This window comes from Syngnathus floridae, chromosome 7 (assembly GCF_059516105.1).
Source record: "Syngnathus floridae isolate MCC-2025c chromosome 7, RoL_Sflo_1.0, whole genome shotgun sequence".
Taxonomy (NCBI): domain Eukaryota; kingdom Metazoa; phylum Chordata; class Actinopteri; order Syngnathiformes; family Syngnathidae; genus Syngnathus; species Syngnathus floridae.
In genome coordinates this window covers 405,139-466,086 of record NC_142419.1, presented here as the reverse complement: position 1 = coordinate 466,086, position 60,948 = coordinate 405,139, and the positions used below count along the sequence as shown (strand labels likewise).

Here is a 60,948-nt window from a genome sequence, read left to right as displayed (position 1 = left end):
TTCAGTGCGGCATGGTGTTGTTCAGTGCGGCATGGTGTTGTTCAGTGCGGCATGGTGTTGTTCATTTCGGCATAATGTTGTTCAGTGCGGCATAATGTTGTTTAGTGCGGCATGGTGTTGTTCAGTGCGGGATGGTGTTGTTCAGTGCGTTATAATGTTGTTCAGTGCGGCATGGTGTTGTTCAGTGCGGCATGGTGTTGTTCAGTGCGGCATGGTGTTGTTCAGTGCGGCATAATGTTGTTCAGTGCGGCATAATGTTGTTCAGTGCGGCATGGTGTTGTTCAGTGCGGGATGGTGTTGTTCAGTGCGGGATGGTGTTGTTCAGTGCGGCATGGTGTTCAATGCGGAATGGTGTTGTTCAGTGCAGGATGGTGTTGTTCAGTGCGGCATGGTGTTGTTCAGTGCGGCATAATGTTGTTCAGTGCGGCATGGTGTTGTTCAGTGCGGCATGGTGTTGTTCAGTGCGGCATGGTGTTGTTCAGTGCGGCATGGTGTTGTTCAGTGCGGCATAATGTTGTTCAGTGCGGCATGGTGTTGTTCAGTGCGGCATGGTGTTGTTCAGTGCGGCATAATGTTCAGTGCGGCATAATGTTGTTCAGTGCGGCATGGTGTTGTTCAGTGCGGGATGGTGTTGTTCAGTGCAGGATGGTGTTGTTCAGTGCGGCATGGTGTTCAGTGCGGGATGGTGTCTTTCAGTGCGGCATGGTGTCGTTCAGTGCGGCATGGTGTCTTTCAGTGCGGCATGGTGTCGTTCAGTGAGGCATGGTGTTGTTCAGTGCGGCATGGTGTTGTTTAGTGCGGCATGGTGTTGTTCAGTGCGGGATGGTGTTGTTCAGTGTGGCATGGTGTTCAGTGCGGCATGGTGTTGTTCAGTGCGGTATCGTGTTGTTCAGTGCGGTATCGTGTTTCTCAGTGCGGTATCGTGTTGTTCAGTGCAGTATCGTTGTGTTGTTCGTATTGTGTTGTGTTGTTCGTAATGTGTTGTGTTGTTCGTATTGTGTTGTGTTGTTCGTATTGTGTTGTGTTGTTCGTATTGTGTTGTGTTGTTCATATTGTGTTGAGTTGTTCGTATTGTGTTGTGTTGTTCGTATTGTGTTGCCTTTAACACTTAGCCTCTAACACTTAGCCTCTAACACTTAGCCTCTAGCATCTAGAAGGTAAATAAATAGGAAGGAAGGACTCACCGGTGACATCTTCGCCCACGTCCAAGCGTTGTACTTTGTATTTTCATCCTTCTGACAGTGGAAAACATAGCCAACAAACACCGTGGAACCTAAACGAATGAAAGAAAACTATCATTTGGCCACAACCAACATTCACAGATACAACACAATGTGACGTGCGGGGTTGAGGTTAAAGGTTGAGTGAAGGGCCCTCGTTTTAAACTACTTTTTTGAAAAGGATTGGGAACAAGTAAGACGTATTTAATTTATTTAATGGGAAGTAGTAAGAGCTATTGAATTTAATCTATGTATTATATTCTATTGTATTGTATTCTGTTGTATTCTTTTGGATTGTATTCACACTAACCCCACTAAAACTTCAGCCCACAAAAACTCGCCTCTGGCGCCTAGCCTCTGGCACTTAGCCTCTAACACTTAGCCTTTAACACTTAGCCTTTAACACTTAGCCTTTAACACTTAGCCTTTAACACTTAGCCTAGAAGGTGAATAAATAGGGTTAAAGGTTGAGTGAAGGGACCTCGTTTTAAACTACTTTTTTGAAAAGGAGTGGGAACAAGTAAGACGTATTTAATTTATTTAATGGGAAGTAGTAAGACTTATTAAATTTATTTAATCTACTTTTCTTCCCAGGCAAAATTTGATGTGCTGCAATTCCAAATTTCCAAAGTGAATGAAGGAATGAAGTCCTTTAAATTATGATTTTGTATGAATACTAGGCATTAACACAAAATCGACGGCACAAAATGGGCAGACTTTACTTGTTTGAAAAGGACTGGTTACAAGACAGACTTTTTTAATTTATTTAATGGGAAGAAGACTTATTTAGTTTAATTGATCTATTTTTGTTCCCTGGCAAAATTCGATTTGCTGCAATTCCAAATTTCCAAAGTGAATGAAGGAAAGAAGTCGTTTAAATTATGATTTTGTTTAAATACTAGGCATAGACACAAAATCTACGGCACAAAATGGGCAGACTTTACTTGTTTGAAGAGGACTGGTTACAAGACAGACTTTTCTGATTTATTTAATGGGAAGAAGACTTATTTAGTTTATTTAATCTATTTTTGTTCCCTGGCAAAATTGGATTTGCTGAAATTGTATTTTGCCAAATCTTGCCTTGAGACCTGATAGGAAGTATTAAACGCTTAGTTAAATCAATACAAGTTGGTAATAAGAGCGAGTAATGTTGGTTGAACCGATGAATGAAGGTTGAAAGCAATTTAAATTATGACTTTGTATAAATACTAGATATTAACAGAACATCTACTGCGCGAAATGGGCAGAGTTTACTTGTTTGAGAAGGAGTGGCTTATTCAAAACTAAGATTTATGTAATCTGTTTGTTCCCAGGCAAAATTGGATGTGATGCAATTCCAAATTTCACCACATGACGGTGCCCAATTTCGACTTCATAGGACATATTAAACACTTAGCTTGTTATTATGTTCAAGGTAATCAGATTTGTTTATTATTCTAACATAATGCGACATAATGTTGTTCAGTGCGGCATAATGTTGTTCAGTGCGGCATAATGTTGTTCAGTGCGGCATGGTGTTGTTCAGTGCGGCATGGTGTTGTTCAGTGCGGCATGGTGTTGTTCAGTGCAGGATGGTGTTGTTCAGTGCGGCATGGTGTTGTTCAATGCGGCATGGTGTTGTTCAGTGCGGGATGGTGTTGTTCAGTGCAGGATGGTGTTGTTCAGTGCGGCATGGTGTTGTTCAGTGCGGAATGGTGTTGTTCAGTGCGGCATGGTGTTGTTCAGTGCGGCATGGTGTTGTTCAGTGAAGGATGGTGTTGTTCAATGCAGGATCGTGTTGTTCAGTGCGGCATGGTGTTGTTCAGTGCGGCATGGTGTTGTTCAGTGCGGCATGATGTTGTTCAGTGCGGCATGGTGTTGTTCAGTGCGGAATGGTGTTGTTCAGTGCGGCATGGTGTTGTTCAGTGCGGGATGGTGTTGTTCAATGCGGGATGGTGTTGTTCAGTGCGGGGTGGTGTTGTTCAGTGCAGGATGGTGTTGTTCAGTGCAGGATGGTGCTGTTCAGTGCGGCATGGTGTTGTTCAATGCAGGATCGTGTTGTTCAGTGCAGCATAATGTTGTTCAGTGCAGCATGGTGTTGTTCAGTGCGGCATGGTGTTGTTCAATGCGGCATGGTGTTGTTCAGTGCGGGATGGTGTTGTTCAGTGCGGCATGGTGTTTTTCAGTGCGGCATAATGTTGTTCAGTGCAGCATGGTGTTGTTCAGTGCGGCATGGTGTTGTTCAGTGCGACATAATGTTGTTCAGTGCGGCATAATGTTGTTCAGTGCGGCATGGTGTTGTTCAGTGCGGCATGGTGTTGTTCAGTGCGGCATGGTGTTGTTCAGTGCGGCATGGTGTTGTTCAGTGCAGGATGGTGTTGTTCAGTGCAGGATGGTGTTGTTCAATGCGGCATGGTGTTGTTCAGTGCGGGATGGTGTTGTTCAGTGCAGGATGGTGTTGTTCAGTGCGGCATGGTGTTGTTCAATGCGGCATGGTGTTGTTCAGCGCGGCATGGTGTTGTTCAATGCGGCATGGTGTTGTTCAATGCGGCATGGTGTTGTTCAGTGCGGCATGGTGTTTTTCAGTGCGGAATGGTGTTGTTCAGTGCGGCATGGTGTTGTTCAGTGCGGGATGGTGTTGTTCAGTGCGGCATGGTGTTGCTCAGTGCGGCATGGTGTTGTTCAGTGCGGGATGGTGTTGTTCATTGCGGCATGGTGTTGTTCAGTGCGGCATGGTGTTGTTCAGTGCGGCATGGTGTTGTTCAGTGCGGGATGGTGTTGTTCAGTGCGCCATAATGTTGTTCAGTGCGGCATGGTGTTGTGTTGTTCAATGCGGCATGGTGTTGTTCAGTGCGGCATGGTGTTGTTCAGTGCGGCATGGTGTTGTTCAGTGCGGCATGGTGTTGTTCAGTGCGGGATGGTGTTGTTCAGTGCGGCATGGTGTTGCTCAGTGCGGCATGGTGTTGTTCAGTGCGGGATGGTGTTGTTCATTGCGGCATGGTGTTGTTCAGTGCGGCATGGTGTTGTTCAGTGCGGCATGGTGTTGTTCAGTGCGGGATGGTGTTGTTCAGTGCGCCATAATGTTGTTCAGTGCGGCATGGTGTTGTTCAATGCGGCATGGTGTTGTTCAGTTCGGGATGGTGTTGTTCAGTGCAGCATGGTGTTGTTCAATGCGGGATCGTGTTTTTCAGTGCGGCATGGTGTTGTTCAGTGCGGCATGGTGTTGTTCAGTGCAGCATAATGTTGTTCAGTGCGGCATGGTGTTGTTCAGTGCGGAATGGTGTTGTTCAGTGCGGCATGGTGTTGTTCAGTGCGGCATGGTGTTGTTCAGTGCGGCATGGTGTTGTTCAGTGCGGCATGGTGTTGTTCAGTGCGGGATGTGTTCAATGCGGGATCGTGTTGTTCAGTGCGGCATGGTGTTGTTCAGTGCGGCATGGTGTTGTTCAGTGCGGCATGGTGTTGTTCAGTGCGGCATGGTGTTGTTCATTTCGGCATAATGTTGTTCAGTGCGGCATAATGTTGTTTAGTGCGGCATGGTGTTGTTCAGTGCGGGATGGTGTTGTTCAGTGCGTTATAATGTTGTTCAGTGCGGCATGGTGTTGTTCAGTGCGGCATGGTGTTGTTCAGTGCGGCATGGTGTTGTTCAGTGCGGCATAATGTTGTTCAGTGCGGCATAATGTTGTTCAGTGCGGCATGGTGTTGTTCAGTGCGGGATGGTGTTGTTCAGTGCGGGATGGTGTTGTTCAGTGCGGCATGGTGTTCAATGCGGAATGGTGTTGTTCAGTGCAGGATGGTGTTGTTCAGTGCGGCATGGTGTTGTTCAGTGCGGCATAATGTTGTTCAGTGCGGCATGGTGTTGTTCAGTGCGGCATGGTGTTGTTCAGTGCGGCATGGTGTTGTTCAGTGCGGCATGGTGTTGTTCAGTGCGGCATAATGTTGTTCAGTGCGGCATGGTGTTGTTCAGTGCGGCATGGTGTTGTTCAGTGCGGCATAATGTTCAGTGCGGCATAATGTTGTTCAGTGCGGCATGGTGTTGTTCAGTGCGGGATGGTGTTGTTCAGTGCAGGATGGTGTTGTTCAGTGCGGCATGGTGTTCAGTGCGGGATGGTGTCTTTCAGTGCGGCATGGTGTCGTTCAGTGCGGCATGGTGTCTTTCAGTGCGGCATGGTGTCGTTCAGTGAGGCATGGTGTTGTTCAGTGCGGCATGGTGTTGTTTAGTGCGGCATGGTGTTGTTCAGTGCGGGATGGTGTTGTTCAGTGTGGCATGGTGTTCAGTGCGGCATGGTGTTGTTCAGTGCGGTATCGTGTTGTTCAGTGCGGTATCGTGTTTCTCAGTGCGGTATCGTGTTGTTCAGTGCAGTATCGTTGTGTTGTTCGTATTGTGTTGTGTTGTTCGTAATGTGTTGTGTTGTTCGTATTGTGTTGTGTTGTTCGTATTGTGTTGTGTTGTTCGTATTGTGTTGTGTTGTTCATATTGTGTTGAGTTGTTCGTATTGTGTTGTGTTGTTCGTATTGTGTTGCCTTTAACACTTAGCCTCTAACACTTAGCCTCTAACACTTAGCCTCTAGCATCTAGAAGGTAAATAAATAGGAAGGAAGGACTCACCGGTGACGTCTTCGCCCACGTCCAAGCGTTGTACTTTGTATTTTCATCCTTCTGACAGTGGAAAACATAGCCAACAAACACCGTGGAACCTAAACGAATGAAAGAAAACTATCATTTGGCCACAACCAACATTCACAGATACAACACAATGTGACGTGCGGGGTTGAGGTTAAAGGTTGAGTGAAGGGCCCTCGTTTTAAACTACTTTTTTGAAAAGGATTGGGAACAAGTAAGACGTATTTAATTTATTTAATGGGAAGTAGTAAGAGCTATTGAATTTAATCTATGTATTATATTCTATTGTATTGTATTCTGTTGTATTCTTTTGGATTGTATTCACACTAACCCCACTAAAACTTCAGCCCACAAAAACTCGCCTCTGGCGCCTAGCCTCTGGCACTTAGCCTCTAACACTTAGCCTTTAACACTTAGCCTTTAACACTTAGCCTTTAACACTTAGCCTTTAACACTTAGCCTAGAAGGTGAATAAATAGGGTTAAAGGTTGAGTGAAGGGACCTCGTTTTAAACTACTTTTTTGAAAAGGAGTGGGAACAAGTAAGACGTATTTAATTTATTTAATGGGAAGTAGTAAGACTTATTAAATTTATTTAATCTACTTTTCTTCCCAGGCAAAATTTGATGTGCTGCAATTCCAAATTTCCAAAGTGAATGAAGGAATGAAGTCCTTTAAATTATGATTTTGTATGAATACTAGGCATTAACACAAAATCGACGGCACAAAATGGGCAGACTTTACTTGTTTGAAAAGGACTGGTTACAAGACAGACTTTTTTAATTTATTTAATGGGAAGAAGACTTATTTAGTTTAATTGATCTATTTTTGTTCCCTGGCAAAATTCGATTTGCTGCAATTCCAAATTTCCAAAGTGAATGAAGGAAAGAAGTCGTTTAAATTATGATTTTGTTTAAATACTAGGCATAGACACAAAATCTACGGCACAAAATGGGCAGACTTTACTTGTTTGAAGAGGACTGGTTACAAGACAGACTTTTCTGATTTATTTAATGGGAAGAAGACTTATTTAGTTTATTTAATCTATTTTTGTTCCCTGGCAAAATTGGATTTGCTGAAATTGTATTTTGCCAAATCTTGCCTTGAGACCTGATAGGAAGTATTAAACGCTTAGTTAAATCAATACAAGTTGGTAATAAGAGCGAGTAATGTTGGTTGAACCGATGAATGAAGGTTGAAAGCAATTTAAATTATGACTTTGTATAAATACTAGATATTAACAGAACATCTACTGCGCGAAATGGGCAGAGTTTACTTGTTTGAGAAGGAGTGGCTTATTCAAAACTAAGATTTATGTAATCTGTTTGTTCCCAGGCAAAATTGGATGTGATGCAATTCCAAATTTCACCACATGACGGTGCCCAATTTCGACTTCATAGGACATATTAAACACTTAGCTTGTTATTATGTTCAAGGTAATCAGATTTGTTTATTATTCTAATGGCCTCTTCAAAACTATTCTGGATTACTACTTTGGATCTATTCTACATTACTTGGCAACAACATACTCTGTAACAGATTAGGCAGTATAATCATATATGTTAACTTGAGAGTGCCCACACTCAATCTACTTATCGTGATGTGTTAAATCAATTACTGTTAGACATTATTTGTCTGATAATCTACCAAATCTTTGAATTGAAGAATTTGTGATTTAATTAATAGCTTGTTGTTATGTTCAGGGTAATCAGACTTGTATATAATTCTAATGGCCTTCTTTTGAAAACTATTCTGAATTACAACTTTGGATCTTATATTACTTTGCAACAATCTACTCGGTGACAGATTAGGCAGTATAATCACATATGTTAACTTCAGTGCCCACACTGTATTTATTTATGGTTATTTGTTAAATCAAGTACTGTTAGACATGAAATAGGAAGTGTTTAACATAAATGTTATGGCTACTCACCATTGTAGCTCGCTCCTGGTCAATGATACGAGCCTCTTCTTGCAGTGGAAAACTTGCAGCCAACAAACACCGTGGAACCTAAAGGAATGAAATTAAACATTAACATTTCGCCTCGACCAATTTTCACACGTACAACGCAACGCGGCTACACTTCTGCTATTACAAACGTAAATCTCCTTAAACACAATGAGTGTTACTTACCGTGTACGCTCTAGACGGTCCAGTTGCAAGCAGAAAATAAAGATATTTCTGTTGATAATCGTCGCTGCTCAGTGGCTCACGGCCATCGCGCCAACAGATTTGAATTTTGGCGGAGGTTCGGGCAATTACGTCATATCCGCGGCACATGACTGCGACGTAATACCCGCTTATCTGAAACGGCAGTTAAAAGTAGAGTTACATCAAGTTTTCTTGGAACCTAAACGAATGAAAGAAAACTATCATTTGGCCACAACCAACATTCACAGATACAACACAACGTGCGGGGTTGAGGTTAAAGATTGAGTGAAGGGCCCTCGTTTTAAACTACTGTTTTGAAAAGGAGTGGAAACAAGTAAGACGTATTTAATTTATTTAATGGGAAGTAGTAAGACTTATTAAATTTATTTAATCTACTTTTCTTCCCAGGCAAAATTTGATGTGCTGCAATTCCAAATTTCCAAAGTGAATGAAGGAATGAAGTCCTTTAAATTATGATTTTGTATAAATACTAGGCATAAACACAAAATCGACGGCACAAAATGGGCAGACTTTACTTGTTTGAAAAGGACTGGTTACAAGACAGACTTTTTTAATTTATTTAATGGGAAGAAGACTTATTTAGTTTAATTGATCTATTTTTGTTCCCTGGCAAAATTCGATTTGCTGCAATTCCAAATTTCCAAAGTGAATGAAGGAAAGAAGTCGTTTAAATTATGATTTTGTTTAAATACTAGGCATAGACACAAAATCTACGGCACAAAATGGGCAGACTTTACTTGTTTGAAGAGGACTGGTTACAAGACAGACTTTTCTGATTTATTTAATGGGAAGAGGACCACATGATGGTGCCCAATTTTGACTTCATAGGACATATTAAACACTTAGCTTGTTATTATGTTCAAGGTAATCAGATTTGTTTATCATTCTAATGGCCTCTTCAAAACTATTCTGGATTACTACTTTGGATCTATTCTACATTACTTGGCAACAACATACTCTGTAACAGATTAGGCAGTATAATCACATATGTTAACTTGAGAGTGCCCACACTCAATCTACTTATCGTGATGTGTTAAATCAATTACTGTTAGACATTATTTGTCTGATGATCTACCAAATCTTTGAATTGAAGAATTTGTGATTTAATTAATAGCTTGTTCAGGGTAATCAGACTTGTATATAATTCTAATGGCCTTCTTTTGAAAACTATTCTGAATTACAACTTTGGATCTTATATTACTTTGCAACAATCTACTCGGTGACAGATTAGGCAGTATAATCACATATGTTAACTTCAGTGCCCACACTGTATTTATTTATGGTTATTTGTTAAATCAAGTACTGTTAGACATGAAATAGGAAGTGTTTAACATAAATGTTATGGCTACTCACCATTGTAGCTCGCTCCTGGTCAATGATATGAGCCTCTTCTTGCAGTGGAAAACTTGCAGCCAACAAACACCGTGGAACCTAAAGGAATGAAATTAAACATTAACATTTCGCCTGGACCAACATTCACACGCGGCTACACTTCTGCTATTACAAACGTAAATCTCCTTAAACACAACGAGTGTTACTTACCGTGTACGCTCTAGGCAAAATTGGATGTGATGCAATTCCAAATCTATCTGAAACGGCAGTTAAAAGTAGAGTTACATCAAGTTTTCTTTTTTAATCAACACAATCATTTACAACCGTTGACCAGAAAGAATCGTCGAAATTCGACGTCCCCCACAAACGCCACGCTCACTCGCTTTTCAGGGCAACAAAAGTACTTCTTTTTAAAAACGATGAGTTGTACTTACCGTGTACGCTCTGGACGGTCCAGTTGCAAGCAGAAAATAAAAATATTTCTCTTGTTAGTCGTATGTTACCATCCGCTGTGTCTTTGTCAACATCGCCGCCATTTTCCTACTTCCTGCTGCGAGCCACGCCCACGGATTTAAATTTGGGCGGAAGCTCTTTCCATTGGCGTCGTTTTCGCGTATAGCAAATCCGATTGGTTGGGAAGGGGGCACGGTTATGCAGCCGAGGGGTCCTGTGATCGGTGGGATGTAAAGTAGGCGTCGACGTCACGTCCGCGTCACGTGACCACGACGTGGCAGACGTCATATAGCAACCGCTGTTTTGTTTAGTAGACTTACAGTTGTTATGCATTGACATAATGGCGCACACACCAAATAGATTTAAATAAATTAAATAATTCTTCTGCCCACTCTCTTTTAAACAAGTTAACTCTCCCCGCGGATTTGAATTCCGGCGAAAGTTACGCCCATCGACGTCACGTATGTCACGTGACCACGACGTGGCAGATGTCATATAGCAACTGCTGTTTTGTTTAGTAGATTTACAGTTGTTATGCATTGGCATAATGGTGTGCACTCAAAATAGATTTAAATAAATTAAATATTTCTTCTGCCCACTCCCTTTTAAACAAGTTAACTCTGCCCACGTCCATTGACGTCTTGTCTGCGTCACGTGACCACGACGTAGCGACGTCATATAGTAACCGCTGTTTTGATCAGTAGACTTAGTTATTATGCGTTGACATAATGGCGCACTGGTTAGCATGGCCACCTCTTAAGCATGATGTTGCGGGTTCGACGCCTGATCAATGTTAGCATGGAGTGAGCTGAAGTGCATGGCGCTGAAGATTTGAATCTTTGAAATGCGCTGAGGTCTGACATATCAGGCAGAATGGTTTGCCATCACGTTCAACAAAAAATAGAAACTTTCCCACTCTGATTAAAACGTCCTGTGTTCATCTACGTATTTTCGTTTTGCTGTGCATCTTTTCCCTGCCATTTCGAGAGCCCAATTGACACTCATAGTTTAAAGAAATGTGTTTGCCCATCCTACTTTGTGGAATTTCACCACATGCGCTTTTGACCAAAATACCAAATTGAACTCAAGTGAAGCCAACACGCACAACCCCCCCCCCCCCCCACACACACACACACACACACACAAATGTTGATATGAACATAAAAGAGCCGCATGCGGTTCGGGAGTTGCGGCTTGGCCAAACCTGTACTATACAACTTTATTTGTATAAAATTTTCACAACAGCTGTCACACAAACAAAGCGGGAAAAACCGAAGACGTGCGTGTTCCGCCCACGCTGGATTTATTTGTACCTTTGAAAAGACACCGTATTGCCGCAGATGTGGCAAAGAGTACTTTTGGGCATCTGAGACGGAAGGATGTCCAAAGCATCACGTCACCTGCTCTGGTAGGCATGGTGGTGGGACGTTGAGGTCAACCGCTTTGGGGTTGGCTGAATCTTTGATCGCAGGATGCCACACACTTGAAGACAGAAGCAGAAAAGCAGAGCTAAATGCAAAATGTACTCACCGGTGACTCCAATTTTTTTCCCCCCTGAAGAAACAGCTGGACGGGTGGCCCCGGCTGGCCAGTGGGACTCTTGTTATTCTGACCCTTTTTAGTGCGCGTTTGGGGCAACAACCGTTTTTTGTGGCGCTCTCTTCTGGTTCAAAAGTGCCCTGCATGTGAATTTGCTTTTCCTGCCTTCTGATTGGATGAGCGCCGGTGTGACGCGGTGCCTCTGTCACCGTGGCGGGGGGTATACGTTGGCATCGGAGCGTCTGCCAACGTCTGAGACCGGCTGGCAGTGTATCGGAGGTGTCGAGTGCGGTGCCGCTGGAGCTCACTCACCAGCTGGTGTTAGGGCCACAGAATGAAGGCCAAGGAGAAGAATAGAAAGAGAAACAGAAACTTCTCCTCCAATTGTTTGATTTGTCTCTTCTGAGCTTCGATGAATTCTTTCAGCTCTTTGTTCCTCTAGGACGGACAAATGGAAAGTGGCATTCAAAAGCCAGTAAGCGTGCAAGTAAGTGCCGGGCTGGCTTTGGGCCCTTACCTGTTGCGCGCTGTGCAGCAGATCCATTCTCTCTTGGAGGATGCAAGCGTCGCGCTCCCTCAACTCGCACATCAGGGCTCGCTTCCATTGGTCCACGGCGCTCCTAAGCTCTTCTCTCTGATCCGCCGTCAGCACGTCATTCACGCCAGCGTGGCTGGCTTTTTCGCCGTCCGTGGCGGGGCAGTCCCGCTGCGGTAGCGCCTCGTACAACATGGCCTCCAGCTCCAGGATCCTCTGGGCCGCAATCCTCGTCCATCAGTGGTCCGGCGGGAGATTTGAGGGCGGCTTACCTTATGAGCCTGGTCCATGGAACACTTCCTGAAGTCCAACTCTTCATCCAGGTAGCCCTTCTGCTTGCAGAACATATCCTAGCACAGCTCAAGGTCAGAATTGTTGGGGCACATTGCCGGAGTTCCCCTTGGCTGATGTCGCGTGTCTGTCTACCTTCTCACTTTCAATGTCCAACATCTTCTGTTGAAGTGCTGACTTGGTCACTTTGATGTATTCTAACCACTGAGGAAAGGCTGCTGTCACATAAGCAGAATGCGAGAGCGTGCGTGGACGTGCGCGTTACCTTCTCGGCTAGGGTGAGAAGGGTCCTGGCGTGAATCACGACCACCTGCTCCTCGTTGGTGAGATTCTGCAAGAGCCCAAAGGCACAGCGTCAACAAGCTTCTTTCAGCGCAAAGCCTTCCAAAAGTCACATTTGAGCCGCCGAGTCTCGTGGAGTGCGAACATAAGGAGTTCGACATACACTTACGGCGTTATAGCCCAGGATGTCCAGCTTCTTCATCAGATCACTGATGACGATGTCCGGGGGAAAGGCGCAAGGAGCAATGTAAGGTGTTCTGGGACCTCGGGTTAAGGTTAGGGTTGCGAGGGACGCCTTACGTACGCTCACGCCCTCGGCCTCGCAGTAGATCTGCAAAGGGCTGAGGCCGTCTGGGAAACGGACTTGCAGAAACTTCAAGACGGGGGAGCGCCACTCCCTCTCCTGAAAGGCAGAGGCATGCATCCGTCCGTCCGTCCGTCCGTCCGTCACATCTCTGGCCTCAACACGCTTGTGCGAGTCTTCCCACCTCCAGCTCCAGGATGCGGAACTCAAGCAGTTCGTTTTGGTCTCGGATATCCTGGATGTGCTCTTTCAGACGCGCTTCTTCCGCCTCCATCCGCCTGACCTGAAAAGACAGTCAGACCTCATCTGCGGGGCTTCCCGACAGGTGTGACGCCAAGCGACTCCGCCCAGCGCCTTTCTTTCCGTCACCTTTTCGGCCAACTGCTGATTGCTCTGACGCAGCAGCTGCTTCTCCTCCACCCACTTGACATTCTAGAAGAGACAAACGCGTGGACAGCTTTGGAATGTTGTGTCATTTTCATCCACAAATTCTTTGGTTGACTGGAAAATGACATTTGCTTTTCTCCGCATTTTCCCAGCCACGTTCGGGGGGGGGGGGGGGGGGGTTGGTCCAGTAATGCCAGACGGATGAGTGACTGAAGAATGTAGCTATTTTGTCTGAGAAAAAGGTGTGCTCATTGATGAGCTTACCTGTCCTTGTTGCTTCAGCGCTGACTCCAGATCTGCTACTCTGCTTTGATAGTGACCCATTTCTACCATCAGCTTTTCTCTGGTCTGAAAGGAGGAGGAGGGAGGCTCCTCCTCCTCCTTTCAGACCAGAGAACACCCGAGGCTGGGTGAGAACGGGGAGGCTGCGACCCGGCCGGGGGTTGCGGGAAGGGGCGCCACCTTGATCTCCTTCTCGGCGTCGTAGTCCCCTTCGCTGGTCTGGGCTAGCAGAGCGTAGGCTCGTTGCAGCGCTTGATATTCTTGCGTCAGCTGGCGGTAGCGAAGCTCCGCCTCTTCATGCACACACCAATGCAACACAGCACTAGTACCAGAATCAGTCAGACCGGCGACAAAGCACCCGCGACGCAAAGACGAGTCCGATTCCAGGCTGAAGAGGAATGTTTGGTGCCAATACGCTGGCAGAAATGGCGGGCTACCTCTTCGGGTTCCGTGTCGGGGGTTCTGTCGGTGTGAAAAGACAAGGACGATCCGTCCGAGTCCACCAACACGTCTTCGTCGTAGCCGTAAAATGTTTCGATGACCTGCGGGCGCGGAAGCAAACATCTCTCTGAACAAACTGAAGCGACACCTCACGATGAATCGACGAGAGGAACGATAGCGAGAAAAAGGCCATTTCATCTTGCGCAACACCAAGCAGCCGCAAACAAACAGACTCACCTTGCAGGACCTCACGCTTTGTTCCTCCTCAGAGATTCTCGACGTCGGTATCGTAGCAGCAAATCTCTCTCCTGTCGACACAAATAATCCGCCTTTGAGATTCTTTGGATGCAAAGGGAACGAACGGCTCCGGCGCAGAAACAAACGCGACTCACAATGACATTTCTGACATGAGCTCCTGTCTCCAGAGCCTGAAAAACACGTCACCGGCGATGATTGGAGGGACGCTCGTCTTTTCCAAAAGTGACAACTACAGGGTGTGTCAGGGTTTTCCAGATTATCTTTATCGTATCATTGTGTTGCTTTGACTTTGACTGCGACCTGTAATAAATAATATTATTTATCCCTTATTTATCCCTATCGCTTATCCCTTCCTACACAAAGTCGTAAAACACCCCTTGCTATGTTTTGACTAGAGGTCAAGGGCTTCCTCTATTCAATCCACTCTTACACCCACCCTGTTTCTCTTAATTAAAATGCTCGTGCAGGAGCCGAGAGTCAGACTTCATTCGTACAACGGATGGACTCTCCACCTGCAGGTGTCCAAAAGAACTTACTTGTCTCCCGTGTGGTTCTTGCAAAATAAGTTGGAGCGAGCGCAACTCTAACAGGGTGCATTTTGCCACTAGCTGCCTACGGACAATGACGTCGCGCTCGCGGCTCATGGTTGACGGGCTGAGCAGCCGGGCAAGTCCGTCGTTTTCAGCGCACAGCGAGTGGCAAAGGCGCTGACAAAACGGGAGCTTAGAGCTGCTGAAAACGGCAAAACAAGTCTAAAGCGTGTTCAAACGCGTGCGCACAATGCTCCTGCTTGAAAGGTCGGAATTTAAGGGGCCAATTTTTTGGATGGCGGCCGCCGGCCAAGCTTTGGACGGAAAAGGTTTCCTGGCGACAGCGAGCGAGCGCGGCGCTGCCGTACGTGCACCGAGTCGCCTGCCTGAAGACCTTGGACAAGTCGTCGATGATGTGCCGCTGCTCCACAACTTGAAGGAACTCCATTTCACCGTCCTGCTGGCCGCAACCGCGGTCCAGGTCATTGAGCGAACTAGGCCTTCTCTGTGGAACACAAATGCAGTGGACTCTGTTGGCACGCCGCCGTTGTCCGCGTCGACTTACCAAGCTTGCCATCTCCTCGTTCTCCTGGGTGACAAAGCGCACTTTGTTTTCAAGGCGACACAGCACCAGCGAGAGTTCTTCATTCTTCCTGCTCAGGCGTTTGTTTTTGTACAGGAGTGGCAGAAACTGGCTTTCTGTTTCTCTCAGTCGCTTTAGCTGCAAGCATGAAGTGCGGGATGTGAAAGACGCACAACACGCGGGCCAGAACGTATCCATTCCTTTTGCATCGGTTTGAACGGAATCGTGGCTTTGGCTCCCAATAAAAGACATCTACCAGGCAACCGACTCGCCGCGCCGCTCAACTAATAAGCAAGCGCAATGGGTGCCTCGCTGGATGGCGCGCATCAAACGTAGCGCAAACCTTCAAGCGTGCCGTCAATAAATTACCAGTTCATTGCGCTCTTCAGAAAGCAGGGCGTTTCGATCCTCCAGTTTCCTGATGACTGCGCTGAGCTCAGCGATTTTCAGATGAAACCGTCGCGTGTCCCGATCCTCCTGAGACTGAAAACGCCCCGCAACACACACACACAAGCACTCGTTCAAAGTTCAAAACTGTTTTTGTGCTACCTTCCTCCAGCAACGAACTAAGTCATGCGTACTGCAAGTGTGTGATGAGGTGGCTTACGCAATGAAGAGGATTGCTAGTAGCGGCGTTGACCCCACTTCCAGGGTAGTTTAGGCCCGCCCTTTGGGAATCCCTCAGGGCAGCGATCTGCTGCTCGGCAGCCTGAGTCTGCAGCTGAAGGCGGTGGACGTGGCCGGCCCCAGGGCTTCATCCAAAACACTAACCGCTCTGTCTTTCAGCTTGATCTCATCCGTCTGGATGTACAAACGGGGAGCACTCAGGCAGGCGGGCAAACTCATTTGCCAGAATTGTGACAAAAACAAAGAGAGCAACCGGCCAATTTTTTTCTTGAATCGACTAGAACACCTTTGCTGTGACAAAAGCGAAGCGAGCAACCGGACATTTTCTTCTTGTGAAATAGAATAGAATAGAATGCCTTAGGTGTCATTGCACTGCAGGTATACAACGAAATTGGGAACATAGCCACGCACCGCGCATCTGATCAGTCCTACCAGTCGGCGGATCTCCCTCTCGCAGTCTCTCTTGGTTCGGCTCAGCTCCTCCCGATGCTGGTGATGAGCCGATCGGAGCTCGGCCGCTCGGGACTGCCAGGCCTGCTGGGCCGCTGCCAGGGCTTCTTCCGCGCTCCTGGTGGAGGCGACACCGCTCGGTCTCCCGACACCGCCGCGTCTCCTCCACCTCCGCCAGCAAAGCGCCCCCCCTCCTCACCTGAGCAGACATTGCGCCACACCGGGCCGTTGAGACCGCAACGGAGCGCCGCGACGCTTACTGGGGACAAGCTACACAATACGGTAGCGGCCGCATCGAAGCCCGACGTGGCGTGCGGATAGTCAGACACGAATAGAGCGGATCACCTTGTCCATGGAGCCGTCCCTCAGGCTGAGGACCAAGGCATTCAGTCGCTGGATCTCTCCATCTTTGATTTTGATCACTCTCATCAGCTCCATTTCATGCTGCCGCAGTAATGTCTCCCTGGTAATGGCTAACTCTTTCTGCTTCTCCTCATGGAGTTTGCTTTTGAGTTCCGTCATGGCGGCGGTGGCACGGTGGTGCTCCGCCCGCAGGTCCTGACTTCTCTCTCTCTCCAGACAGCTGACCTGACATGACTTAGACTTAGACTTAGACAAACTTTATTGTCATCTTGTCTGCACATGGTGCATACAAAACGAAATTCCGTTGCATACGTCTTACAACAAAGTAGTGATATTGCAGTTGAATAGAAGTAACATATCCTATGAAAATATATATATATACATATACTATATATATATATATATATATATTAAAAATAAGTATAAAGTGCAGCAGTGATAATTATGCAATAGTGCAAGTAGGCAAAACAGTATTCAAGAGTGTGCAGAGGAATGCTAAACCATGTATTAAACTTCTATTTAAAGGGTTTATACAAGTTCAGTAAAGTTGGTAGTGCGAGATAGTGCAAGATAGAGGTCCGTAGTGTCATAAAGTACAGTTCTGTGAATGTGTGATGCAGAGTTCAGTTTAGAGCTCAACAGTTCTAGTGTTCAACAGTCTGATGACAGCAGGGAAAAAGCTGTTGCAGAACCTGGTGGACCTGCAGCGGATGCTGCAAACCTCTTCCCAGAGGGCAGCAGGGAGAACAGTCCATGGTGGGGGTGTGATGGGTCATTGATGATGTTACGGGCACGGGACATGCAGCGCTGAGATGAGATGTCCTGAATGGAGGGAAGAGGAGCCCCTATGATCCTCTCTGCTGTCCTCACCACTCTCCTCACGTTCTTCCAATCGGAGGCGGTGCAGCCTCCACACCACACAGAGAGACAGCTTGTCAGAATGCTCTCTATGGTGCTCCTGTAGAACGTCCTCATGATGGGTGGGGGCAGGTGGGCTCTCCTCATCCTCCGCAGGAAGTACAAGCGCTTCTGTGCCCTCTTGACCAGTGCCGTAGTGTTCATAGTCCAGGTGAGGTCTTCTGTGATGTGGACCCCCAGGAATTTGGTGGTGCTGACCACCTCCACAGCTGGGCTGTTGATGATCAGTGGAGCGTGGTGAGGCTGTTTTTTCCTGAAGTCGACGATGATCTCCTTCATCTTCTCCTCATTCAGGATCAGGCTGTTTTCTCTGCACCAGCCCACCAGCTGCTCCACCTCCTCTCTGTAGTCCAGGTCGTTGTTGTCTCTGATGAGCCCCACCACCGTTGTGTCGTCTGCTGACTTCACGATGTGATTGGTGGTGAACCTGAGGACGCAGTCGTGTGTCATCAGGGTGCACAGCAGGGGGCTCAGGACGCAGCCTTGAAGGGAGCCTGTGCTGAGGGTGATGACATCAGAGGTGTTCTGTCCGACCCGGACTGACTGAGGTCTGTTGGTGAGGAAGTCTAGCAGCCAGTTGCGAAGGGGGGTGTTGAAGCCCAGGTGTTCCAATTTTCCTACCAGATGCTGTGGGATGATGGTGTTAAACGCTGAGCTGAAGTCCAGGAACAGCCTCCGCACATGGGTGTTCTTCTCCTCCAGGTGAGCCAGGCTCAGGTAAAGAACGGAGGAGATGGCGTCCTGAGTGGAGCGGTTTTGCCGGTCGGCAAACTGGAACGGGTCAAATAATAGGGGGAGTCTGGAAACGATGTGACCTTTAAGCAGCCTTTCGAAGCACTTCATCATAGCCGGAGTCAGTGCAACAGGCCGGTAATCATTAAATGAGGTGATTTGAGGTTTCTTCGGCACCGGAATGATGGAGGCAGTCTTAAAGCACGCCGGCACTGTGGCTTGGCCCAGCGAGGTGTTAAAAATGTCTGTGATGACCCCAGCCAGATGACTTGCACATTCCCTGAACACACGCCCAGGAATGTTGTCGGGGCCAGGGGCCTTACAGGGGTTGACTCTCCTCAGGGTCTTCAACACATCGGCGGAGTCAAGGCAGAGTACCTCCTCTTCCTGATGGGGGACAGTTTTAACTGCTGGAGTGCCGTTTAGTGCCTCGAACCTCCCAAAGAAGTTATTTAGACCATTTAGAAAGTCAGCATCAACTACACCCACCGGGGGGGGGGGGAGAGTGAGTTGTAGTCTGTAATCGCCCGTATGCCTTGCCACATACTCCTGATGTTTTTGACGTCGTGAAAACGATCCTGAAATTTTCGACTGCGGTCTCGCTTCGCTATCCTGATGGCACGGTTCAAGTTGACTCTCGCTGTCCTCAGTGTCTCCTTGTCGCCAGACTTGAAGGCAGAGTTCCGCGCTCGTAGCGTTTGACGTACCTCCTCAGTCATCCAGGGTCGTTGGTTGCCCCGGGTGATGATATTCTTAGTGGTGCTGACGTCCTCGGTGCATTTGTTGATGTAGGCTGACACAGTCATGGCACACGCATGTCTAATCTACATCGGGAAAACTTGGAGGGAGGGAGGGAGGGAGGGAGGCAGGCAGGGAGGCAGGCAGTGTCTGTCTGTTGAGGTTTTCACCTTGTTCTTCTCCTGCTGAAGTTCTAACTGGACGTCCATCAGTTTGGTTCTCAGCTCGTCATTGGCGGCCTGAAGGGCGTCCGTTCGCTCCGCCTTGGCCCGCCCTGCCGGAGCTCGTTTGGACATCTCTTACTCGAGTCTCGCCCGGTCGTCAGTCAGAGATCACAACATTTGTACCTGGAGAGCACAAACGCAGCGCTGTTTTCCACTGGCTTCGAACTCAACTTCAATCGGTACCGTAACTTACAACATCATAAACATAGAACTAGCTTGACTTATTCATTGAATAAATGCATTTGGTTCTTCAAAACTGCATCACGCAACATAGCGTGACCGAGACGGCCGTTATCCACCTGCGTGAAGTTATTTGGTGAAATGAATGAGATGTTTAAGACACCATCGTTCTGTCTCTATGTAGATGAAGGGAAATAATCGATTGCTGAAGGTCCAAAGGTGTTGTCAAGTCAAGTCAAGTCAAGTTTATTTGTATAGCCCTAAATCACAAACAGTCTCAAAGGGCTTCACATAGCCAAAAATTGACAATTATTCTCAAAGCATCCCCTGATCATAAGCTCCCAAAAGGACAAGATAAAAAAGATTTGTGATAAACAAATAAACATATTAGTTATTAGTGACATATTTGTGATAGACATATTATGCAGGATAATCACATATGTAAACGTGACTGCCCACACTGTATTTATTTATGGTTATTTGTTAAATCGAGTACTGTTAGACATGAAATAGGAAGTGTTTAACATAAATGGAAGACGAAAGGGGTACTCACCATTGTAGCTCCTGCTGGTCAATGATACGAGCCTCTTCTTGCAGTGGAAAACATACAGCCAACAAACACCGTGGAACCTAAAGGAATGAAATTAAACATTAACATTTAGCCTCAACCAACATTCACAGATACAACGCAACGCAAACTACACAAACGTAAATCTTTTTAAACACAATGAGTTGTACTTACCGTGTACGCTCTAGACGGTCCACTTGCAAGCAGAAAATAAAGATATTTCTGTTGATAATCGTCGTGTTTGTATCCGGTGTCTCGCTCAAGGCCATTGCGCCCACAGATTTGAATTTTGGCGAGAGTTCAGCCTATTGACGTCATTTCCGCGGTGTAATACCCGCATATCTGAAACGGCAAAGTTAAGAGTAGAGTTAAATAAAGTTTTTAGTCAACGCAATAATTTACAACCGTTGACCAGTCGAAATAATCGTCGAAATTTGGCGTCTGTGGCTGGAAGCAGACGCCGAGTTCGACATTCCTCCCAAACGCCACACTCCCTCGCTTTTCAGGGCTAAAAAAAACCAGTTGTAATTACCTTGTACGCTCTAGACGGTCAAGTTGCAAGCTGAAAACAAAAATATTTGCCTTGTTAGTCATCGTGTTACTAACCGCTGTATCTTGTTTGCCAGAATTGCCGCTTTCCTACTTCTTGTTGCAAGCCACGCCCACGGATTATAATTTTGCCGTGAGTTCCGCCTATTGACGTCATGTCCGCGTCACATGACTGCGATGTAATATTATCTAAAACTGTTTGTGCGGTATTGTGTTGTTCTGTGCGGTATTGTGTTATTCTGTGCGGCGTCGTGTTGTTCTGTGCGGCGTCGTGTTGTTCAGTGCGACGTCGTGTTGTTCAGTGCAGCATAATGTTGTTCAGTGCGACGTCGTGTTGTTCAGTGCGGCATGGTGTTGTTCAGTGCGGCATGGTGTTGTTCAGTGCGGCATGGTGTTGTTCAGTGCGGCATAATGTTGTTCAGTGCGGCATAATGTTGTTCAGTGCGGCATGGTGTTGTTCAGTGCGGCATGGTGTTGTTCAGTGCGGCATAATGTTGTTCAGTGCGCCATAATGTTGTTCAGTGCAGGATGGTGTTGTTCAGTGCGGCATGGTGTTGTTCAATGCGGCATGGTGTTGTTCAGTGCGGGATGGTGTTGTTCAGTGCGGCATGGTGTTGTTCAGTGCGGCATAATGTTGTTCAGTGCGGCATGGTGTTGTTCAGTGCGGCATGGTGTTGTTCAGTGCGGCATGGTGTTGTTCAGTGCGGCATGGTGTTGTTCAGTGCGGAATGGTGTTGTTCAGTGCGGCATGGTGTTGTTCAGTCCGGGATGGTGTTGTTCAATGCGGGATGGTGTTGTTCAGTGCGGGGTGGTGTTGTTCAGTGCGGGATGGTGTTGTTCAGTGCGGCATGGTGTTGTTCAATGCGGCATGGTGTTGTTCAGTGCGGGATGGTGTTGTTCATTGCGGCATGGTGTTGTTCAGTGCGGCATGGTGTTGTTCAGTGCGGCATGGTGTTGTTCAGTGCGGCATGGTGTTGTTCAGTGCGGCAAAATGTTGTTCAGTGCGGCATGGTGTTGTTCAGTGTGGAAAGGTGTTGTTCAGTGCAGGATGGTGTTGTTCAGTGCGGCATGGTGTTGTTCAATGCAGGATCGTGTTGTTCAGTGCAGCATAATGTTGTTCAGTGCGGCATGGTGTTGTTCAGTGCGGCATAATGTTGTTCAGTGCAGCATAATGTTGTTCAGTGCGGCATAATGTGTTGTTCAGTGCGGCATGGTGTTTTTCAGTGCGGCGTAATGTTGTTCAGTGCAGCATAATGTTGTTCAGTGCGGCATGGTGTTGTTCAGTGCGACATAATGTTGTTCAGTGCGGCATAATGTTGTTCAGTGCGGCATGGTGTTGTTCAGTGCGGCATGGTGTTGTTCAGTGCGGCATGGTGTTGTTCAGTGCAGGATGGTGTTGTTCAATGCGGCATGGTGTTGTTCAGTGCGGGATGGTGTTGTTCAGTGCGGGATGGTGTTGTTCAGTGCGGCATGGTGTTGTTCAGTGCGGAATGGTGTTGTTCAGTGCGGCATGGTGTTGTTCAGTGCAGGATTGTGTTGTTCAGTGCGGGATGGTGTTGTTCAGTGCGGGATGGTGTTGTTCAGTGCGGGATGGTGTTGTTCAGTGCGGCATGGTGTTGTTCAATGCGGCATGGTGTTGTTCAGCGCGGCATGGTGTTGTTCAATGCGGCATGGTGTTGTTCAATGCGGCATGGTGTTGTTCAGTGCGGCATGGTGTTTTTCAGTGCGGAATGGTGTTGTTCAGTGCGGCATGGTGTTGTTCAGTGCGGGATGGTGTTGTTCAGTGCGGCATGGTGTTGTTCAGTGCGGCATGGTGTTGTTCAGTGCGGGATGGTGTTGTTCATTGCGGCATGGTGTTGTTCAGTGCGGCATGGTGTTGTTCAGTGCGGCATGGTGTTGTTCAGTGCGGGATGGTGTTGTTCAGTGCGCCATAATGTTGTTCAGTGCGGCATGGTGTTGTGTTGTTCAATGCGGCATGGTGTTGTTCAGTGCGGCATGGTGTTGTTCAGTGCGGAATGGTGTTGTTCAGTGCGGCATGGTGTTGTTCAGTGCGGGATGGTGTTGTTCAGTGCGGCATGGTGTTGCTCAGTGCGGCATGGTGTTGTTCAGTGCGGGATGGTGTTGTTCATTGCGGCATGGTGTTGTTCAGTGCGGCATGGTGTTGTTCAGTGCGGCATGGTGTTGTTCAGTGCGGGATGGTGTTGTTCAGTGCGCCATAATGTTGTTCAGTGCGGCATGGTGTTGTTCAATGCGGCATGGTGTTGTTCAGTTCGGGATGGTGGGTGTTGTTCAATGCGGCATGGTGTTGTTCAATGCGGCATGGTGTTGTTCAGTGCGGCATGGTGTTTTTCAGTGCGGAATGGTGTTGTTCAGTGCGGCATGGTGTTGTTCAGTGCGGGATGGTGTTGCTCAGTGCGGCATGGTGTTGCTCAGTGCGGCATGGTGTTGTTCAGTGCGGGATGGTGTTGTTCATTGCGGCATGGTGTTGTTCAGTGCGGCATGGTGTTGTTCAGTGCGGCATGGTGTTGTTCAGTGCGGGATGGTGTTGTTCAGTGCGCCATAATGTTGTTCAGTGCGGCATGGTGTTGTGTTGTTCAATGCGGCATGGTGTTGTTCAGTGCGGCATGGTGTTGTTCAGTGCGGAATGGTGTTGTTCAGTGCGGCATGGTGTTGTTCAGTGCGGGATGGTGTTGTTCAGTGCGGCATGGTGTTGCTCAGTGCGGCATGGTGTTGTTCAGTGCGGGATGGTGTTGTTCATTGCGGCATGGTGTTGTTCAGTGCGGCATGGTGTTGTTCAGTGCGGCATGGTGTTGTTCAGTGCGGGATGGTGTTGTTCAGTGCGCCATAATGTTGTTCAGTGCGGCATGGTGTTGTTCAATGCGGCATGGTGTTGTTCAGTTCGGGATGGTGTTGTTCAGTGCAGCATGGTGTTGTTCAATGCGGGATCGTGTTTTTCAGTGCGGCATGGTGTTGTTCAGTGCGGCATGGTGTTGTTCAGTGCAGCATAATGTTGTTCAGTGCGACGTCGTGTTGTTCAGTGCGGCATGGTGTTGTTCAGTGCGGCATAATGTTGTTCAGTGCGGCATGGTGTTGTTCAGTGCGGCATGGTGTTGTTCAGTGCGGCATGGTGTTGTTCAGTGCGGCATAATGTTGTTCAGTGCGCCATAATGTTGTTCAGTGCGGCATGGTGTTGTTCAGAGCGGGATGGTGTTGTTCAGTGCAGGATGGTGTTGTTCAGTGCGGCATGGTGTTGTTCAATGCGGCATGGTGTTGTTCAGTGCGGGATGGTGTTGTTCAGTGCGGCATGGTGTTGTTCAGTGCGGCATAATGTTGTTCAGTGCGGCATGGTGTTGTTCAGTGCGGCATGGTGTTGTTCAGTGCGGCATGGTGTTGTTCAGTGCGGCATGGTGTTGTTCAGTGCGGAATGGTGTTGTTCAGTGCGGCATGGTGTTGTTCAGTGCGGCATGGTGTTGTTCAGTGCGGGATGGTGTTGTTCAGTGCGCCATAATGTTGTTCAGTGCGGCATGGTGTTGTTCAATGCGGCATGGTGTTGTTCAGTCCGGGATGGTGTTGTTCAATGCGGGATGGTGTTGTTCAGTGCGGGGTGGTGTTGTTCAGTGCGGGATGGTGTTGTTCAGTGCGGCATGGTGTTGTTCAATGCGGCATGGTGTTGTTCAGTGCGGGATGGTGTTGTTCATTGCGGCATGGTGTTGTTCAGTGCGGCATGGTGTTGTTCAGTGCGGCATGGTGTTGTTCAGTGCGGCATGGTGTTGTTCAGTGCGGCAAAATGTTGTTCAGTGCGGCATGGTGTTGTTCAGTGTGGAAAGGTGTTGTTCAGTGCAGGATGGTGTTGTTCAGTGCGGCATGGTGTTGTTCAATGCAGGATCGTGTTGTTCAGTGCAGCATAATGTTGTTCAGTGCAGCATGGTGTTGTTCAGTGCGGCATTCAGTGCAGGATGGTGTTGTTCAGTGCAGGATGGTGTTGTTCAGTGCGGCATGGTGTTGTTCAATGCAGGATCGTGTTGTTCAGTGCAGCATAATGTTGTTCAGTGCAGCATGGTGTTGTTCAGTGCGGCATTCAGTGCAGGATGGTGTTGTTCAGTGCAGGATGGTGTTGTTCAGTGCGGCATGGTGTTGTTCAATGCAGGATCGTGTTGTTCAGTGCAGCATAATGTTGTTCAGTGCAGCATGGTGTTGTTCAGTGCGGCATGGTGTTGTTCAATGCGGCATGGTGTTGTTCACTGCGGGATGGTGTTGTTCAATGCGGGATCGTGTTGTTCAGTGCGGCATAATGTTGTTCAGTGCAGCATGGTGTTGTTCAGTGCGGCATGGTGTTGTTCAGTGCGACATAATGTTGTTCAGTGCGGCATAATGTTGTTCAGTGCGGCATAATGTTGTTCAGTGCGGCATGGTGTTGTTCAGTGCGGCATGGTGTTGTTCAGTGCGGCATGGTGTTGTTCAGTGCAGGATGGTGTTGTTCAGTGCGGCATGGTGTTGTTCAATGCGGCATGGTGTTGTTCAGTGCGGGATGGTGTTGTTCAGTGCAGGATGGTGTTGTTCAGTGCGGCATGGTGTTGTTCAGTGCGGAATGGTGTTGTTCAGTGCGGCATGGTGTTGTTCAGTGCGGCATGGTGTTGTTCAGTGAAGGATGGTGTTGTTCAATGCAGGATCGTGTTGTTCAGTGCGGCATAATGTTGTTCAGTGCGGCATGGTGTTGTTCAGTGCGGCATAATGTTGTTCAGTGCGGCATGGTGTTGTTCAGTGCGGGATGGTGTTGTTCAATGCGGCATGGTGTTGTTCAGTGCGGGATGGTGTTGTTCAATGCGGGATGGTGTTGTTCAGTGCAGGATGGTGTTGTTCAGTGCGGCATGGTGTTGTTCAATGCAGGATCGTGTTGTTCAGTGCGGCATAATGTTGTTCAATGCAGCATGGTGTTGTTCAGTGCGGCATGGTGTTGTTCAATGCAGCATGGTGTTGTTCAGTGCGGGATGGTGTTGTTCAGTGCGGCATGGTGTTTTTCAGTGCGGCATAATGTTGTTCAGTGCGGCATGGTGTTGTTCAGTGCGGCATAATGTTGTTCAGTGCAGCATAATGTTGTTCAGTGCGGCATAATGTGTTGTTCAGTGCGGCATGGTGTTTTTCAGTGCGGCGTAATGTTGTTCAGTGCAGCATAATGTTGTTCAGTGCGGCATGGTGTTGTTCAGTGCGACATAATGTTGTTCAGTGCGGCATAATGTTGTTCAGTGCGGCATGGTGTTGTTCAGTGCGGCATGGTGTTGTTCAGTGCGGCATGGTGTTGTTCAGTGCAGGATGGTGTTGTTCAATACGGCATGGTGTTGTTCAGTGCGGGATGGTGTTGTTCAGTGCGGGATGGTGTTGTTCAGTGCGGCATGGTGTTGTTCAGTGCGGAATGGTGTTGTTCAGTGCGGCATGGTGTTGTTCAGTGCAGGATTGTGTTGTTCAGTGCGGGATGGTGTTGTTCAGTGCGGGATGGTGTTGTTCAGTGCGGGATGGTGTTGTTCAGTGCGGCATGGTGTTGTTCAATGCGGCATGGTGTTGTTCAGCGCGGCATGGTGTTGTTCAATGCGGCATGGTGTTGTTCAATGCGGCATGGTGTTGTTCAGTGCGGCATGGTGTTTTTCAGTGCGGAATGGTGTTGTTCAGTGCGGCATGGTGTTGTTCAGTGTGGGATGGTGTTGTTCAGTGCGGCATGGTGTTGCTCAGTGCGGCATGGTGTTGTTCAGTGCGGGATGGTGTTGTTCATTGCGGCATGGTGTTGTTCAGTGCGGCATGGTGTTGTTCAGTGCGGCATGGTGTTGTTCAGTGCGGGATGGTGTTGTTCAGTGCGCCATAATGTTGTTCAGTGCGGCATGGTGTTGTGTTGTTCAATGCGGCATGGTGTTGTTCAGTGCGGCATGGTGTTGTTCAGTGCGGAATGGTGTTGTTCAGTGCGGCATGGTGTTGTTCAGTGCGGGATGGTGTTGTTCAGTGCGGCATGGTGTTGCTCAGTGCGGCATGGTGTTGTTCAGTGCGGGATGGTGTTGTTCATTGCGGCATGGTGTTGTTCAGTGCGGCATGGTGTTGTTCAGTGCGGCATGGTGTTGTTCAGTGCGGGATGGTGTTGTTCAGTGCGCCATAATGTTGTTCAGTGCGGCATGGTGTTGTTCAATGCGGCATGGTGTTGTTCAGTTCGGGATGGTGGGTGTTGTTCAATGCGGCATGGTGTTGTTCAATGCGGCATGGTGTTGTTCAGTGCGGCATGGTGTTTTTCAGTGCGGAATGGTGTTGTTCAGTGCGGCATGGTGTTGTTCAGTGCGGGATGGTGTTGCTCAGTGCGGCATGGTGTTGCTCAGTGCGGCATGGTGTTGTTCAGTGCGGGATGGTGTTGTTCATTGCGGCATGGTGTTGTTCAGTGCGGCATGGTGTTGTTCAGTGCGGCATGGTGTTGTTCAGTGCGGGATGGTGTTGTTCAGTGCGCCATAATGTTGTTCAGTGCGGCATGGTGTTGTGTTGTTCAATGCGGCATGGTGTTGTTCAGTGCGGCATGGTGTTGTTCAGTGCGGAATGGTGTTGTTCAGTGCGGCATGGTGTTGTTCAGTGCGGGATGGTGTTGTTCAGTGCGGCATGGTGTTGCTCAGTGCGGCATGGTGTTGTTCAGTGCGGGATGGTGTTGTTCATTGCGGCATGGTGTTGTTCAGTGCGGCATGGTGTTGTTCAGTGCGGCATGGTGTTGTTCAGTGCGGGATGGTGTTGTTCAGTGCGCCATAATGTTGTTCAGTGCGGCATGGTGTTGTTCAATGCGGCATGGTGTTGTTCAGTTCGGGATGGTGGGTGTTGTTCAATGCGGCATGGTGTTGTTCAATGCGGCATGGTGTTGTTCAGTGCGGCATGGTGTTTTTCAGTGCGGAATGGTGTTGTTCAGTGCGGCATGGTGTTGTTCAGTGCGGGATGGTGTTGCTCAGTGCGGCATGGTGTTGCTCAGTGCGGCATGGTGTTGTTCAGTGCGGGATGGTGTTGTTCATTGCGGCATGGTGTTGTTCAGTGCGGCATGGTGTTGTTCAGTGCGGCATGGTGTTGTTCAGTGCGGGATGGTGTTGTTCAGTGCGCCATAATGTTGTTCAGTGCGGCATGGTGTTGTGTTGTTCAATGCGGCATGGTGTTGTTCAGTGCGGCATGGTGTTGTTCAGTGCGGAATGGTGTTGTTCAGTGCGGCATGGTGTTGTTCAGTGCGGGATGGTGTTGTTCAGTGCGGCATGGTGTTGCTCAGTGCGGCATGGTGTTGTTCAGTGCGGGATGGTGTTGTTCATTGCGGCATGGTGTTGTTCAGTGCGGCATGGTGTTGTTCAGTGCGGCATGGTGTTGTTCAGTGCGGGATGGTGTTGTTCAGTGCGCCATAATGTTGTTCAGTGCGGCATGGTGTTGTTCAATGCGGCATGGTGTTGTTCAGTTCGGGATGGTGTTGTTCAGTGCAGCATGGTGTTGTTCAATGCGGGATCGTGTTTTTCAGTGCGGCATGGTGTTGTTCAGTGCGGCATGGTGTTGTTCAGTGCAGCATAATGTTGTTCAGTGCGGCATGGTGTTGTTCAGTGCGGAATGGTGTTGTTCAGTGCGGCATGGTGTTGTTCAGTGCGGCATGGTGTTGTTCAGTGCGGCATGGTGTTGTTCAGTGCGGCATGGTGTTGTTCAGTGCGGGATGTGTTCAATGCGGGATCGTGTTGTTCAGTGCGGCATGGTGTTGTTCAGTGCGGCATGGTGTTGTTCAGTGCGGCATGGTGTTGTTCAGTGCGGCATGGTGTTGTTCATTTCGGCATAATGTTGTTCAGTGCGGCATAATGTTGTTTAGTGCGGCATGGTGTTGTTCAGTGCGGGATGGTGTTGTTCAGTGCGTTATAATGTTGTTCAGTGCGGCATGGTGTTGTTCAGTGCGGCATGGTGTTGTTCAGTGCGGCATGGTGTTGTTCAGTGCGGCATAATGTTGTTCAGTGCGGCATAATGTTGTTCAGTGCGGCATGGTGTTGTTCAGTGCGGGATGGTGTTGTTCAGTGCGGGATGGTGTTGTTCAGTGCGGCATGGTGTTCAATGCGGAATGGTGTTGTTCAGTGCAGGATGGTGTTGTTCAGTGCGGCATGGTGTTGTTCAGTGCGGCATAATGTTGTTCAGTGCGGCATGGTGTTGTTCAGTGCGGCATGGTGTTGTTCAGTGCGGCATGGTGTTGTTCAGTGCGGCATGGTGTTGTTCAGTGCGGCATAATGTTGTTCAGTGCGGCATGGTGTTGTTCAGTGCGGCATGGTGTTGTTCAGTGCGGCATAATGTTCAGTGCGGCATAATGTTGTTCAGTGCGGCATGGTGTTGTTCAGTGCGGGATGGTGTTGTTCAGTGCAGGATGGTGTTGTTCAGTGCGGCATGGTGTTCAGTGCGGGATGGTGTCTTTCAGTGCGGCATGGTGTCGTTCAGTGCGGCATGGTGTCTTTCAGTGCGGCATGGTGTCGTTCAGTGAGGCATGGTGTTGTTCAGTGCGGCATGGTGTTGTTTAGTGCGGCATGGTGTTGTTCAGTGCGGGATGGTGTTGTTCAGTGTGGCATGGTGTTCAGTGCGGCATGGTGTTGTTCAGTGCGGTATCGTGTTGTTCAGTGCGGTATCGTGTTTCTCAGTGCGGTATCGTGTTGTTCAGTGCAGTATCGTTGTGTTGTTCGTATTGTGTTGTGTTGTTCGTAATGTGTTGTGTTGTTCGTATTGTGTTGTGTTGTTCGTATTGTGTTGTGTTGTTCGTATTGTGTTGTGTTGTTCATATTGTGTTGAGTTGTTCGTATTGTGTTGTGTTGTTCGTATTGTGTTGCCTTTAACACTTAGCCTCTAACACTTAGCCTCTAACACTTAGCCTCTAGCATCTAGAAGGTAAATAAATAGGAAGGAAGGACTCACCGGTGACGTCTTCGCCCACGTCCAAGCGTTGTACTTTGTATTTTCATCCTTCTGACAGTGGAAAACATAGCCAACAAACACCGTGGAACCTAAACGAATGAAAGAAAACTATCATTTGGCCACAACCAACATTCACAGATACAACACAATGTGACGTGCGGGGTTGAGGTTAAAGGTTGAGTGAAGGGCCCTCGTTTTAAACTACTTTTTTGAAAAGGATTGGGAACAAGTAAGACGTATTTAATTTATTTAATGGGAAGTAGTAAGAGCTATTGAATTTAATCTATGTATTATATTCTATTGTATTGTATTCTGTTGTATTCTTTTGGATTGTATTCACACTAACCCCACTAAAACTTCAGCCCACAAAAACTCGCCTCTGGCGCCTAGCCTCTGGCACTTAGCCTCTAACACTTAGCCTTTAACACTTAGCCTTTAACACTTAGCCTTTAACACTTAGCCTAGAAGGTGAATAAATAGGGTTAAAGGTTGAGTGAAGGGACCTCGTTTTAAACTACTTTTTTGAAAAGGAGTGGGAACAAGTAAGACGTATTTAATTTATTTAATGGGAAGTAGTAAGACTTATTAAATTTATTTAATCTACTTTTCTTCCCAGGCAAAATTTGATGTGCTGCAATTCCAAATTTCCAAAGTGAATGAAGGAATGAAGTCCTTTAAATTATGATTTTGTATGAATACTAGGCATTAACACAAAATCGACGGCACAAAATGGGCAGACTTTACTTGTTTGAAAAGGACTGGTTACAAGACAGACTTTTTTAATTTATTTAATGGGAAGAAGACTTATTTAGTTTAATTGATCTATTTTTGTTCCCTGGCAAAATTCGATTTGCTGCAATTCCAAATTTCCAAAGTGAATGAAGGAAAGAAGTCGTTTAAATTATGATTTTGTTTAAATACTAGGCATAGACACAAAATCTACGGCACAAAATGGGCAGACTTTACTTGTTTGAAGAGGACTGGTTACAAGACAGACTTTTCTGATTTATTTAATGGGAAGAGGACTTATTTAGTTTATTTAATCTATTTTTGTTCCCTGGCAAAATTGGATTTGCTGAAATTGTATTTTGCCAAATCTCGATTTGAGACCTGATAGGAAGTATTAAACGCTTAGTTAAATCAATACAAGTTGGTAATAAGAGCGAGTAATGTTGGTTGAACCGATGAATGAAGGTTGAAAGCAATTTAAATTATGACTTTGTATAAATACTAGAGTGGCTTATTCAAAACTAAGATTTATGTAATCTGTTTGTTCCCAGGCAAAATTGGATGTGATGCAATTCCAAATTTCACCACATGATGGTGCCCAATTTTGACTTCATAGGACATATTAAACACTTAGCTTGTTATTATGTTCAAGGTAATCAGATTTGTTTATCATTCTAATGGCCTCTTCAAAACTATTCTGGATTACTACTTTGGATCTATTCTACATTACTTGGCAACAACATACTCTGTAACAGATTAGGCAGTATAATCACATATGTTAACTTGAGAGTGCCCACACTCAATCTACTTATCGTGATGTGTTAAATCAATTACTGTTAGACATTATTTGTCTGATAATCTACCAAATCTTTGAATTGAAGAATTTGTGATTTAATTAATAGCTTGTTCAGGGTAATCAGACTTGTATATAATTCTAATGGCCTTCTTTTGAAAACTATTCTGAATTACAACTTTGGATCTTATATTACTTTGCAACAATCTACTCGGTGACAGATTAGGCAGTATAATCACATATGTTAACTTCAGTGCCCACACTGTATTTATTTATGGTTATTTGTTAAATCAAGTACTGTTAGACATGAAATAGGAAGTGTTTAACATAAATGTTATGGCTACTCACCATTGTAGCTCGCTCCTGGTCAATGATATGAGCCTCTTCTTGCAGTGGAAAACTTGCAGCCAACAAACACCGTGGAACCTAAAGGAATGAAATTAAACATTAACATTTCGCCTGGACCAACATTCACACGCGGCTACACTTCTGCTATTACAAACGTAAATCTCGTTAAACACAACGAGTGTTACTTACCGTGTACGCTCTAGGCAAAATTGGATGTGATGCAATTCCAAATCTATCTGAAACGGCAGTTAAAAGTAGAGTTACATCAAGTTTTCTTTTTTAATCAACACAATCATTTACAACCGTTGACCAGAAAGAATCGTCGAAATTCGACGTCCCCCACAAACGCCACGCTCACTCGCTTTTCAGGGCAACAAAAGTACTTCTTTTTAAAAACGATGAGTTGTACTTACCGTGTACGCTCTGGACGGTCCAGTTGCAAGCAGAAAATAAAAATATTTCTCTTGTTAGTCGTATGTTACCATCCGCTGTGTCTTTGTCAACATCGCCGCCATTTTCCTACTTCCTGCTGCGAGCCACGCCCACGGATTTAAATTTGGGCGGAAGCTCTTTCCATTGGCGTCGTTTTCGCGTATAGCAAATCCGATTGGTTGGGAAGGGGGCACGGTTATGCAGCCGAGGGGTCCTGTGATCGGTGGGATGTAAAGTAGGCGTCGACGTCACGTCCGCGTCACGTGACCACGACGTGGCAGACGTCATATAGCAACCGCTGTTTTGTTTAGTAGACTTACAGTTGTTATGCATTGACATAATGGCGCACACACCAAATAGATTTAAATAAATTAAATAATTCTTCTGCCCACTCTCTTTTAAACAAGTTAACTCTCCCCGCGGATTTGAATTCCGGCGAAAGTTACGCCCATCGACGTCACGTATGTCACGTGACCACGACGTGGCAGATGTCATATAGCAACTGCTGTTTTGTTTAGTAGATTTACAGTTGTTATGCATTGGCATAATGGTGTGCACTCAAAATAGATTTAAATAAATTAAATATTTCTTCTGCCCACTCCCTTTTAAACAAGTTAACTCTGCCCACGTCCATTGACGTCTTGTCTGCGTCACGTGACCACGACGTAGCGACGTCATATAGTAACCGCTGTTTTGATCAGTAGACTTACAGTTATTATGCGTTGACATAATGGCGCACTGGTTAGCATGGCCACCTCTTAAGCATGATGTTGCGGGTTCGACGCCTGATCAATGTTAGCATGGAGTGAGCTGAAGTGCATGGCGCTGAAGATTTGAATCTTTGAAATGCGCTGAGGTCTGACATATCAGGCAGAATGGTTTGCCATCACGTTCAACAAAAAATAGAAACTTTCCCACTCTGATTAAAACGTCCTGTGTTCATCTACGTATTTTCGTTTTGCTGTGCATCTTTTCCCTGCCATTTCGAGAGCCCAATTGACACTCATAGTTTAAAGAAATGTGTTTGCCCATCCTACTTTGTGGAATTTCACCACATGCGCTTTTGACCAAAATACCAAATTGAACTCAAGTGAAGCCAACACGCACAACCCCCCCCCCCCCCCCCACACACACACACACACAAATGTTGATATGAACATAAAAGAGCCGCATGCGGTTCGGGAGTTGCGGCTTGGCCAAACCTGTACTATACAACTTTATTTGTATAAAATTTTCACAACAGCTGTCACACAAACAAAGCGGGAAAAACCGAAGACGTGCGTGTTCCGCCCACGCTGGATTTATTTGTACCTTTGAAAAGACACCGTATTGCCGCAGATGTGGCAAAGAGTACTTTTGGGCATCTGAGACGGAAGGATGTCCAAAGCATCACGTCACCTGCTCTGGTAGGCATGGTGGTGGGACGTTGAGGTCAACCGCTTTGGGGTTGGCTGAATCTTTGATCGCAGGATGCCACACACTTGAAGACAGAAGCAGAAAAGCAGAGCTAAATGCAAAATGTACTCACCGGTGACTCCAATTTTTTTCCCCCCTGAAGAAACAGCTGGACGGGTGGCCCCGGCTGGCCAGTGGGACTCTTGTTATTCTGACCCTTTTTAGTGCGCGTTTGGGGCAACAACCGTTTTTTGTGGCGCTCTCTTCTGGTTCAAAAGTGCCCTGCATGTGAATTTGCTTTTCCTGCCTTCTGATTGGATGAGCGCCGGTGTGACGCGGTGCCTCTGTCACCGTGGCGGGGGGTATACGTTGGCATCGGAGCGTCTGCCAACGTCTGAGACCGGCTGGCAGTGTATCGGAGGTGTCGAGTGCGGTGCCGCTGGAGCTCACTCACCAGCTGGTGTTAGGGCCACAGAATGAAGGCCAAGGAGAAGAATAGAAAGAGAAACAGAAACTTCTCCTCCAATTGTTTGATTTGTCTCTTCTGAGCTTTGATGAATTCTTTCAGCTCTTTGTTCCTCTAGGACGGACAAATGGAAAGTGGCATTCAAAAGCCAGTAAGCGTGCAAGTAAGTGCCGGGCTGGCTTTGGGCCCTTACCTGTTGCGCGCTGTGCAGCAGATCCATTCTCTCTTGGAGGATGCAAGCGTCGCGCTCCCTCAACTCGCACATCAGGGCTCGCTTCCATTGGTCCACGGCGCTCCTAAGCTCTTCTCTCTGATCCGCCGTCAGCACGTCATTCACGCCAGCGTGGCTGGCTTTTTCGCCGTCCGTGGCGGGGCAGTCCCGCTGCGGTAGCGCCTCGTACAACATGGCCTCCAGCTCCAGGATCCTCTGGGCCGCAATCCTCGTCCATCAGTGGTCCGGCGGGAAATTTGAGGGCGGCTTACCTTATGAGCCTGGTCCATGGAACACTTCCTGAAGTCCAACTCTTCATCCAGGTAGCCCTTCTGCTTGCAGAACATATCCTAGCACAGCTCAAGGTCAGAATTGTTGGGGCACATTGCCGGAGTTCCCCTTGGCTGATGTCGCGTGTCTGTCTACCTTCTCACTTTCAATGTCCAACATCTTCTGTTGAAGTGCTGACTTGGTCACTTTGATGTATTCTAACCACTGAGGAAAGGCTGCTGTCACATAAGCAGAATGCGAGAGCGTGCGTGGACGTGCGCGTTACCTTCTCGGCTAGGGTGAGAAGGGTCCTGGCGTGAATCACGACCACCTGCTCCTCGTTGGTGAGATTCTGAGGGAGCCCAAAGGCACAGCGTCAACAAGCTTCTTTCAGCGCAAAGCCTTCCAAAAGTCACATTTGAGCCGCCGAGTCTCGTGGAGTGCGAACATAAGGAGTTCGACATACACTTACGGCGTTATAGCCCAGGATGTCCAGCTTCTTCATCAGATCACTGATGACGATGTCCGGGGGAAAGGCGCAAGGAGCAATGTAAGGTGTTCTGGGACCTCGGGTTAAGGTTAGGGTTGCGAGGGACGCCTTACGTACGCTCACGCCCTCGGCCTCGCACTAGATCTGCAAAGGGCTGAGGCCGTCTGGGAAACAGACTTGCAGAAACTTCAAGACGGGGGAGCGCCACTCCCTCTCCTGAAAGGCAGAGGCATGCATCCGTCCGTCCGTCCGTCCGTCCGTCACATCTCTGGCCTCAACACGCTTGTGCGAGTCTTCCCACCTCCAGCTCCAGGATGCGGAACTCAAGCAGTTCGTTTTGGTCTCGGATATCCTGGATGTGCTCTTTCAGACGCGCTTCTTCCGCCTCCATCCGCCTGACCTGAAAAGACAGTCAGACCTCATCTGCGGGGCTTCCCGACGGGTGTGACGCCAAGCGACTCCGCCCAGCGCCTTTCTTTCCGTCACCTTTTCGGCCACCTGCTGATTGCTCTGACGCAGCAGCTGCTTCTCCTCCACCCACTTGACATTCTAGAAGAGACAAACGCGTGGACAGCTTTGGAATGTTGTGTCATTTTCATCCACAAATTCTTTGGTTGACTGGAAAATGACATTTGCTTTTCTCCGCATTTTCCCAGCCACGTTCGGGGGGGGGGGGGTTGGTCCAGTAATGCCAGACGGATGAGTGACTGAAGAATGTAGCTATTTTGTCTGAGAAAAAGGTGTGCTCATTGATGAGCTTACCTGTCCTTGTTGCTTCAGCGCTGACTCCAGATCTGCTACTCTGCTTTGATAGTGACCCATTTCTACCATCAGCTTTTCTCTGGTCTGAAAGGAGGAGGAGGGAGGCTCCTCCTCCTCCTTTCAGACCAGAGAACACCCGAGGCTGGGTGAGAACGGGGAGGCTGCGACCCGGCCGGGGGTTGCGGGAAGGGGCGCCACCTTGATCTCCTTCTCGGCGTCGTAGTCCCCTTCGCTGGTCTGGGCTAGCAGAGCGTAGGCTCGTTGCAGCGCTTGATATTCTTGCGTCAGCTGGCGGTAGCGAAGCTCCGCCTCTTCATGCACACACCAATGCAACACAGCACTAGTACCAGAATCAGTCAGACCGGCGACAAAGCACCCGCGACGCAAAGACGAGTCCGATTCCAGGCTGAAGAGGAATGTTTGGTGCCAATACGCTGGCAGAAATGGCGGGCTACCTCTTCGGGTTCCGTGTCGGGGGTTCTGTCGGTGTGAAAAGACAAGGACGATCCGTCCGAGTCCACCAACACGTCTTCGTCGTAGCCGTAAAATGTTTCGATGACCTGCGGGCGCGGAAGCAAACATCTCTCTGAACAAACTGAAGCGACACCTCACGATGAATCGACGAGAGGAACGATAGCGAGAAAAAGGCCATTTCATCTTGCGCAACACCAAGCAGCCGCAAACAAACAGACTCACCTTGCAGGACCTCACGCTTTGTTCCTCCTCAGAGATTCTCGACGTCGGTATCGTAGCAGCAAATCTCTCTCCTGTCGACACAAATAATCCGCCTTTGAGATTCTTTGGATGCAAAGGGAACGAACGGCTCCGGCGCAGAAACAAACGCGACTCACAATGACATTTCTGACATGAGCTCCTGTCTCCAGAGCCTGAAAAACACGTCACCGGCGATGATTGGAGGGACGCTCGTCTTTTCCAAAAGTGACAACTACAGGGTGTGTCAGGGTTTTCCAGATTATCTTTATCGTATCATTGTGTTGCTTTGACTTTGACTGCGACCTGTAATAAATAATATTATTTATCCCTTATTTATCCCTATCGCTTATCCCTTCCTACACAAAGTCGTAAAACACCCCTTGCTATGTTTTGACTAGAGGTCAAGGGCTTCCTCTATTCAATCCACTCTTACACCCACCCTGTTTCTCTTAATTAAAATGCTCGTGCAGGAGCCGAGAGTCAGACTTCATTCGTACAACGGATGGACTCTCCACCTGCAGGTGTCCAAAAGAACTTACTTGTCTCCCGTGTGGTTCTTGCAAAATAAGTTGGAGCGAGCGCAACTCTAACAGGGTGCATTTTGCCACTAGCTGCCTACGGACAATGACGTCGCGCTCGCGGCTCATGGTTGACGGGCTGAGCAGCCGGGCAAGTCCGTCGTTTTCAGCGCACAGCGAGTGGCAAAGGCGCTGACAAAACGGGAGCTTAGAGCTGCTGAAAACGGCAAAACAAGTCTAAAGCGTGTTCAAACGCGTGCGCACAATGCTCCTGCTTGAAAGGTCGGAATTTAAGGGGCCAATTTTTTGGATGGCGGCCGCCGGCCAAGCTTTGGACGGAAAAGGTTTCCTGGCGACAGCGAGCGAGCGCGGCGCTGCCGTACGTGCACCGAGTCGCCTGCCTGAAGACCTTGGACAAGTCGTCGATGATGTGCCGCTGCTCCACAACTTGAAGGAACTCCATTTCACCGTCCTGCTGGCCGCAACCGCGGTCCAGGTCATTGAGCGAACTAGGCCTTCTCTGTGGAACACAAATGCAGTGGACTCTGTTGGCACGCCGCCGTTGTCCGCGTCGACTTACCAAGCTTGCCATCTCCTCGTTCTCCTGGGTGACAAAGCGCACTTTGTTTTCAAGGCGACACAGCACCAGCGAGAGTTCTTCATTCTTCCTGCTCAGGCGTTTGTTTTTGTACAGGAGTGGCAGAAACTGGCTTTCTGTTTCTCTCAGTCGCTTTAGCTGCAAGCATGAAGTGCGGGATGTGAAAGACGCACAACACGCGGGCCAGAACGTATCCATTCCTTTTGCATCGGTTTGAACGGAATCGTGGCTTTGGCTCCCAATAAAAGACATCTACCAGGCAACCGACTCGCCGCGCCGCTCAACTAATAAGCAAGCGCAATGGGTGCCTCGCTGGATGGCGCGCATCAAACGTAGCGCAAACCTTCAAGCGTGCCGTCAATAAATTACCAGTTCATTGCGCTCTTCAGAAAGCAGGGCGTTTCGATCCTCCAGTTTCCTGATGACTGCGCTGAGCTCAGCGATTTTCAGATGAAACCGTCGCGTGTCCCGATCCTCCTGAGACTGAAAACGCCCCGCAACACACACACACAAGCACTCGTACAAAGTTCAAAACTGTTTTTGTGCTACCTTCCTCCAGCAACGAACTAAGTCATGCGTACTGCAAGTGTGTGATGAGGTGGCTTACGCAATGAAGAGGATTGCTAGTAGCGGCGTTGACCCCACTTCCAGGGTAGTTTAGGCCCGCCCTTTGGGAATCCCTCAGGGCAGCGATCTGCTGCTCGGCAGCCTGAGTCTGCAGCTGAAGGCGGTGGACGTGGCCGGCCCCAGGGCTTCATCCAAAACACTAACCGCTCTGTCTTTCAGCTTGATCTCATCCGTCTGGATGTACAAACGGGGAGCACTCAGGCAGGCGGGCAAACTCATTTGCCAGAATTGTGACAAAAACAAAGAGAGCAACCGGCCAATTTTTTTCTTGAATCGACTAGAACACCTTTGCTGTGACAAAAGCGAAGCGAGCAACCGGACATTTTCTTCTTGTGAAATAGAATAGAATAGAATGCCTTAGGTGTCATTGCACTGCAGGTATACAACGAAATTGGGAACATAGCCACGCACCGCGCATCTGATCAGTCCTACCAGTCGGCGGATCTCCCTCTCGCAGTCTCTCTTGGTTCGGCTCAGCTCCTCCCGATGCTGGTGATGAGCCGATCGGAGCTCGGCCGCTCGGGACTGCCAGGCCTGCTGGGCCGCTGCCAGGGCTTCTTCCGCGCTCCTGGTGGAGGCGACACCGCTCGGTCTCCCGACACCGCCGCGTCTCCTCCACCTCCGCCAGCAAAGCGCCCCCCCTCCTCACCTGAGCAGACATTGCGCCACACCGGGCCGTTGAGACCGCAACGGAGCGCCGCGACGCTTACTGGGGACAAGCTACACAATACGGTAGCGGCCGCATCGAAGCCCGACGTGGCGTGCGGATAGTCAGACACGAATAGAGCGGATCACCTTGTCCATGGAGCCGTCCCTCAGGCTGAGGACCAAGGCATTCAGTCGCTGGATCTCTCCATCTTTGATTTTGATCACTCTCATCAGCTCCATTTCATGCTGCCGCAGTAATGTCTCCCTGGTAATGGCTAACTCTTTCTGCTTCTCCTCATGGAGTTTGCTTTTGAGTTCCGTCATGGCGGCGGTGGCACGGTGGTGCTCCGCCCGCAGGTCCTGACTTCTCTCTCTCTCCAGACAGCTGACCTGACATGACTTAGACTTAGACTTAGACAAACTTTATTGTCATCTTGTCTGCACATGGTGCATACAAAACGAAATTCCGTTGCATACGTCTTACAACAAAGTAGTGATATTGCAGTTGAATAGAAGTAACATATCCTATGAAAATATATATATATATACATATACTATATATATATATATATATATTAAAAATAAGTATAAAGTGCAGCAGTGATAATTATGCAATAGTGCAAGTAGGCAAAACAGTATTCAAGAGTGTGCAGAGGAATGCTAAACCATGTATTAAACTTCTATTTAAAGGGTTTATACAAGTTCAGTAAAGTTGGTAGTGCGAGATAGTGCAAGATAGAGGTCCGTAGTGTCATAAAGTACAGTTCTGTGAATGTGTGATGCAGAGTTCAGTTTAGAGCTCAACAGTTCTAGTGTTCAACAGTCTGATGACAGCAGGGAAAAAGCTGTTGCAGAACCTGGTGGACCTGCAGCGGATGCTGCAAACCTCTTCCCAGAGGGCAGCAGGGAGAACAGTCCATGGTGGGGGTGTGATGGGTCATTGATGATGTTACGGGCACGGGACATGCAGCGCTGAGATGAGATGTCCTGAATGGAGGGAAGAGGAGCCCCTATGATCCTCTCTGCTGTCCTCACCACTCTCCTCACGTTCTTCCAATCGGAGGCGGTGCAGCCTCCACACCACACAGAGAGACAGCTTGTCAGAATGCTCTCTATGGTGCTCCTGTAGAACGTCCTCATGATGGGTGGGGGCAGGTGGGCTCTCCTCATCCTCCGCAGGAAGTACAAGCGCTTCTGTGCCCTCTTGACCAGTGCCGTAGTGTTCATAGTCCAGGTGAGGTCTTCTGTGATGTGGACCCCCAGGAATTTGGTGGTGCTGACCACCTCCACAGCTGGGCTGTTGATGATCAGTGGAGCGTGGTGAGGCTGTTTTTTCCTGAAGTCGACGATGATCTCCTTCATCTTCTCCTCATTCAGGATCAGGCTGTTTTCTCTGCACCAGCCCACCAGCTGCTCCACCTCCTCTCTGTAGTCCAGGTCGTTGTTGTCTCTGATGAGCCCCACCACCGTTGTGTCGTCTGCTGACTTCACGATGTGATTGGTGGTGAACCTGAGGACGCAGTCGTGTGTCATCAGGGTGCACAGCAGGGGGCTCAGGACGCAGCCTTGAAGGGAGCCTGTGCTGAGGGTGATGACATCAGAGGTGTTCTGTCCGACCCGGACTGACTGAGGTCTGTTGGTGAGGAAGTCTAGCAGCCAGTTGCGAAGGGGGGTGTTGAAGCCCAGGTGTTCCAATTTTCCTACCAGATGCTGTGGGATGATGGTGTTAAACGCTGAGCTGAAGTCCAGGAACAGCCTCCGCACATGGGTGTTCTTCTCCTCCAGGTGAGCCAGGCTCAGGTAAAGAACGGAGGAGATGGCGTCCTGAGTGGAGCGGTTTTGCCGGTCGGCAAACTGGAACGGGTCAAATAATAGGGGGAGTCTGGAAACGATGTGACCTTTAAGCAGCCTTTCGAAGCACTTCATCATAGCCGGAGTCAGTGCAACAGGCCGGTAATCATTAAATGAGGTGATTTGAGGTTTCTTCGGCACCGGAATGATGGAGGCAGTCTTAAAGCACGCCGGCACTGTGGCTTGGCCCAGCGAGGTGTTAAAAATGTCTGTGATGACCCCAGCCAGATGACTTGCACATTCCCTGAACACACGCCCAGGAATGTTGTCGGGGCCAGGGGCCTTACAGGGGTTGACTCTCCTCAGGGTCTTCAACACATCGGCGGAGTCAAGGCAGAGTACCTCCTCTTCCTGATGGGGGACAGTTTTAACTGCTGGAGTGCCGTTTAGTGCCTCGAACCTCCCAAAGAAGTTATTTAGACCATTTAGAAAGTCAGCATCAACTACACCCACCGGGGGGGGGGGGAGAGTGAGTTGTAGTCTGTAATCGCCCGTATGCCTTGCCACATACTCCTGATGTTTTTGACGTCGTGAAAACGATCCTGAAATTTTCGACTGCGGTCTCGCTTCGCTATCCTGATGGCACGGTTCAAGTTGACTCTCGCTGTCCTCAGTGTCTCCTTGTCGCCAGACTTGAAGGCAGAGTTCCGCGCTCGTAGCGTTTGACGTACCTCCTCAGTCATCCAGGGTCGTTGGTTGCCCCGGGTGATGATATTCTTAGTGGTGCTGACGTCCTCGGTGCATTTGTTGATGTAGGCTGACACAGTCATGGCACACGCATGTCTAATCTACATCGGGAAAACTTGGAGGGAGGGAGGGAGGGAGGGAGGCAGGCAGGGAGGCAGGCAGTGTCTGTCTGTTGAGGTTTTCACCTTGTTCTTCTCCTGCTGAAGTTCTAACTGGACGTCCATCAGTTTGGTTCTCAGCTCGTCATTGGCGGCCTGAAGGGCGTCCGTTCGCTCCGCCTTGGCCCGCCCTGCCGGAGCTCGTTTGGACATCTCTTACTCGAGTCTCGCCCGGTCGTCAGTCAGAGATCACAACATTTGTACCTGGAGAGCACAAACGCAGCGCTGTTTTCCACTGGCTTCGAACTCAACTTCAATCGGTACCGTAACTTACAACATCATAAACATAGAACTAGCTTGACTTATTCATTGAATAAATGCATTTGGTTCTTCAAAACTGCATCACGCAACATAGCGTGACCGAGACGGCCGTTATCCACCTGCGTGAAGTTATTTGGTGAAATGAATGAGATGTTTAAGACACCATCGTTCTGTCTCTATGTAGATGAAGGGAAATAATCGATTGCTGAAGGTCCAAAGGTGTTGTCAAGTCAAGTCAAGTCAAATTTATTTGTATAGCCCTAAATCACAAACAGTCTCAAAGGGCTTCACATAGCCAAAAATTGACAATTATTCTCAAAGCATCCCCTGATCATAAGCTCCCAAAAGGACAAGATAAAAAAGATTTGTGATAAACAAATAAACATATTAGTTATTAGTGACATATTTGTGATAGACATATTATGCAGGATAATCACATATGTAAACGTGACTGCCCACACTGTATTTATTTATGGTTATTTGTTAAATCGAGTACTGTTAGACATGAAATAGGAAGTGTTTAACATAAATGGAAGACGAAAGGGGTACTCACCATTGTAGCTCCTGCTGGTCAATGATACGAGCCTCTTCTTGCAGTGGAAAACATACAGCCAACAAACACCGTGGAACCTAAAGGAATGAAATTAAACATTAACATTTAGCCTCAACCAACATTCACAGATACAACGCAACGCAAACTACACAAACGTAAATCTTTTTAAACACAATGAGTTGTACTTACCGTGTACGCTCTAGACGGTCCACTTGCAAGCAGAAAATAAAGATATTTCTGTTGATAATCGTCGTGTTTGTATCCGGTGTCTCGCTCAAGGCCATTGCGCCCACAGATTTGAATTTTGGCGAGAGTTCAGCCTATTGACGTCATTTCCGCGGTGTAATACCCGCATATCTGAAACGGCAAAGTTAAGAGTAGAGTTAAATAAAGTTTTTAGTCAACGCAATAATTTACAACCGTTGACCAGTCGAAATAATCGTCGAAATTTGGCGTCTGTGGCTGGAAGCAGACGCCGAGTTCGACATTCCTCCCAAACGCCACACTCCCTCGCTTTTCAGGGCTAAAAAAACCCAGTTGTAATTACCTTGTACGCTCTAGACGGTCAAGTTGCAAGCTGAAAACAAAAATATTTGCCTTGTTAGTCATCGTGTTACTAACCGCTGTATCTTGTTTGCCAGAATTGCCGCTTTCCTACTTCTTGTTGCAAGCCACGCCCACGGATTATAATTTTGCCGTGAGTTCCGCCTATTGACGTCATGTCCGCGTCACATGACTGCGACGTAATATTATCTAAAACTGTTTGTGCGGTATTGTGTTGTTCTGTGCGGTATTGTGTTATTCTGTGCGGCGTCGTGTTGTTCTGTGCGGCGTCGTGTTGTTCAGTGCGACGTCGTGTTGTTCAGTGCGGCATGGTGTTGTTCAGTGCGGCATGGTGTTGTTCAGTGCGGCATGGTGTTGTTCAGTGCGGCATAATGTTGTTCAGTGCGGCATAATGTTGTTCAGTGCGGCATGGTGTTGTTCAGTGCGGCATGGTGTTGTTCAGTGCGGCATAATGTTGTTCAGTGCGCCATAATGTTGTTCAGTGCGGCATGGTGTTGTTCAGTGCGGGATGGTGTTGTTCAGTGCAGGATGGTGTTGTTCAGTGCGGCATGGTGTTGTTCAATGCGGCATGGTGTTGTTCAGTGCGGGATGGTGTTGTTCAGTGCGGCATGGTGTTGTTCAGTGCGGCATAATGTTGTTCAGTGCGGCATGGTGTTGTTCAGTGCGGCATGGTGTTGTTCAGTGCGGCATGGTGTTGTTCAGTGCGGCATGGTGTTGTTCAGTGCGGCATGGTGTTGTTCAGTCCGGGATGGTGTTGTTCAATGCGGGATGGTGTTGTTCAGTGCGGGGTGGTGTTGTTCAGTGCGGGATGGTGTTGTTCAGTGCGGCATGGTGTTGTTCAATGCGGCATGGTGTTGTTCAGTGCGGGATGGTGTTGTTCATTGCGGCATGGTGTTGTTCAGTGCGGCATGGTGTTGTTCAGTGCGGCATGGTGTTGTTCAGTGCGGCATGGTGTTGTTCAGTGCGGCAAAATGTTGTTCAGTGCGGCATGGTGTTGTTCAGTGTGGAAAGGTGTTGTTCAGTGCAGGATGGTGTTGTTCAGTGCGGCATGGTGTTGTTCAATGCAGGATCGTGTTGTTCAGTGCAGCATAATGTTGTTCAGTGCAGCATGGTGTTGTTCAGTGCGGCATTCAGTGCAGGATGGTGTTGTTCAGTGCAGGATGGTGTTGTTCAGTGCGGCATGGTGTTGTTCAATGCAGGATCGTGTTGTTCAGTGCAGCATAATGTTGTTCAGTGCAGCATGGTGTTGTTCAGTGCGGCATGGTGTTGTTCAATGCGGCATGGTGTTGTTCACTGCGGGATGGTGTTGTTCAATGCGGGATCGTGTTGTTCAGTGCGGCATAATGTTGTTCAGTGCAGCATGGTGTTGTTCAGTGCGGCATGGTGTTGTTCAGTGCGACATAATGTTGTTCAGTGCGGCATAATGTTGTTCAGTGCGGCATAATGTTGTTCAGTGCGGCATGGTGTTGTTCAGTGCGGCATGGTGTTGTTCAGTGCGGCATGGTGTTGTTCAGTGCAGGATGGTGTTGTTCAGTGCGGCATGGTGTTGTTCAATGCGGCATGGTGTTGTTCAGTGCGGGATGGTGTTGTTCAGTGCAGGATGGTGTTGTTCAGTGCGGCATGGTGTTGTTCAGTGCGGAATGGTGTTGTTCAGTGCGGCATGGTGTTGTTCAGTGCGGCATGGTGTTGTTCAGTGAAGGATGGTGTTGTTCAATGCAGGATCGTGTTGTTCAGTGCGGCATGGTGTTGTTCAGTGCGGCATGGTGTTGTTCAGTGCGGCATAATGTTGTTCAGTGCGGCATGGTGTTGTTCAGTGCGGAATGGTGTTGTTCAGTGCGGCATGGTGTTGTTCAGTGCGGGATGGTGTTGTTCAATGCGGGATGGTGTTGTTCAGTGCGGGGTGGTGTTGTTCAGTGCAGGATGGTGTTGTTCAGTGCAGGATGGTGCTGTTCAGTGCGGCATGGTGTTGTTCAATGCAGGATCGTGTTGTTCAGTGCAGCATAATGTTGTTCAGTGCAGCATGGTGTTGTTCAGTGCGGCATGGTGTTGTTCAATGCGGCATGGTGTTGTTCAGTGCGGGATGGTGTTGTTCAGTGCGGCATGGTGTTTTTCAGTGCGGCATAATGTTGTTCAGTGCAGCATGGTGTTGTTCAGTGCGGCATGGTGTTGTTCAGTGCGACATAATGTTGTTCAGTGCGACATAATGTTGTTCAGTGCGGCATGGTGTTGTTCAGTGCGGCATGGTGTTGTTCAGTGCGGCATGGTGTTGTTCAGTGCGGCATGGTGTTGTTCAGTGCAGGATGGTGTTGTTCAGTGCAGGATGGTGTTGTTCAATGCGGCATGGTGTTGTTCAGTGCGGGATGGTGTTGTTCAGTGCAGGATGGTGTTGTTCAGTGCGGCATGGTGTTGTTCAATGCGGCATGGTGTTGTTCAGCGCGGCATGGTGTTGTTCAATGCGGCATGGTGTTGTTCAATGCGGCATGGTGTTGTTCAGTGCGGCATGGTGTTTTTCAGTGCGGAATGGTGTTGTTCAGTGCGGCATGGTGTTGTTCAGTGCGGGATGGTGTTGTTCAGTGCGGCATGGTGTTGCTCAGTGCGGCATGGTGTTGTTCAGTGCGGGATGGTGTTGTTCATTGCGGCATGGTGTTGTTCAGTGCGGCATGGTGTTGTTCAGTGCGGCATGGTGTTGTTCAGTGCGGGATGGTGTTGTTCAGTGCGCCATAATGTTGTTCAGTGCGGCATGGTGTTGTGTTGTTCAATGCGGCATGGTGTTGTTCAGTGCGGCATGGTGTTGTTCAGTGCGGAATGGTGTTGTTCAGTGCGGCATGGTGTTGTTCAGTGCGGGATGGTGTTGTTCAGTGCGGCATGGTGTTGCTCAGTGCGGCATGGTGTTGTTCAGTGCGGGATGGTGTTGTTCATTGCGGCATGGTGTTGTTCAGTGCGGCATGGTGTTGTTCAGTGCGGCATGGTGTTGTTCAGTGCGGGATGGTGTTGTTCAGTGCGCCATAATGTTGTTCAGTGCGGCATGGTGTTGTTCAATGCGGCATGGTGTTGTTCAGTTCGGGATGGTGTTGTTCAGTGCAGCATGGTGTTGTTCAATGCGGGATCGTGTTTTTCAGTGCGGCATGGTGTTGTTCAGTGCGGCATGGTGTTGTTCAGTGCAGCATAATGTTGTTCAGTGCGGCATGGTGTTGTTCAGTGCGGAATGGTGTTGTTCAGTGCGGCATGGTGTTGTTCAGTGCGGCATGGTGTTGTTCAGTGCGGCATGGTGTTGTTCAGTGCGGCATGGTGTTGTTCAGTGCGGGATGTGTTCAATGCGGGATCGTGTTGTTCAGTGCGGCATGGTGTTGTTCAGTGCGGCATGGTGTTGTTCAGTGCGGCATGGTGTTGTTCAGTGCGGCATGGTGTTGTTCATTTCGGCATAATGTTGTTCAGTGCGGCATAATGTTGTTTAGTGCGGCATGGTGTTGTTCAGTGCGGGATGGTGTTGTTCAGTGCGTTATAATGTTGTTCAGTGCGGCATGGTGTTGTTCAGTGCGGCATGGTGTTGTTCAGTGCGGCATGGTGTTGTTCAGTGCGGCATAATGTTGTTCAGTGCGGCATAATGTTGTTCAGTGCGGCATGGTGTTGTTCAGTGCGGCATGGTGTTGTTCAGTGCGGCATGGTGTTGTTCAGTGCGGCATAATGTTGTTCAGTGCGGCATATTGTTGTTCAGTGCGGCATGGTGTTGTTCAGTGCGGGATGGTGTTGTTCAGTGCGGGATGGTGTTGTTCAGTGCGGCATGGTGTTCAATGCGGAATGGTGTTGTTCAGTGCAGGATGGTGTTGTTCAGTGCGGCATGGTGCTGTTCAGTGCGGCATAATGTTGTTCAGTGCGGCATGGTGTTGTTCAGTGCGGCATGGTGTTGTTCAGTGCGGCATGGTGTTGTTCAGTGCGGCATGGTGTTGTTCAGTGCGGCATAATGTTGTTCAGTGCGGCATGGTGTTGTTCAGTGCGGCATGGTGTTGTTCAGTGCGGCATAATGTTCAGTGCGGCATAATGTTGTTCAGTGCGGCATGGTGTTGTTCAGTGCGGGATGGTGTTGTTCAGTGCAGGATGGTGTTGTTCAGTGCGGCATGGTGTTCAGTGCGGGATGGTGTCTTTCAGTGCGGCATGGTGTCGTTCAGTGCGGCATGGTGTCTTTCAGTGCGGCATGGTGTCGTTCAGTGAGGCATGGTGTTGTTCAGTGCGGCATGGTGTTGTTTAGTGCGGCATGGTGTTGTTCAGTGCGGGATGGTGTTGTTCAGTGTGGCATGGTGTTCAGTGCGGCATGGTGTTGTTCAGTGCGGTATCGTGTTGTTCAGTGCGGTATCGTGTTTCTCAGTGCGGTATCGTGTTGTTCAGTGCAGTATCGTTGTGTTGTTCGTATTGTGTTGTGTTGTTCGTAATGTGTTGTGTTGTTCGTATTGTGTTGTGTTGTTCGTATTGTGTTGTGTTGTTCGTATTGTGTTGTGTTGTTCATATTGTGTTGAGTTGTTCGTATTGTGTTGTGTTGTTCGTATTGTGTTGCCTTTAACACTTAGCCTCTAACACTTAGCCTCTAACACTTAGCCTCTAGCATCTAGAAGGTAAATAAATAGGAAGGAAGGACTCACCGGTGACGTCTTCGCCCACGTCCAAGCGTTGTACTTTGTATTTTCATCCTTCTGACAGTGGAAAACATAGCCAACAAACACCGTGGAACCTAAACGAATGAAAGAAAACTATCATTTGGCCACAACCAACATTCACAGATACAACACAATGTGACGTGCGGGGTTGAGGTTAAAGGTTGAGTGAAGGGCCCTCGTTTTAAACTACTTTTTTGAAAAGGATTGGGAACAAGTAAGACGTATTTAATTTATTTAATGGGAAGTAGTAAGAGCTATTGAATTTAATCTATGTATTATATTCTATTGTATTGTATTCTGTTGTATTCTTTTGGATTGTATTCACACTAACCCCACTAAAACTTCAGCCCACAAAAACTCGCCTCTGGCGCCTAGCCTCTGGCACTTAGCCTCTAACACTTAGCCTTTAACACTTAGCCTTTAACACTTAGCCTTTAACACTTAGCCTTTAACACTTAGCCTAGAAGGTGAATAAATAGGGTTAAAGGTTGAGTGAAGGGACCTCGTTTTAAACTACTTTTTTGAAAAGGAGTGGGAACAAGTAAGACGTATTTAATTTATTTAATGGGAAGTAGTAAGACTTATTAAATTTATTTAATCTACTTTTCTTCCCAGGCAAAATTTGATGTGCTGCAATTCCAAATTTCCAAAGTGAATGAAGGAATGAAGTCCTTTAAATTATGATTTTGTATGAATACTAGGCATTAACACAAAATCGACGGCACAAAATGGGCAGACTTTACTTGTTTGAAAAGGACTGGTTACAAGACAGACTTTTTTAATTTATTTAATGGGAAGAAGACTTATTTAGTTTAATTGATCTATTTTTGTTCCCTGGCAAAATTCGATTTGCTGCAATTCCAAATTTCCAAAGTGAATGAAGGAAAGAAGTCGTTTAAATTATGATTTTGTTTAAATACTAGGCATAGACACAAAATCTACGGCACAAAATGGGCAGACTTTACTTGTTTGAAGAGGACTGGTTACAAGACAGACTTTTCTGATTTATTTAATGGGAAGAAGACTTATTTAGTTTATTTAATCTATTTTTGTTCCCTGGCAAAATTGGATTTGCTGAAATTGTATTTTGCCAAATCTTGCCTTGAGACCTGATAGGAAGTATTAAACGCTTAGTTAAATCAATACAAGTTGGTAATAAGAGCGAGTAATGTTGGTTGAACCGATGAATGAAGGTTGAAAGCAATTTAAATTATGACTTTGTATAAATACTAGATATTAACAGAACATCTACTGCGCGAAATGGGCAGAGTTTACTTGTTTGAGAAGGAGTGGCTTATTCAAAACTAAGATTTATGTAATCTGTTTGTTCCCAGGCAAAATTGGATGTGATGCAATTCCAAATTTCACCACATGACGGTGCCCAATTTCGACTTCATAGGACATATTAAACACTTAGCTTGTTATTATGTTCAAGGTAATCAGATTTGTTTATTATTCTAATGGCCTCTTCAAAACTATTCTGGATTACTACTTTGGATCTATTCTACATTACTTGGCAACAACATACTCTGTAACAGATTAGGCAGTATAATCATATATGTTAACTTGAGAGTGCCCACACTCAATCTACTTATCGTGATGTGTTAAATCAATTACTGTTAGACATTATTTGTCTGATAATCTACCAAATCTTTGAATTGAAGAATTTGTGATTTAATTAATAGCTTGTTGTTATGTTCAGGGTAATCAGACTTGTATATAATTCTAATGGCCTTCTTTTGAAAACTATTCTGAATTACAACTTTGGATCTTATATTACTTTGCAACAATCTACTCGGTGACAGATTAGGCAGTATAATCACATATGTTAACTTCAGTGCCCACACTGTATTTATTTATGGTTATTTGTTAAATCAAGTACTGTTAGACATGAAATAGGAAGTGTTTAACATAAATGTTATGGCTACTCACCATTGTAGCTCGCTCCTGGTCAATGATACGAGCCTCTTCTTGCAGTGGAAAACTTGCAGCCAACAAACACCGTGGAACCTAAAGGAATGAAATTAAACATTAACATTTCGCCTCGACCAATTTTCACACGTACAACGCAACGCGGCTACACTTCTGCTATTACAAACGTAAATCTCCTTAAACACAATGAGTGTTACTTACCGTGTACGCTCTAGACGGTCCAGTTGCAAGCAGAAAATAAAGATATTTCTGTTGATAATCGTCGCTGCTCAGTGGCTCACGGCCATCGCGCCAACAGATTTGAATTTTGGCGGAGGTTCGGGCAATTACGTCATATCCGCGGCACATGACTGCGACGTAATACCCGCTTATCTGAAACGGCAGTTAAAAGTAGAGTTACATCAAGTTTTCTTGGAACCTAAACGAATGAAAGAAAACTATCATTTGGCCACAACCAACATTCACAGATACAACACAACGTGCGGGGTTGAGGTTAAAGATTGAGTGAAGGGCCCTCGTTTTAAACTACTGTTTTGAAAAGGAGTGGAAACAAGTAAGACGTATTTAATTTATTTAATGGGAAGTAGTAAGACTTATTAAATTTATTTAATCTACTTTTCTTCCCAGGCAAAATTTGATGTGCTGCAATTCCAAATTTCCAAAGTGAATGAAGGAATGAAGTCCTTTAAATTATGATTTTGTATAAATACTAGGCATAAACACAAAATCGACGGCACAAAATGGGCAGACTTTACTTGTTTGAAAAGGACTGGTTACAAGACAGACTTTTTTAATTTATTTAATGGGAAGAAGACTTATTTAGTTTAATTGATCTATTTTTGTTCCCTGGCAAAATTCGATTTGCTGCAATTCCAAATTTCCAAAGTGAATGAAGGAAAGAAGTCGTTTAAATTATGATTTTGTTTAAATACTAGGCATAGACACAAAATCTACGGCACAAAATGGGCAGACTTTACTTGTTTGAAGAGGACTGGTTACAAGACAGACTTTTCTGATTTATTTAATGGGAAGAGGACTTATTTAGTTTATTTAATCTATTTTTGTTCCCTGGCAAAATTGGATTTGCTGAAATTGTATTTTGCCAAATCTCGATTTGAGACCTGATAGGAAGTATTAAACGCTTAGTTAAATCAATACAAGTTGGTAATAAGAGCGAGTAATGTTGGTTGAACCGATGAATGAAGGTTGAAAGCAATTTAAATTATGACTTTGTATAAATACTAGATATTAACAGAACATCTACTGCGCAAAATGGGCAGAGTTTACTTGTTTGAGAAGGAGTGGCTTATTCAAAACTAAGATTTATGTAATCTGTTTGTTCCCAGGCAAAATTGGATGTGATGCAATTCCAAATTTCACCACATGATGGTGCCCAATTTTGACTTCATAGGACATATTAAACACTTAGCTTGTTATTATGTTCAAGGTAATCAGATTTGTTTATCATTCTAATGGCCTCTTCAAAACTATTCTGGATTACTACTTTGGATCTATTCTACATTACTTGGCAACAACATACTCTGTAACAGATTAGGCAGTATAATCACATATGTTAACTTGAGAGTGCCCACACTCAATCTACTTATCGTGATGTGTTAAATCAATTACTGTTAGACATTATTTGTCTGATAATCTACCAAATCTTTGAATTGAAGAATTTGTGATTTAATTAATAGCTTGTTCAGGGTAATCAGACTTGTATATAATTCTAATGGCCTTCTTTTGAAAACTATTCTGAATTAAAACTTTGGATCTTATATTACTTTGCAACAATCTACTCGGTGACAGATTAGGCAGTATAATCACATATGTTAACTTCAGTGCCCACACTGTATTTATTTATGGTTATTTGTTAAATCAAGTACTGTTAGACATGAAATAGGAAGTGTTTAACATAAATGTTATGGCTACTCACCATTGTAGCTCGCTCCTGGTCAATGATATGAGCCTCTTCTTGCAGTGGGAAACTTGCAGCCAACAAACACCGTGGAACCTAAAGGAATGAAATTAAACATTAACATTTCGCCTGGACCAACATTCACACGCGGCTACACTTCTGCTATTACAAACGTAAATCTCCTTAAACACAACGAGTGTTACTTACCGTGTACGCTCTAGGCAAAATTGGATGTGATGCAATTCCAAATCTATCTGAAACGGCAGTTAAAAGTAGAGTTACATCAAGTTTTCTTTTTTAATCAACACAATCATTTACAACCGTTGACCAGAAAGAATCGTCGAAATTCGACGTCCCCCACAAACGCCACGCTCACTCGCTTTTCAGGGCAACAAAAGTACTTCTTTTTAAAAACGATGAGTTGTACTTACCGTGTACGCTCTGGACGGTCCAGTTGCAAGCAGAAAATAAAAATATTTCTCTTGTTAGTCGTATGTTACCATCCGCTGTGTCAACATCGCCGCCATTTTCCTACTTCCTGCTGCGAGCCACGCCCACGGATTTAAATTTGGGCGGAAGCTCTTTCCATTGGCGTCGTTTTCGCGTATAGCAAATCCGATTGGTTGGGAAGGGGGCACGGTTATGCAGCCGAGGGGTCCTGTGATCGGTGGGATGTAAAGTAGGCGTCGACGTCACGTCCGCGTCACGTGACCACGACGTGGCAGACGTCATATAGCAACCGCTGTTTTGTTTAGTAGACTTACAGTTGTTATGCATTGACATAATGGCGCACACACCAAATAGATTTAAATAAATTAAATAATTCTTCTGCCCACTCTCTTTTAAACAAGTTAACTCTCCCCGCGGATTTGAATTCCGGCGAAAGTTACGCCCATCGACGTCACGTATGTCACGTGACCACGACGTGGCAGATGTCATATAGCAACTGCTGTTTTGTTTAGTAGATTTACAGTTGTTATGCATTGGCATAATGGTGTGCACTCAAAATAGATTTAAATAAATTAAATATTTCTTCTGCCCACTCCCTTTTAAACAAGTTAACTCTGCCCACGTCCATTGACGTCTTGTCTGCGTCACGTGACCACGACGTAGCGACGTCATATAGTAACCGCTGTTTTGATCAGTAGACTTACAGTTATTATGCGTTGACATAATGGCGCACTGGTTAGCATGGCCACCTCTTAAGCATGATGTTGCGGGTTCGACGCCTGATCAATGTTAGCATGGAGTGAGCTGAAGTGCATGGCGCTGAAGATTTGAATCTTTGAAATGCGCTGAGGTCTGACATATCAGGCAGAATGGTTTGCCATCACGTTCAACAAAAAATAGAAACTTTCCCACTCTGATTAAAACGTCCTGTGTTCATCTACGTATTTTCGTTTTGCTGTGCATCTTTTCCCTGCCATTTCGAGAGCCCAATTGACACTCATAGTTTAAAGAAATGTGTTTGCCCATCCTACTTTGTGGAATTTCACCACATGCGCTTTTGACCAAAATACCAAATTGAACTCAAGTGAAGCCAACACGCACAACCCCCCCCCCCCCTCCCACACACACACACACACACACAAATGTTGATATGAACATAAAAGAGCCGCATGCGGTTCGGGAGTTGCGGCTTGGCCAAACCTGTACTATACAACTTTATTTGTATAAAATTTTCACAACAGCTGTCACACAAACAAAGCGGGAAAAACCGAAGACGTGCGTGTTCCGCCCACGCTGGATTTATTTGCACCTTTGAAAAGACACCGTATTGCCGCAGATGTGGCAAAGAGTACTTTTGGGCATCTGAGACGGAAGGATGTCCAAAGCATCACGTCACCTGCTCTGGTAGGCATGGTGGTGGGACGTTGAGGTCAACCGCTTTGGGGTTGGCTGAATCTTTGATCGCAGGATGCCACACACTTGAAGACAGAAGCAGAAAAGCAGAGCTAAATGCAAAATGTACTCACCGGTGACTCCAATTTTTTTCCCCCCTGAAGAAACAGCTGGACGGGTGGCCCCGGCTGGCCAGTGGGACTCTTGTTATTCTGACCCTTTTTAGTGCGCGTTTGGGGCAACAACCGTTTTTTGTGGCGCTCTCTTCTGGTTCAAAAGTGCCCTGCATGTGAATTTGCTTTTCCTGCCTTCTGATTGGATGAGCGCCGGTGTGACGCGGTGCCTCTGTCACCGTGGCGGGGGGTATACGTTGGCATCGGAGCGTCTGCCAACGTCTGAGACCGGCTGGCAGTGTATCGGAGGTGTCGAGTGCGGTGCCGCTGGAGCTCACTCACCAGCTGGTGTTAGGGCCACAGAATGAAGGCCAAGGAGAAGAATAGAAAGAGAAACAGAAACTTCTCCTCCAATTGTTTGATTTGTCTCTTCTCCTCCACCCACTTGACATTCTAGAAGAGACAAACGCGTGGACAGCTTTGGAATGTTGTGTTATTTTCATCCACAAATTCTTTGGTTGACTGGAAAATGACATTTGCTTTTCTCCGCATTTTCCCAGCCACGTTCGGGGGGGGGGGGGGCCGGGGGGTTGGTCCAGTAATGCCAGACGGATGAGTGACTGAAGAATGTAGCTATTTTGTCTGAGAAAAAGGTGTGCTCATTGATGAGCTTACCTGTCCTTGTTGCTTCAGCGCTGACTCCAGATCTGCTACTCTGCTTTGATAGTGACCCATTTCTACCATCAGCTTTTCTCTGGTCTGAAAGGAGGAGGAGGGAGGCTCCTCCTCCTCCTTTCAGACCAGAGAACACCCGAGGCTGGGTGAGAACGGGGAGGCTGCGACCCGGCCGGGGGTTGCGGGAAGGGGCGCCACCTTGATCTCCTTCTCGGCGTCGTAGTCCCCTTCGCTGGTCTGGGCTAGCAGAGCGTAGGCTCGTTGCAGCGCTTGATATTCTTGCGTCAGCTGGCGGTAGCGAAGCTCCGCCTCTTCATGCACACACCAATGCAACACAGCACTAGTACCAGAATCAGTCAGACCGGCGACAAAGCACCCGCGACGCAAAGACGAGTCCGATTCCAGGCTGAAGAGGAATGTTTGGTGCCAATACGCTGGCAGAAATGGCGGGCTACCTCTTCGGGTTCCGTGTCGGGGGTTCTGTCGGTGTGAAAAGACAAGGACGATCCGTCCGAGTCCACCAACACGTCTTCGTCGTAGCCGTAAAATGTTTCGATGACCTGCGGGCGCGGAAGCAAACATCTCTCTGAACAAACTGAAGCGACACCTCACGATGAATCGACGAGAGGAACGATAGCGAGAAAAAGGCCATTTCATCTTGCGCAACACCAAGCAGCCGCAAACAAACAGACTCACCTTGCAGGACCTCACGCTTTGTTCCTCCTCAGAGATTCTCGACGTCGGTATCGTAGCAGCAAATCTCTCTCCTGTCGACACAAATAATCCGCCTTTGAGATTCTTTGGATGCAAAGGGAACGAACGGCTCCGGCGCAGAAACAAACGCGACTCACAATGACATTTCTGACATGAGCTCCTGTCTCCAGAGCCTGAAAAACACGTCACCGGCGATGATTGGAGGGACGCTCGTCTTTTCCAAAAGTGACAACTACAGGGTGTGTCAGGGTTTTCCAGATTATCTTTATCGTATCATTGTGTTGCTTTGACTTTGACTGCGACCTGTAATAAATAATATTATTTATCCCTTATTTATCCCTATCGCTTATCCCTTCCTACACAAAGTCGTAAAACACCCCTTGCTATGTTTTGACTAGAGGTCAAGGGCTTCCTCTATTCAATCCACTCTTACACCCACCCTGTTTCTCTTAATTAAAATGCTCGTGCAGGAGCCGAGAGTCAGACTTCATTCGTACAACGGATGGACTCTCCACCTGCAGGTGTCCAAAAGAACTTACTTGTCTCCCGTGTGGTTCTTGCAAAATAAGTTGGAGCGAGCGCAACTCTAACAGGGTGCATTTTGCCACTAGCTGCCTACGGACAATGACGTCGCGCTCGCGGCTCATGGTTGACGGGCTGAGCAGCCGGGCAAGTCCGTCGTTTTCAGCGCACAGCGAGTGGCAAAGGCGCTGACAAAACGGGAGCTTAGAGCTGCTGAAAACGGCAAAACAAGTCTAAAGCGTGTTCAAACGCGTGCGCACAATGCTCCTGCTTGAAAGGTCGGAATTTAAGGGGCCAATTTTTTGGATGGCGGCCGCCGGCCAAGCTTTGGACGGAAAAGGTTTCCTGGCGACAGCGAGCGAGCGCGGCGCTGCCGTACGTGCACCGAGTCGCCTGCCTGAAGACCTTGGACAAGTCGTCGATGATGTGCCGCTGCTCCACAACTTGAAGGAACTCCATTTCACCGTCCTGCTGGCCGCAACCGCGGTCCAGGTCATTGAGCGAACTAGGCCTTCTCTGTGGAACACAAATGCAGTGGACTCTGTTGGCACGCCGCCGTTGTCCGCGTCGACTTACCAAGCTTGCCATCTCCTCGTTCTCCTGGGTGACAAAGCGCACTTTGTTTTCAAGGCGACACAGCACCAGCGAGAGTTCTTCATTCTTCCTGCTCAGGCGTTTGTTTTTGTACAGGAGTGGCAGAAACTGGCTTTCTGTTTCTCTCAGTCGCTTTAGCTGCAAGCATGAAGTGCGGGATGTGAAAGACGCACAACACGCGGGCCAGAACGTATCCATTCCTTTTGCATCGGTTTGAACGGAATCGTGGCTTTGGCTCCCAATAAAAGACATCTACCAGGCAACCGACTCGCCGCGCCGCTCAACTAATAAGCAAGCGCAATGGGTGCCTCGCTGGATGGCGCGCATCAAACGTAGCGCAAACCTTCAAGCGTGCCGTCAATAAATTACCAGTTCATTGCGCTCTTCAGAAAGCAGGGCGTTTCGATCCTCCAGTTTCCTGATGACTGCGCTGAGCTCAGCGATTTTCAGATGAAACCGTCGCGTGTCCCGATCCTCCTGAGACTGAAAACGCCCCGCAACACACACACACAAGCACTCGTACAAAGTTCAAAACTGTTTTTGTGCTACCTTCCTCCAGCAACGAACTAAGTCATGCGTACTGCAAGTGTGTGATGAGGTGGCTTACGCAATGAAGAGGATTGCTAGTAGCGGCGTTGACCCCACTTCCAGGGTAGTTTAGGCCCGCCCTTTGGGAATCCCTCAGGGCAGCGATCTGCTGCTCGGCAGCCTGAGTCTGCAGCTGAAGGCGGTGGACGTGGCCGGCCCCAGGGCTTCATCCAAAACACTAACCGCTCTGTCTTTCAGCTTGATCTCATCCGTCTGGATGTACAAACGGGGAGCACTCAGGCAGGCGGGCAAACTCATTTGCCAGAATTGTGACAAAAACAAAGAGAGCAACCGGCCAATTTTTTTCTTGAATCGACTAGAACACCTTTGCTGTGACAAAAGCGAAGCGAGCAACCGGACATTTTCTTCTTGTGAAATAGAATAGAATAGAATGCCTTAGGTGTCATTGCACTGCAGGTATACAACGAAATTGGGAACATAGCCACGCACCGCGCATCTGATCAGTCCTACCAGTCGGCGGATCTCCCTCTCGCAGTCTCTCTTGGTTCGGCTCAGCTCCTCCCGATGCTGGTGATGAGCCGATCGGAGCTCGGCCGCTCGGGACTGCCAGGCCTGCTGGGCCGCTGCCAGGGCTTCTTCCGCGCTCCTGGTGGAGGCGACACCGCTCGGTCTCCCGACACCGCCGCGTCTCCTCCACCTCCGCCAGCAAAGCGCCCCCCCTCCTCACCTGAGCAGACATTGCGCCACACCGGGCCGTTGAGACCGCAACGGAGCGCCGCGACGCTTACTGGGGACAAGCTACACAATACGGTAGCGGCCGCATCGAAGCCCGACGTGGCGTGCGGATAGTCAGACACGAATAGAGCGGATCACCTTGTCCATGGAGCCGTCCCTCAGGCTGAGGACCAAGGCATTCAGTCGCTGGATCTCTCCATCTTTGATTTTGATCACTCTCATCAGCTCCATTTCATGCTGCCGCAGTAATGTCTCCCTGGTAATGGCTAACTCTTTCTGCTTCTCCTCATGGAGTTTGCTTTTGAGTTCCGTCATGGCGGCGGTGGCACGGTGGTGCTCCGCCCGCAGGTCCTGACTTCTCTCTCTCTCCAGACAGCTGACCTGACATGACTTAGACTTAGACTTAGACAAACTTTATTGTCATCTTGTCTGCACATGGTGCATACAAAACGAAATTCCGTTGCATACGTCTTACAACAAAGTAGTGATATTGCAGTTGAATAGAAGTAACATATCCTATGAAAATATATATATATACATATACTATATATATATATATATATATATTAAAAATAAGTATAAAGTGCAGCAGTGATAATTATGCAATAGTGCAAGTAGGCAAAACAGTATTCAAGAGTGTGCAGAGGAATGCTAAACCATGTATTAAACTTCTATTTAAAGGGTTTATACAAGTTCAGTAAAGTTGGTAGTGCGAGATAGTGCAAGATAGAGGTCCGTAGTGTCATAAAGTACAGTTCTGTGAATGTGTGATGCAGAGTTCAGTTTAGAGCTCAACAGTTCTAGTGTTCAACAGTCTGATGACAGCAGGGAAAAAGCTGTTGCAGAACCTGGTGGACCTGCAGCGGATGCTGCAAACCTCTTCCCAGAGGGCAGCAGGGAGAACAGTCCATGGTGGGGGTGTGATGGGTCATTGATGATGTTACGGGCACGGGACATGCAGCGCTGAGATGAAATGTCCTGAATGGAGGGAAGAGGAGCCCCTATGATCCTCTCTGCTGTCCTCACCACTCTCCTCACGTTCTTCCAATCGGAGGCGGTGCAGCCTCCACACCACACAGAGAGACAGCTTGTCAGAATGCTCTCTATGGTGCTCCTGTAGAACATCCTCATGATGGGTGGGGGCAGGTGGGCTCTCCTCATCCTCCGCAGGAAGTACAAGCGCTTCTGTGCCCTCTTGACCAGTGCCGTAGTGTTCATAGTCCAGGTGAGGTCTTCTGTGATGTGGACCCCCAGGAATTTGGTGGTGCTGACCACCTCCACAGCTGGGCTGTTGATGATCAGTGGAGCGTGGTGAGGCTGTTTTTTCCTGAAGTCGACGATGATCTCCTTCATCTTCTCCTCATTCAGGATCAGGCTGTTTTCTCTGCACCAGCCCACCAGCTGCTCCACCTCCTCTCTGTAGTCCAGGTCGTTGTTGTCTCTGATGAGCCCCACCACCGTTGTGTCGTCTGCTGACTTCACGATGTGATTGGTGGTGAACCTGAGGACGCAGTCGTGTGTCATCAGGGTGCACAGCAGGGGGCTCAGGACGCAGCCTTGAAGGGAGCCTGTGCTGAGGGTGATGACATCAGAGGTGTTCTGTCCGACCCGGACTGACTGAGGTCTGTTGGTGAGGAAGTCTAGCAGCCAGTTGCGAAGGGGGGTGTTGAAGCCCAGGTGTTCCAATTTTCCTACCAGATGCTGTGGGATGATGGTGTTAAACGCTGAGCTGAAGTCCAGGAACAGCCTCCGCACATGGGTGTTCTTCTCCTCCAGGTGAGCCAGGCTCAGGTGAAGAACGGAGGAGATGGCGTCCTGAGTGGAGCGGTTTTGCCGGTCGGCAAACTGGAACGGGTCAAATAATAGGGGGAGTCTGGAAACGATGTGACCTTTAAGCAGCCTTTCGAAGCACTTCATCATAACCGGAGTCAGTGCAACAGGCCGGTAATCATTAAATGAGGTGATTTGAGGTTTCTTCGGCACCGGAATGATGGAGGCAGTCTTAAAGCACGCCGGCACTGTGGCTTGGCCCAGCGAGGTGTTAAAAATGTCTGTGATGACCCCAGCCAGATGACTTGCACATTCCCTGAACACACGCCCAGGAATGTTGTCGGGGCCAGGGGCCTTACAGGGGTTGACTCTCCTCAGGGTCTTCAACACATCGGCGGAGTCAAGGCAGAGTACCTCCTCTTCCTGATGGGGGACAGTTTTAACTGCTGGAGTGCCGTTTAGTGCCTCGAACCTCCCAAAGAAGTTATTTAGACCATTTAGAAAGTCAGCATCAACTACACCCACCGGGGGGGGGGGGGAGAGTGAGTTGTAGTCTGTAATCGCCCGTATGCCTTGCCACATACTCCTGATGTTTTTGACGTCGTGAAAACGATCCTGAAATTTTCGACTGCGGTCTCGCTTCGCTATCCTGATGGCACGGTTCAAGTTGGCTCTCGCTGTCCTCAGTGTCTCCTTGTCGCCAGACTTGAAGGCAGAGTTCCGCGCTCGTAGCGTTTGACGTACCTCCTCAGTCATCCAGGGTCGTTGGTTGCCCCGGGTGATGATATTCTTAGTGGTGCTGACGTCCTCGGTGCATTTGTTGATGTAGGCTGACACAGTCATGGCACACGCATGTCTAATCTACATCGGGAAAACTGGGAGGGAGGGAGGGAGGGAGGCAGGCAGGGAGGCAGGCAGTGTCTGTCTGTTGAGGTTTTCACCTTGTTCTTCTCCTGCTGAAGTTCTAACTGGACGTCCATCAGTTTGGTTCTCAGCTCGTCATTGGCGGCCTGAAGGGCGTCCGTTCGCTCCGCCTTGGCCCGCCCTGCCGGAGCTCGTTTGGACATCTCTTACTCGAGTCTCGCCCGGTCGTCAGTCAGAGATCACAACATTTGTACCTGGAGAGCACAAACGCAGCGCTGTTTTCCACTGGCTTCGAACTCAACTTCAATCGGTACCGTAACTTACAACATCATAAACATAGAACTAGCTTGACTTATTCATTGAATAAATGCATTTGGTTCTTCAAAACTGCATCACGCAACATAGCGTGACCGAGACGGCCGTTATCCACCTGCGTGAAGTTATTTGGTGAAATGAATGAGATGTTTAAGACACCATCGTTCTGTCTCTATGTAGATGAAGGGAAATAATCGATTGCTGAAGGTCCAAAGGTGTTGTGATAAACAAATAAACATATTAGTGATTAGTGACATATTTGTGATAAACATATTAGGCAGGATAATCACATATGTTAACGTGACTGCCCACACTGTATTTATTTATGGTTATTTGTTAAATCGAGTACTGTTAGACATGAAATAGGAAGTGTTTAACATAAATGGAAGACGAAAGGGGTACTCACCATTGTAGCTCCTGCTGGTCAATGATACGAGCCTCTTCTTGCAGTGGAAAACATACAGCCAACAAACACCCTGGAACCTAAAGGAATGAAATTAAACATTAACATTTAGCCTCAACCAACATTCACAGATACAACGCAACGCAAACTACACAAACGTAAATCTTTTTAAACACAATGAGTTGTACTTACCGTGTACGCTCTAGACGGTCCACTTGCAAGCAGAAAATAAAGATATTTCTGTTGATAATCGTCGTGTTTGTATCCGGTGTCTCGCTCAAGGCCATTGCGCCCACAGATTTGAATTTTGGCGAGAGTTCAGCCTATTGACGTCATTTCCGCGGTGTAATACCCGCATATCTGAAACGGCAAAGTTAAGAGTAGAGTTAAATAAAGTTTTTAGTCAACGCAATAATTTACAACCGTTGACCAGTCGAAATAATCGTCGAAATTTGGCGTCTGTGGCTGGAAGCAGACGCCGAGTTCGACATTCCTCCCAAACGCCACACTCCCTCGCTTTTCAGGGCTAAAAAAAAACAGTTGTAATTACCTTGTACGCTCTAGACGGTCAAGTTGCAAGCTGAAAACAAAAATATTTGCCTTGTTAGTCATCGTGTTACTAACCGCTGTGTCTTGTTTGCCAGAACTGCCGCTTTCCTACTTCCTGTTGCAAGCCACGCCCACGGATTGTAATTTTGCCGTGAGTTCCGCCTATTGACGTCATGTCCGCGTCACATGACTGCGACGTAATATTATCTAAAACTGTTTGTGCGGTATTGTGTTGTTCTGTGCGGTATT

At 47.6% G+C, this 60,948-nt stretch overlaps 3 protein-coding genes and 1 long non-coding RNA gene across 7 annotated transcripts; all 4 read right to left on the bottom strand.

The window, feature by feature from the left end:
• Positions 1-5,564: 5,564 nt before the first annotated feature.
• LOC148394749 (uncharacterized) lies at positions 5,565-29,653 on the bottom strand. Of its 3 annotated transcripts, XR_015859540.1 has the most exons (7): positions 29,481-29,653; positions 20,542-20,571; positions 20,184-20,351; positions 9,346-9,423; positions 7,954-8,124; positions 7,753-7,830; positions 5,565-5,894 (listed from the first exon to the last, which is right to left on the bottom strand). It is a non-coding gene; the product is annotated as an uncharacterized LOC148394749 (long non-coding RNA). The 3 variants fall into 3 exon arrangements; XR_015859542.1 differs by lacking the exons at positions 20,184-20,351; positions 20,542-20,571; positions 29,481-29,653 and adding exons at positions 9,535-9,581; positions 9,759-10,161 and having other exon boundaries at positions 5,566-5,894; XR_015859541.1 differs by lacking the exons at positions 9,346-9,423; positions 20,184-20,351; positions 20,542-20,571; positions 29,481-29,653 and adding an exon at positions 9,759-10,161 and having other exon boundaries at positions 5,576-5,894.
• Positions 11,284-14,102, bottom strand: LOC148394751 (janus kinase and microtubule-interacting protein 3-like). Its single transcript, XM_088381478.1, has 12 exons — positions 14,076-14,102; positions 13,835-13,939; positions 13,578-13,690; positions 13,380-13,496; positions 13,098-13,160; positions 12,913-13,011; positions 12,588-12,827; positions 12,408-12,473; positions 12,278-12,346; positions 12,124-12,201; positions 11,834-12,067; positions 11,284-11,754 (listed from the first exon to the last, which is right to left on the bottom strand). The coding sequence occupies exons 4-12, from the start codon at positions 13,446-13,448 to the stop codon at positions 11,638-11,640; spliced, it is 1,035 nt and encodes a 344-aa protein (XP_088237604.1). The 5' UTR covers positions 13,449-13,496; positions 13,578-13,690; positions 13,835-13,939; positions 14,076-14,102; the 3' UTR covers positions 11,284-11,637.
• Positions 15,772-16,918, bottom strand: LOC148394750 (janus kinase and microtubule-interacting protein 2-like). Its single transcript, XM_088381479.1, has 3 exons — positions 16,632-16,918; positions 16,248-16,485; positions 15,772-16,010 (listed from the first exon to the last, which is right to left on the bottom strand). Exons 1-3 carry the CDS (start codon positions 16,806-16,808, stop codon positions 16,003-16,005), a joined length of 423 nt encoding a protein of 140 aa, XP_088237605.1. The 5' UTR covers positions 16,809-16,918; the 3' UTR covers positions 15,772-16,002.
• A 23,118-nt stretch (positions 29,654-52,771) lies between the features above and the next one.
• LOC148394748 (janus kinase and microtubule-interacting protein 2-like) lies at positions 52,772-57,223 on the bottom strand. 2 transcript variants are annotated; one of them, XM_088380730.1, is made up of 10 exons: positions 56,937-57,223; positions 56,553-56,790; positions 56,122-56,315; positions 55,884-55,997; positions 54,381-55,652; positions 54,140-54,244; positions 53,883-53,995; positions 53,685-53,801; positions 53,352-53,462; positions 52,772-52,982 (listed from the first exon to the last, which is right to left on the bottom strand). In XM_088380730.1, exons 1-3 carry the CDS (start codon positions 57,111-57,113, stop codon positions 56,308-56,310), a joined length of 423 nt encoding a protein of 140 aa, XP_088236856.1. In that variant the 5' UTR covers positions 57,114-57,223; the 3' UTR covers positions 52,772-52,982; positions 53,352-53,462; positions 53,685-53,801; positions 53,883-53,995; positions 54,140-54,244; positions 54,381-55,652; positions 55,884-55,997; positions 56,122-56,307. The 2 variants fall into 2 exon arrangements, with proteins under 2 accessions (XP_088236856.1, XP_088236858.1); XM_088380732.1 differs by having other exon boundaries at positions 56,574-56,790.
• Between the last annotated feature and the right edge of the window lie 3,725 nt (positions 57,224-60,948).

Excerpts from the sequence above, each read along its gene's own strand:
- LOC148394751 (XM_088381478.1), bottom strand. The coding sequence starts at position 13,448 with ATGGTAGAAATGGGTCACTATCAAAGCAGAGTAGCAGATCTGGAGTCA. Across the intron at positions 12,828-12,912 it reads TCCGCATCCTGGAGCTGGAG|GAGAGGGAGTGGCGCTCCCC; the intron begins GTGGGAAGACTC and ends TCTGCCTTTCAG. Across the intron at positions 12,068-12,123 it reads CCATGGACCAGGCTCATAAG|AGGATCCTGGAGCTGGAGGC; the intron begins GTAAGCCGCCCT and ends ATTGCGGCCCAG.
- LOC148394750 (XM_088381479.1), bottom strand. The coding sequence starts at position 16,808 with ATGACGGAACTCAAAAGCAAACTCCATGAGGAGAAGCAGAAAGAGTTA. Across the intron at positions 16,486-16,631 it reads GGGACGGCTCCATGGACAAG|GTGAGGAGGGGGGGCGCTTT; the intron begins GTGATCCGCTCT and ends ATGTCTGCTCAG.
- LOC148394748 (XM_088380730.1), bottom strand. The coding sequence starts at position 57,113 with ATGACGGAACTCAAAAGCAAACTCCATGAGGAGAAGCAGAAAGAGTTA. Across the intron at positions 56,791-56,936 it reads GGGACGGCTCCATGGACAAG|GTGAGGAGGGGGGGCGCTTT; the intron begins GTGATCCGCTCT and ends ATGTCTGCTCAG.